Raw genomic sequence first — 72,089 nt, 5'->3', positions numbered from 1 at the left:
ATTATATATACATATACATGATTATGCTCTGTTCCTAGAGCATAATCGCATGTAAGTTCAACTTGTTCATGGCTATTCGAGCCATTTTACTTTGTGTAAGCTATATATATATATATATATATATATATATATATATATATATATATATATATATATATATATATATATATATATATATATATATATATATATATATATGGCCCATGTGTGTGTGTGTGTGTGTGTGTGTGTGTGTGTGCAATATCCGGACACAAGTATAATGACATGGGTATGACTTACGAGGAGAGGGTGAACTAGGACATAGGAGGAATATGTCATAGACCCATGTCCCCATTTTTCAAAATGCTTATAAATCATACAGCATGAGTATTTTTTTTTTTTTTTTTTTTTTTTTCAGAAAGTAAAAATGCGAAATGTTTCCTGTGATGGGTAGGTTTAGGGGCAGGGGCAGTGTAGGGGGATAGAAAATACTGTTTGTACGGTATAAAAACCATTATGCCTGTAGAATGTCCCCACATTTCATAAAACCAAATATATATATTGGACATTCTATTTATACATTACATTTACTTTACCATTCAAAAGTTTGGGGTCAGTGAGATGTCTCTTATAATCAGGATCAAAAACACAGTACTATTGTGAAATATAATTACAAATATAAACTAACATTATTCTATGAAATATATTGTTTTAAAATAACTATTGAGAAGATGAATGCCATTTCAAACTGTTCCTTGCCTCAAAATCCAAGATTATGCCAAAACAAAAGCTGCTATTTATTCAAACACTGACCAATAAATAAAAAAAAATCATTCCATGCCCTTTTCCAGTTATTAAGAAAAGCACTGACCAAATTTCAGGATCAATCAGAATGGAAGACAAAGCCTTTCAAAGCAGTCAACATGTCGTAGATTCCCAGAAGCCATGAAGACAGAAAATGTAAATAAACATAATGGTAAGCAACAATCAACTGGGAGATATCAGCTGCATAATGACTATGTAAATTGTGGACAAATTAGCGTGTGTGTATGTGTGTACACTCTTGACCCCTTTAACGAGACAAGCATTGTGTTGATCTCTGGTGCGGATCTCAGCAGCGAGCTCTCGCTGGATAAGAGGTGTACATTCTCTATTGAGCGCGATGTGAATGGCTTATTAATTCTTATTATCCTGATCACTGCACACTAAAATGAGAAATGGAGACATTTTAAGTTGACTAATTGGCCTTAGGAGGGAGAGGTGGTGGGTAGAGAATGAGAGAAAGAGAGATGATTGTCGAGACATGGGGTCTGTGCAAATATCATTAAAGTAAAAATAATATGCTACGGCAAGAATACTCAATTTTAGAGCCAAAAAGCTGGATCCCTTCAGCCTTAAGGGGCTGTACATTTTTATTGTAATTGTATTATATTAATGAGGCGATGAGACTGTGTGCAGCAAAATCTCAAATCACAGCATGAGTAATTTGATATCTGTAACAGAATATTTCATAATATATTTTCTAAAATAGTGATTTCAATCTCTTAACAATACAGCTACACTACCGTTCATACATTTTTAAATGAAGTTTAAATGTTCATTATTCATTTTGAGTTCATAGAACCTATACATTTGATGAAAGCACAGACCAACTTTGATTGTTAAGTTGACACAAAACATTTGACATAAATTGAGTAAGTTCTTAAGCTCATTTGTTTGTTTACCACACATTTCTGATTGTTTGACCTTTCTCTTAGGATTATGACTAGTGTAGTTCATCACCTTAAACTTGCTTATTAAATACATTTAAGGTTGATGTTATGTTGAATGATGGGTTTAACACATGCATATCCCATTGACTAATATCTTTGAGGCTTACAATTTTTGGCTTGAAGATAATTTATTCTATATTAATAAGCAAATTAATGGGATTTTTACTGCTAAAACCTGACTATTGGACACATTTATCCCATTGCATTGTATACATCATAACTCAAATAACATCACTAACACATGTTTGTGGTTTGTGACTTACAAAAACAAATGATTTTATGTTGAGCAAGAGAAGAGAGAGAGAAACATATGAGATCATGTGTTACGTTCTTCTGAGACAATTTTGTGTGTGTTTGTGTGTTTTCTTTTATGGATTATGAGAACAAATGTGTATAATGACACGGGTATTACAACATAAACATGATTTATGAGGACACTTTTTGTATTCTGTAAACTAAATGTCTTAAATAAAACATATTAAACCGTTTTTGTTTTTTTTGACAAAAATGCCCACATGTAGGGGACGATTCTAGAAAGCATATTCACAGACTAATAACTAACAAGACACACATGTGAACAATCAAAACAATGAACCAATGACAGAACTCACAAAAATAAATCAACCAATGACATCATGACACAAGAGTTTAGGGAATCGCATGACAATGGAGCAGATGAGGGTACAATAGCTGTGTCTCATTTCGTTACATTTCGAAGGCTGCGTCCTCCGGAGGACACATCCTGTGTAGGATGCAGTATACGTAGTGTCCTCAATCAGAATTAAACAAGACGTCCTTCGTAGGACACACAGGCAGGAAGTATCTCGTTGCAATGGCAACAGTTCAGCCTCGTTGCGCTCTCAAGCCAGTTATATGAATGAAAATTATTTATAACTTGAAAATGACTATGACATGTTTCTTGTCTTGACAGCAATGTACTGTTCTAAACGTTTAAAATGCACTAAACAGTTGTAATCCTGTTTACCACAACTATCTGTTTGAGGTAATAGAGCTTTAAAAAAAAAGAAAAAAAAAGCTTGAACTACTTACATTTAAACACCACACCAACGCTTTCATGTATATCTGACGGTGGTGCCGTTTTTTCATATAATATATAAAAAAAATATGACGGCTGTTAACAGAGGCGCAAAGAATTATCTCCAGCCGTGAAGACTACAACTCATGCACACTCCGAATTCCTGTAAAGAAGGACACATTTGAAGTGTCCTACTCACTTTTTTTAAACGAGACTACCTTATGACGTATGCACCCTTTACATTTACATTTAATCATTTAGCAGATGCTTTTATCCAAAGCGACTTACAAAAAAGGGGAGAGCAATAGAAGCAACGAAACAAACAAGACCAACAACCTGTAAGAGCTGTAAGAAGTCTCAATTAATTAGCACAGTACACATTTTTTAAAAAATTTTATAGCCATCTACAATAGCCACCTACAATAGCCACCTACAACAAAAACTCTTCAAATGCGACCTCCGGAGGACACAGCCTTCCGAAATGAGACACAGCTAATGAAATCACATTACAAACCAGGAAACATGACAGTGAACATGATATAATAGCAGGTTATGTTCAGAGAGTGAGTTGCTATGGCTATGGCTATTTACATACCATCAAAGTTACCTCTGTTTTTGGAACCAAAAGTTATCCATTTATTTACTCCTAAACATACCCATGTATGTAACATAACCTGCTTTCTGGAATTGAATGTTATACTTGAAAAAGAATGTTATACTTGCCTAATATCCTTACTTATATAGTGAAATATGACCAACAACTAGTTAGACTAGATACTTTACTGCTCCTCACTAGTTAAAAAGGCCTATAAATATCTAGTGTTTTGCATGTTTCTTTGAGGGTGGCGGTTGAGTTAGGCTATAGAAAATACTATTAACCTGAAATAAAATCAATGTAAGTCAATGCAATGTCCTCATTGATTTAATGAAACAAACATGTGTTTGGTGAAGTACATATTTTGTATATCGGGCTTGTAAATCAAACTTACTTTACAACCATCAAGAGCACGCAGCTCACGCAGCCAAAAACTCACTGTCGCATATCACAACCTTTTCTTATCCAAGCATGTCTCGAAATCCCCTTCCCTTCCCCTCCAGTCCACTAAAAGGCAGATTTGTTCTCTGCATATCTCTCAGTCAAATCTCCACACACCGCAAGCTGAAACCGGTGAGTGAAAGTGCTTCTTTCGAATGCTATCGCTCCAGGTTAGAGCTCTGCTTAGTTCTTCTAGTCTTTCAAACCACCTGGAAAACTTCCTGAAAGGGCCGACTCGATTGCAGACGGCTGATATAAACAGCCTTTATTTCCTCTTTTTTTCACCTCACAGTCGTTGCTACTATCCATTTCTCCAACGCCGATAATGGCTATTTTTTTTCCAGCTAAATGGAAAGACTAGACATTTTTATCGCATCGTTGTAAATGTATAGGCTTCTGTTCCTGGTGCCGCGATTGGCCAATGCGTGTTTAACATTCCCATACCTGCGATCTAATTGTGCGAAACAGCTTAAATTTTGCAGATAGAAACTAAGTCTCAGGCCAAAAAACACTGTATTTGATTGTGATTGGCTCAGATCAGAATGATTGGCGGCTTAGACAGCATGACTAACTCACAGCACTCTCAATATGTCACAGTTGCTAAAACACGCATTGAAATGGGTTAGATTATAGTGCTGGTGAACTGTGACTTGAAGCTTTTGGCTCCAGAATTCAGGAGCCCTGCTTGTGTGTGTGTGTGTGTGTGTGTGTGTGTGTGTGTGTAGCGTTTTATCTCTGGCTCCAATCACCATTAAGTATCATCAAGACTTCTCAGAGGGACCTCACAGCAAGATCCAGAGAGAAGAGATTCACAAACCTTCCTCCCTCTCCTCCTCTCTTGCGCCTCTGGCTGTCTACCTTTTTTAAAAAGCATAAACTTCAAAGCTTATACTTTCCACACAAATTGCACTTCCTTTTCCAACTCTTTCAGAACTTTCGTAGAACATAAACTCCCCATATTCATCCAGTCCTGTCAAAAAAGTGACTGACATTGTAAAATTATCATCATCATTGTCTGTGTTATTACCAGCATTATAATATTCCCAAAAGAGATGCATAATCTTTAGCCTTGTGTGCGTGTGGGTGTGACATCTATGATTATGGCTTTTCATGCACCTCGAGCACGAGTGTGTGTGTGTGTGTGGGGGGGGGGGGGGGGGGGGGGGTGAAAAATGAAAATGAAAAAAATGAATGGGAGAAATAGTAATGCTCAATATGGCAGCTGCAGGATTTAAAGTTCCCAATTTACATGGAAGTCAAACTCTAGAATGCGCTTGCAAATTTGTTATACAAACATAAAAAAACCATAAAGATATAGTACTAAAAAACGTTCTTAATATTAAAGAATAGCAGAGTTCACACCACAGCTATAAAGATTGTGGCACAGAGAAACGATATCGTTAGAATCCCTTTCAGGACACATTTTTACAGCTGATGAACGATAAAAAGCAGCCAATCAGAATCCATCCTGCTGTAACGAGCATTTAAAGTGACAGACACGTGCGTGCTTAGAATAAACAGAACAAAATCGTCCATTAGTGTGGAAGCTAATATAGTTATTGTCCAAAATGTGCATGTTCCATTATAAAAATGCACTGTAAGTATTCCCCTTATTTATTATGATTGCCCACAAATAATAACAATGATAATAATAATGATAATAATAATGATAATAATAATGATAATAATAACAATAATAATAATAATAATAATAATAATAATAATAATAATAATAATAATAATAATAAATATGAATCTGTTATATTAGCATTATTTTTAAACTTTTCACTTTTCATTTTTTTTTAGTTTAATTTTTAGTAATTTTGTCATTTGCTTTTGTCATTTGTTTTTTTGTTTTTTAACACTTTTTTAGGTTTAATCAGTTTTAGGTTTTTATTGTTTAAGTTTTTCATCTAGTAACCAAATGTTTCAAAAAAAAAAATTTTTTTTTGCTTTTTTTTATTTTTATAATAACAGCAACCCTGATTTTAATTTGATTTGAACAATATTATTTAAGAAAAAAAACTATTGATATGAAATAAGTGGGAAACCAGTGACTGACCGTATCCATAAAAAACATGGTATGCTACTCAATAAATACCGTAATAATTTATTAGGAAACAGACATAGACAAAGTACTTAAAGAGTTCTAGATATATAAAATGTATATATTTGTATATAGAGTTTTCTAATAATACTTTTATATACAGTAGCGCACACACCCCTCCTGAATAACTCACATTTCTGTTGCTGTTCAGATGAAGAAATCATGTCCTAGAACATTGTGTTGAAGTCGACACAAAAGGTGAGCTGGCAGATATAACAGGCCTTTCATAAAAACTGAAAACGGCACAAAACTCCCTCTTCTGTGTTTATAATGCTCTTGGAGTTCAGTCTAGACTTCGCTTACCCTTGTCTACATCACTCACCTTTAGAAACATCTCGCTGCGCTCCTGCTGTGAGCGTATACCACCTGCTTAAACCCCTCAAGAGACGCTGCTGCTTCGAGTGTGTGTGTGTGTGTGTGTGTGTGTGTGTGTGTGTGTGTGTGTGTGTGTGTGTGTGTGTGTGTGTACAGGATTATATTACGTTGTGGGGACATTTGGTTAGGATAGTAAAACCTGAAATCACCTGTGGGGACCAGTCAGCGGTCCCTACAAAAATGTTGTTTTTTGAAAATGTAAAAATGCAGATTTTTTTTTTTTTTTTTCTGTGATGGGTAGGTTTAATGTAGGGGGATACAAGATACAGTATCAAAATCATTACGCCTAAGGAGAGTCCCCACAAAGATGACAATATCCAGAATCCTTGTGGGGAAATATTTTGGTCCCCATAAGTAAAACAGCTTATGACTAATACTAAGTGATGTTTTATATGAAAAGTCTCCATAAAACATGAAAACACGTGTGTGTGTGTGTGTGTGTGTGTGTGTGTGTGTGTGTGTGTGTGTGTGTGTGTGTGTTCTCTATCTCAGTCATTTAGAGACAGAGAGTTGCACTGGGAGCTCCTTGCGGCAGCAACAGTATCATTGTTTACTAAATATTGACACTTAGCAAATTAATAATTCACTCTTAATTGACTTCCGTGTGCAATATTCATGAAAGGCACATTTAGAATGCTGAAATGGAGCGATTGACTTTTAGAAATGACAGCAGAGACAGCAGGTCGGACAACTGGAGGGAAAACTTTTCGCCTGTGTGCGTTTGTGCAGTTACATGTCATTTGAGGCTGTCTGTGGCATTTGGAAAGAACGACAGATCAGACACAAATATTTCAGACAATTTGTGCTCAAAAAAAGGCAGCGGAAAATATATTTCAACGGCAGCATTTTGCACTTGAAACTATTTGCAGTTGAAATAATTATTAAAACATTTTTAATTAACAAGTGTAACACATCCTGTTGAGTCTTTTAAGTTGGTGTTTAAAATATGCTGTATATAAGAATGAGATGATTTATTTGAATAAATTGCTTGGATGTATCTGTACATATATGTATTATGAACATAATTAAATAATCCCAAATTATATATTTTTAATCTCAATTCAAGTTTTTCCTACACCGCAGGTTTAAATGGAGATGAAAGCACAACACTTTTCTGGTGTTTCTCCTGAGAAAATCGACAATCTCACATGTGTCTCCTCTACAGTTTTAGAAGAGAAAACAAAATGTGTTCAAGATAGTGTGCAATGTTATTTTGCAATAGTTATTTTTTTTTGCAAAACGCTATATATCAACCATAGGCTATATTATTCTACTGTAATACCATTAAGAAAAGCTTGTGTGTGTGTGTGTGTGTGTGTGTGTGTGTGTGTGTGTGTGTGTGTGTGTGTGTGTGTGTGTGTGTGTGTGTGTGTGTGTGTGTGTGTGTGTGTGTGTGTGTGTGTGTGTGTTTGTGTGTGTGTGTGTGTGTGTGTGTGTGTGTGTGTGTGTGTGTGTGTGTGTGTGTGTGTGTGTGTGTGTGTGTGTGTGTGTGTGTGTGTGTGTGTGTGCGTGCGTGCGCGCATGACACAGACCAACGTTACTCGCAGTCGCACGATGACCAAAATAAATCTTTGGATGTTTTCGCTCACCTGAATGCCTTGCCCGTTTGGTCTTCTCCCTTTGATGATTTTCTTTAGATGCCTTCCTGACCGGCTCCAAACCGTCATCGAAATCCATAACGTTAACCTTGACTTTGAAGCTTTGATTCTCTGACTGACAGACAGCTGTTGATCAGTGACGTAGCCTACGTGACAGCTCGCCTACAGTATAAACAATTAAATGGTAAACCTTTTTTAGTTAGCCTATTAAATTCTCTTTTTAAAAATATGTTTTTTGTTTTGCTATTATCGTTAAATCACTGAGCAAACTCGGAGCACTTCACCGGCGGTGACTCTCTCCTCGCGTGACATACTGAGCTCGCAGTATCCTAAACGTTCTTTATCGCACTTTGTAAAGAAACTGGCCTGGCGGATATCGTGTTTTGTGAAAAAATACATTTTCTAGGAGGCTTAAAATGTACATTTTTAAACCTTATTAATGGCAGCAATTCACACATAGATTAAGGTACATCTAAACAGTGATTTCCAATAATAAAATCTAAATGTCAAAAAATGGCGTTTATCGCGTTTTGCAACCGAACTCTTCATTTCTAGACCACATTTTGGCCAGAGGAGAACTGGCACACTGACTGAGCCTGGTTTCTCCCAAAATGTTTTTTTCTCCATTTCTGTCACCTGATGGAGTTTGGGTTCCTTGCCAATGTCGCCTCTGGCTTGCTTAGATAGGGACATTTAATATTCAGCAACATTATTGATTTGACTGCAGAAGCTGGTTGAATCTGTATTATACAAAGCACTATATATAAATAAAGTTGACCTGACTTGACCAAATCTTCTGTGTTATGTTTTCTAAATTAATTTCATTGCACTATTTTGTAGTGCAACCACAGAATAATTTGCATCAAAACATTGTTTTATTTCCTGAGATCTTGTTAAAGATACTTAAAGGGATTGTCCAGCCCAAGGAAAATCCTGTCATCATCAAGCAGACTTACATCACCAAGTGTAATGCAAAGCATTAGATGCAGTTGTGTAAAGCATGCCGACACTGGACTTTAGAGAAGTGGAGACGTTTTCTCTGGAGTGACGAATCATGCTTCTCTCTGTCTGACAATCCAATGGATGAGTCTGGGTTTGCCAGTTGCAATGAAAATGGTCCTTGCCTGACAGCATTGTGCCAAGTGTAAAGTTTGGTGGAGGGGTATGGTGTGGGGTTGTTTTTCAGGGGTTGGCGAGCAAATTAATAATGGCAAGCTACTGTTCAATTTTACAGGACAATACAGTATTTTCTTTAATAATATAGTCACGTACCTGAGTCTGCTCACAACTCAGGAAAAACATAAAGCATCAAATATCATCAATAGGCATGCAACAAAAAAGGATTAACATTACATTTAAGGTTTAACATTACATTACTTGAATATTTTATTGTGAGAAAGAAGAACAAGAAGAGGATTAAATTAAGGAAAGTTGGGCTTGGCCCCTTAGTTCCAGTGAAAGTAACTTTTAATGCTTCAGCATACCGAGACTTTTTTTTATTTTATACATAGAGCAAAATTAAAACACAAGACTGACCAAAGTGCTGTGCAATAGTAACTAGTAAAAGGGAGACCAACAGCACAGCAGGAAGGAGAGTAATAAATAAATATCATAGTAAAAAATTTGACTATTTTTGAAAATGTCATGCTCCCAACTTTTTGGGAACAGTTTGGGGATGACCTCTTCCTGTTCCAACATGACTGTGCGCCAATGCACAAAGCAAGGTCCCTAAAGACATGGATGAGCGAGTTTTGGTGTGAAGGAACTTGACTGGCCTGCACAGAATCCTGACCTCAACCTGATAGAACACATTTGGGATGAACTAGAGTGGAGACTGCAAGCCAGGCCGTCTCCAACATCAGTGTCAAATGTGCTTCTAGAAGAATGGTCAAAAATTCCTATAAACACACCCCTAAAGCCTTACCAGAAGATAAAGATGTTAGAGCTGCAAAGGGTTGGCCAACTCCATATTAAAACCTAAGGATTGACAACGGGATGTCATTAAAGTTCATGTGGATGTCAACACAGATGTCTCAAAACTTTTAGCAATATAGTGTGTGTATATACACACATATATACAAATACATATACACTCAAAGGATTATTAGGAACACCTGTTCAATTTCTCATTAATGCAATTATCTAATCAACCAATCACATGGCAGTTGCTTCAATGCATTTAGAAGTGTGGTCCTGGTCAAGACAAACTCCTGAACTCAAAACTGAATGTCAGAATGGAAAAGAAAGGTGATTTAAGCAATTTTGAGAATGGTATGTTGGTGCCAGACGGGCCAGTCTGAGTATTTCACAATCTGCTCAGTTACTGGGATTTTCACACACAACCATTTCTAGGATTTACAAAAAAATGATGTGAAAAGGGAAAAACAATTTGCAATTTGCATAAGCTCACCAAAATTGGACAGTTCGAGACTGAAAATATTGCCTGGTCTAATGAGTCTTGATTTCTGTTGAGACATTCAGATGGTAAAGTCAGAATTTGGCCCCTTAGTGCCAATTGGGCATTGTTTAAATGCCGAGGCCTACCTCAGCATTGTTTCTGACCATGTCCATCCCTTTATGACCACCATGTACCCATCCTCTGATGGCTACTTCCAGCAGGATAATGCACCATGTCACAAAGCTCAAATCATTTCAAATTGGTTTCTTGAACATGACAATGAGTTCACTGTACTAAAATGGCCCCCACAATCACCAGATCTCAACCCAATAGAGCATCTTTGGGATGTGGTGGAACGAGAGCTTCGTGCCCTGGATGTGCATCCCACAAATCTCCATCAACTGCAACATTTTACCTAACATTTCTAAAGAATCCTTTCAGCACCTTGTTGAATCAATGCCAAGTAGAATTCTGAAAAGGCAATTCTGAAGGCGAAAGGGGGTCAAACACAGTATTAGTATGGTGTTCCTAATAATCATTTAGGTGAGTGTACATTTGCTATGCTCCAAAATCTATTCATTCATTACAACTTATACGTTAGCATAAGGCACGGTATGCTACTGTATGTGAACTCCACTTGGGGTTGTGCCTAACAACACCCTTAAGCCATTCCTTTTTTCACAAAAATCTCACTAGCTTTGTGTACCTATGCTAACATATAAGTAGTGATTGCTTAGTTGTATTATTAAAAATGGCAATTAAAAACAGTCATGTAAATAAAATTCATTATTTTACTCAATATTTATGTGTGCTATATATTTTATGCTTATTACTTTATCACAGAGTTAGCGCAACATGCTAAAATCTCACTCTATTAAAACGATTGTGATCAAGTGTCTGTTTGCTAGTGTGAGTTGCTGCCTATGTACACTCATTGGGGTTCTATATAGAACCATAGGGTTCTTTACTCAACTCCAAAGAACCTTTTATGATAAAAAAAGTTCTATAATGACAAGAAAGACACGAAGTCACAAAGGTTCTTTAGGCTATTATTCATTCATATGTTACATTATTCTGCAACATTTTCTAGTTGCAATTAAATTATTGTTTATTAAACAGTTGTAGTAACTTAATATCACTAATTTTTGGAGGACAAAAACTAAAACGGCACTCTTTGTGTGATATTGACTAACTACATAAAATTAGATACATTTATACATTTTCTAACCCCATATCTTGAATTATGTGATCATTCACATGCATTCATAAATGCATTTGAATACACTGAATAATGGAGTGAAATGTTTGTCAATAATATGAAATATTTAATCCGGAAAGGACGAAACAAAGTCTATTCCATATAGAACCTTTTTTTTTTTCTGGTTACAATGAACCCTAAAGTTAGTGTGTAATGTTGCTGCTTGAGCATAAACAGTATCTGCAAAGTTACAGTGCTGAAAGTTCAATGCAAAAGGAGATATTGTCTAAGTTATGGCAGTTTATTGCCTACAAAAACGGCCGGTTTGGACTACAACAAGCTTCTTCCGGGGTTGGTGACATCCTAAACCCTTGTTAGTCACTACAGATGTGACTTCTGCCCGTAATGGTAAGGGGTGTGGCGTTTCCAGACAACCTGTGCTTGGCACTTCAGCCAATAAAAATACATGAAACTACATTTGGCCATCTAACCAATCTAAGACCATTGCGTTTTTCAGAGAGATGGGCTTCATAGAATTGGGAAGCAAACGAGTTTTTCAAAGGACAGTGGAGACAGTGGTGTGAAATAAAGGTTAAATAGAAGAAAAAGTATTAAGACATATAACCCATAAACACAACCAAGCTTAGAAAAAAAAACACATGGAACCACCCCTTTATAAAGGGTTCTATATAGAACATTTTAGGGATTCCAAATACGTAGCGCCGAAACTTTTAAGGTTCTATAGAACATTTTCTTCTAAGAGTGTAGGCTCCAAATCGGTCAATTATGCAGTTTCATGATGATTAGGATGCTTCCCTTTGACGACCGACAGTCAATCTAGATTTTGTAATACAGTGTTTTTAGCTATTAGCCCTTTTGCTCATAATTTTCTTCATTATTTTCATTAATTGCTTGTTTTTCTACCTACAATCTTATGGCTTATCTTGCCTCTCTTTTTCTTCACAGCTCTATCTATCCATCTTATTTTTCTATCCCGTCTGTAGTCTACTCTCGTGATCAACCATACACACACACACACACACGCACACAGGTCTCATTCAGCAGCAGTAAGGTGAGCTGACCCGTTTTATCGAGCGTGCTAGGCCAGCGAGTCACCTTAGCTCCCTCGCTCTGTTTCTCTCTTTCTCAATCCCTCTTTCCCTTTCTCTCACTCCCTCCTGCTCAGAGCACAATAGAACCCCCACAATGCATCAGTTCGGAGGACCACTTTCACCTCCTCATGTTACCCTCCATTCAAAGAGAGAGATACAAATGGATAAGTCCTGAGAATGGAAAAGCCTGGATATAGAAACGAGTGATGAATAGATGAACCGAATACCCAGAGAGAACGAAAGAGAAGACAGTTGAACATGAGAGGGGGAGAAAGACGGAGAGGAAGATGGAGAGAAAGAAGCTTCTTCTTCGTCACTCATCAGCCCTGCTGGAGTTTGTCTCCTCGGCGGCTGGATGGAGACGGAATCTATACAGACGCGTACCGCTGGGAGCCTAGAGAAGCTTTTAGCAGCTCGCTCGCACAAACCTGACTGACATAACGGCAAAAAATGACTGGCAGATGCTCTAAACTACCACCACACATGCACACACACACACACACACACACACACACACACACACACACACACACACACACACACACACACACACACACACACACACACACACACACACACACACACACACGCACACACACACACACACACACGCACACACACACACACACACACACACACACACACACACACACACACAGTGAAAAGCCCTGCAGAGTGGATTAGGCCCCACAATGGCGCTCTTTATCCCCTCTGGTATGCATCTGAGGGGAACGACGTCCATTTTCACTTCTTCAAAACAGCATCATCAATCATCGGCGCAAACACACATACACTGGAATGTCCCATGGGGTTTCATCTGAAGTTAATAGCCGTGTTCATCGCACAGATATTACAGGTTAGCGCACAAGACATGAGATAATAGCCTCATTGTGTCCTACCGCTATTGATGAAACCAGCTCCTTCACTATAATTTGAGAAAACATGCGAAGAAGCACAAAGGATTCATAGAAGTCAGAGATGAGACCCCAAATGTGGACTGTAATCAACGTTGATCGGCAGTGTTTTATGAAGAGACCATATGTCAACTGTGCTATTTTTCTAACATTAGAGGAGCCCTAACTGGGTTTGGAGAGTTTGATTATTTGGTTAGTCGCTAGAGTTAGTTTCATATGCTCCAGAGTCCAATCTCACAAAAATGCATGTAAATAATAAGAGCACGTGACATTGTGACATTTAGTCACATATAACTAAAAATGTCAAGTTTCCATAAAAACTATGGACAACTATGTGAAACCAAGCAATAACAAATGTATAAAGTTTTGTTTGAAAGAAAATAGTTTCCAACTATAGAAAAAGAAAAAAAGTCAAATCATTTATATGATCAAAAATACGGTAATGTTGTTCAGTCTTCAGTCTCACACTATCCTTCAGAAATCATTCTTCTAAAATGCTGATTTACTACTCAAGAAACATTTATGATTATTATTATGTTGAAAACAGTTTCATATTTTTCAGAATGCTTTGAATATAAAGTTCAAAAGGACAGCATTTGAAATCTTTTGTAACATGCCTTTACTATCACATTTGATCAATGTAATTAATTCCAGACTAATGTATTTCAAGTAATATAGTTAATATATAAGGTGTAAACCATAGTAAATCCATGTACATAAAATCAACACAATCCGATCTGCTCTTATATTGTGAAATTATTTTCCAACCAGCAAATATGAACTGATCTTTTGTGACTTTAAGTCAGAAGAACCACCATCAAAGAAGATAGAAATTTGTCTCAATCTCTGAAGAAAAAGAAGGGGAAAAAAGGAAACCAGACCAAAACCCTGAAAGTTACCTTATATATCCTTAAAGAGTGCATATTAATACATTTAGAAGGTACTGTCTCAGTGACAGTAGTCCCAAAGGAACTTATTTTTTCTCCAGATATCATATGACAACAGAGGAACATAAAATTTTACCATGGAATATAGCACCTCTATACCGCAGAAGTACTGTTAACCAGCATCTGTGAAGATCATCACAATTTAACATTGGTGCAGACTATAATAAATATAAGGTGGAAAGGTCCTCTCACACACACTTGTCTTCTTGAGGGTATAGGCTGAAAGGACTGGATGTGCATAATTAACCCTTAAATGCATGCATATTTCAACAATCCTTATTACATATTCGGGTCTTTAGCTACCAAGTCTATATCTAACATGGATGGACCTCTACCTGTTGCAATGATATAAAACTCTCCTGATATTAGAGTAATTACAGAAAAATAAAATAAAGCATATTTTGTAACCTTTTGGGGCTTGGAAGAGTTCGATTTGAGCAGATGTTCTATGACATCTTCACTGTCCTCATCCAAGCTCAATTCCCAGTACGTTCAGCATCTGGCTCATATTCACAATCTCAACCACATTCTCAAATCTATCATTCTCAACATCTTCACAATCAATATTTTGATCGCCGACAGCTTCTTTACCAGATTCATCATCAAGTGACAGTGACACTAATATCTGATTGTTAACAGCACTTTCTCTGCAGTAAATCGCTGAGCCATTTCGAGTTTTGCTGATGATTTTTCCTATTGCTGAATTGATTGATTGTTCCTATTGAAGTGAAGCGTCACATTATTATCGTGTATCAAACATTGCCACCTTGAGAAATAAAGGTGAATTGCACTTATTCAGTCATCAAAGATTAAATTATTGTTGCACAGAGAAAAAAAAAAAAGAAGAAAAAAAAACATACACTATTACATACCTTGGGCCATTAGAGACCCTATGCATTTTTTATTTATTTATAACAAATGAATGGGTAAACAGGTATTTTTTTTTAAATATATATTTTTTTCTTCCTGTTATATTGTGTATAATGAAGTAACTGTGGAATATTATGAAGAATGATGTCTAACTTAAAACAATTCATGAGAAGGAGGGTATTGAATGACATACCGGGTCACTAAAGACCCAAGCATGTGTATAAGTATGCATTTAAGGGTTAATGGAGTGACCAGGAGCTGTATTTCTACCTAGATGATGCTGATCAGGAAATTGTGATCTTTTCCCTGACCGACCCACATTTCCACTGAGAGAGTTGACCAATATACAGTAGTGACCATATACAGTGACCAATAAACAATAGACATGCCACATCATACTGTATTTTCAAGATTTGAAAAAAACAATTTTAACATCAGTCAGTTGGGCTAGTTGTTATTTTTTTTTTTTTTTTTTTTTGCATAAAGTATTTCTCTCTTTCATTAAATGTAATTTAACATGCAACATTTAGCCTGTTGATTTCTGACTAGTGCACAACTCCAACACACTGTGCCAGTGAGCCACGAGGGGCTGAAGACCAGCAAACTCGTATAATTTTTGTTTCTGTCTAAATATAAACCCAGATTTTTGGGTTAAATTCGTGCAGACCCCTCAGCATGGGGTTGTCATGGCCCTGACGGGCATCTTTGAGCCATATGGATGAGAGAACACAACGGCAAATGTGGCCTGATGGAAACGTTAAGGGGATTGAAGCCACTACTGCCCTCTCCACCCTTCACCTCTAAAGAGACACAGGTCGAACCCCCAAACCATCAACTGTAGGTCCGGATGCAATCACTCATGGCAACTGTCACCATGCCGACAGCAGGGGTCCTGTTTTCTCATTGGTTGAAAGGGAAGTCTGTCTCTCACGGACTGTCCATCTGTCTATCAAAGTAGCCCGAGGCGCTGGGAGACACTGTGGCCTTTCTCACTTGCAGACACACACAGAGAGAAAGATAGGCAGCGAGAAAGAGAAAAACAGGGATCCTTAATCACACAAAGTGTTTCTGTATAAGTCATAAAGGCAGCATGTGTTAGAAGCAGCCATCCATACACATATACACTTACACCACTGACAAGTGTAATTGGAGTCTCAACAGAACTGCTATAGTCGGAGTGGATGAATCTCTGTCTCTCCCAACAGGTGGTAAGAGGAAAACTGGAGGTTTTGCATTTTTAGGCAATGCTGTGTTAAATCAAACTTAAAGTACATAAAAGCATTAGGGAACCAAATTTAGACTCAATTTATCTCTGTCTAAGGCTCCCTGCACTGTATTTAAATGATCAAAACCCGGTAACACAAGAAATAGTCATATAACACAACAACTTGCATTTATTATATAGTTTGTTAGATTAACTATAGGCTGTTTACAGATGCAAGCCAGCCATGGAAACTTGCCTCATTAATACAGAACTGAACTGATGTGCAGTAACAGGTGTGTGTGTGTGTGTGTGTGTGTGTGTGTGTGTGTGTGTGTGTGTGTGTGTGTGTGTGTGTGTGTGTGTGTGTGTGTGTGTGTGTGTGTGTGTGTGTGTGTGTGTGTGTGTGTGCGTGCGTGCGTGCGTGTGTGTGTGTGTGTGTGTGAGTGTGTGTGTGTGTGTGTGCATGCATATTTGGTGTTTAAAAATGTAAAAATGTGTTTAATTCCAGTGGATATGGAAAGTATTCAGACCCCCTTAAATTTGTCATTCTTTGTTATACTGCAGCCATTTGCTAAAATCATTTAAGTATTTTTTGTTCTCAGTAATTTACACACAGCACCCCTTGTTGACAGAAAAACAAAACTGTTGAGATTTTTGCTGATTTATTACAAAAGAAAAACTGAAATATCACATGGTCCTAAGTATTCAGACCCTTTGTTCGGTATTTAGTAGAAGCACTCTTTTGATCTAATACAGCCATGAGTCTTATTGGGAAAAATGCAACAAGTTTTTCACACCTGGATTTAGGGATCCTCTGCCATTCCTCCTTGCAGATCCTCTCCAGTTATGTCCAGTTGGATGGTAAACGTTGGTGTACAGCCATTTTCAGGTCTCTCCAGAGAAGCTCAATTGGGTTTAAGTCAGGGCTCTGGCTGGGCCATTGAAGAACAGTAAAAGAGTTGTTGTGAAGCCACTCCTTCGTTATTTTAGCTGTGTGCTTAGGGTCATTGTCTTGTTAGAAGGTGAACATTCGGCCCAGTTTGAGGTCTTGAGCACTCTGGAGAAGGTTTTCGTCCAGGATGTCCCTGTACTTGGCCGCATTCATATTTCCCTCGATTGTAACCAGTCGTCCTGTCCCTGCAGCTGAAAAACAACCCCACAGCATGATGCTGCCACCCCTATGCTTCACTGCTGGGACTGTATTGGACAGGTGATATTTTTCTCCACACATACCATTTAGAATTAAGGCCAAAAAGTTCTATATTGGTCTTATCAGACCAGAGAATCATATTTCTCACCAGCTTGGAAAATTTTCATGTGTCTTGCAATGAGGAGAGGCTTCTGTCAGGCCACTTTGGGATCTTTGGGTTCTTATTTAACTTTCTCACCAAGGCTCTTCTCCCCCGATAGCTCAGTTTGCCCGGCCGGCCAGCTCTAGGAAGGGTTCTGATCGCTCCAAACGTCTTCCATTTAAGGATTATGGAGGCCACTTTTCTCTTAGGAACCTTAAGTGCAGCAGAAATTGTTTTGTAACCTTGGCCAGATCTGTGCCTTTCCACAATTCTGTCTCTGAGCTCTTCAGGCAGTTTCTTTTACCTCATGATTCTCATTTGCTCTTACATGCACTGTGAGCTGTAAGGTCTTATATAGACACGTGTGTGGCTTTCCTAATAAAGTCCATTATCAGTAATCAAAACAGCTGGACTCAAATAAAGGTGTAGAACCATCTCAAGGATGATCAGAAGAAATGGACAGCACCTGAGTTAAATATATGAGTGTCACAGCAAAGGGTCTGAATACTTAGGACTCATGTGATATTTCAGTTTTTCTTTTTTTTAATACATATGCAAAAAATGTCAACAATTCTGTGTTTTTCTGTTAATATAGGGTGCTGTATGTACATTAATGAGATTTATATGAGATTAATGAGAGAGAGCTGCAATATAACAAAGAGTGAAACATTTCAGGGGGTCTGAATACTTTCTGTACCTACTATATACCCACCTACCTGGTCTGACAGGTAAGAAGAAGGTGAGGTAATTTGCTGGAAATTATGGTTGTAAATCAGTTTCCATGGTAACTTTTTTGCAGATGGTGTGTCAATCAAGGAGATACAGACCATCTGTTTGTGTAAACAACCATTAGAAATGGCCAAAATTCAACCACCGTGGGGTTTGACGTCAGTTATACAAATAAACACACACAAGAGTGTTAGCACTTCGATTCATGTCAAGATCAAAATTTCCATTGCTAGTGTACTTAAACGTGTAAACAAGGGGAGTAAATGGGGACAGCATGTCTCTGAACTGACATCTGTAACACAACTGCACACTTTACTTTAATGTTAAATAACAACGACAACATCAAGATATGCACTTCTTGCGTAGAGACACTGTGTGTGTGTGTGTGTGTGTGTGTGTGTGTGTGTGTGTGTGTGTGTGTGTGTGTGTGTGTGTGTGTGTGTGTGTGTGTGTGTGTGTGTGTGTGTGTGTGTGTGTGTGTGTGTGTCCACCGTTCCAAAGAGTCAGATGGGCCACAGAATGTTGTGAATAAATCATGAGATGTGTGATGCTCCAAGTAGAGCATTTTATTCTCTGACGAGCAGAAAGCAACAGCATTGGTGTCTCACTGTGTGTCTCATCTGACTCCAGCATGTTTATATCAGTGCTACTGGGTCATCTGATGTTTGAAAAGTCAGTGTATCAGAGGAATAGGAATCAGGGAACATGTGAGTTGCAAGAAAAAAAAGGCTTGTCATATTCACAAGGCAAAGCGACTTATATCACTCGATTGCTATAGGCTTTATACAGGGTCATACATTGTTTAATATACAATACTTTTTCAAATGAGATCCACTTATAAATGTTAGATAAATCATGTCATTCCTAAAAACAAATTTCTCTTGACAATATTCCATTTTTTTTGTGGGCCTTATGAGTTTATTTTTTACTTGCATGTGGAATAAGCAACAGGGAGATGGGATTCTTCAGAATGACATTTAGGGGGACCCCTCATTAAAAAAATCTGTCATTTACTTAAGAAGATAGGTTTGAAGACTGTTTTTGCCCATACAATTAAAGTAAAAATAATAATAATAATAAAATGCGGCTGGTCTATTATCAATGTTGGAATTACAAAACCATAAACCATAAACCATTAACATAAAAGTGTGTGTGTGTGTGTGTGTATATATATATATATATATATATATATATATATATATATATATATATATATATGTGTGTGTGTGTGTGTGTGTGTGTGTGTGTGTGTGTGAGCCTGTTTATGTGGTTTATGAGGACACAAATTTGTATAACTACATGGGTATTACACTGGTATTACACTATAAATGTGGTTTATGAGGACATATCAAATGTCCTCATAATTCAAATGGCCTTAAAAACATACTAAATGATGTTTTTTTGAGAAAGTAAAAATGCAGAATGTTTCCTGTGATGGGTAGGTTTAGGGGCAGGGGCAGTGTAAGGGGATAGAAAATACGGTTTGTACAGTATAAAAACCATTACGCCTATGGAGAGTCCCTGTAAACCACATAGACCAACATGTGTGTGTGTGTGTGTGTGTGTGTGTGTGTGTGTGTGTGTGTGTGTGTGTGTGTGTGTGTTATATGTAATATGTTAATTTAATTTACAAACTGATCTGGCAACTTTGCTTCTGGAACAGCTCCAGATACACCTCTCCTCATTTGTAGTACCAGGAATTATGGGCAATATTTGCATGAATAGCATGCGAAGAACTGCACTTTGAGAATCTACCAGACTAAGTACACACTTGAAATACTTGTAGAGTATTTCAGACTTGTATAGTATCTCAGATACTATACCATTTTAAAACAGATATTGGACAACACATTGGACATTAGACACATCAGATACAGACCCTAATTCTTAATATGCCTACTTCCATGCTGTTTACTATAGGCAAAACAAACAAACAAAAATAAAAAAAACACTATGTTAACCAAGTAGTATATGTCTGAAATCAGAATATTCTGAAACCAGAATTAACCCAGGTAATCAGATGAGCTTTTGCCATTTTGCACATTCACTGGACACATATCCATGAGGCTATGGGAGATCATTTGTGAATGGCAGTGAAGCAACACAACTGACATCACCTGTAGGTCACATGACAGTGACAACATGGCAAATTTAGTGCATCTGAATTTAAAGGTGCCCTAGAATGATTTGAAACAATATATTAAATTGTTCTCTGATATCTATATAGAGGGTATGTGGCTTATTTAAGAGAAAAAAATGTCCAGATACAGTTTTACAGGTCCATTTACAACCCTATAAATTGTCCCTTGGATGTAATGCTCTGTTTTTGCCTTATGTGGAAGAGTCATGAATATTAATGTTGAGCTCTGCTCTGATTGGCTTATTTCAGCAGCTCACAGCAGTTCAGTGAAGCGGCTCGTGATTCCTGACCGTCCTGACACAACACAGACCGACTAAATGAAACCAAGCAAAACATCTCAAAGAGAGCTCACGGTCGTGCGGTTGCCAGATTTCAGTAACGTAGACTAACCATGTTCCATACACAACGATGTTCCGTACAAATTAACTTTTACGGCCGATTGCTGAGTAAATACTTACTGGTCATACATAAACTATATATCTGGGTCTTCATCATTTCTCCCTCTTTCACACCCGATCAAGCCAGAGACCTCACTGCCGTTTGTTCCAGTGAGATTTCAGTAAATTTGCTAGGTGCGCCCACTGCGCTTGAAACTGGACGGTGGGGAAGCTGCACGTCAGACTGCAGCTCGTGTGAGGAGATAACTAGAGCAGCGAAAATTTACATTTTGATTTAATTTATGCTTCTCCCAGTATTACAGTCTTTATAAAATGAATATTATGTTATCACACATTGTTAAATATATGACCTCTTGTTGAATAAATGCTTTGAAATAGGAATTTTTAAACGTCATTTGCGGGCGAGGACCGCTTGGCGCCACTCAGGCTGAGACAGGCAGAGTTTTGAAGTTTACACATTGGTTTATCGTTACATTTTTTTAAATCAATGCAAATTGTTTGCATTTCTTTGTCTTTAGAAATGTATGGTAATCTTATTCTGCGATGTTTCACATGATCCATGCTTAACTCACATGCCATAATTAATATCACGAAACAATGCATGGTCCGCTTATTGAACCTGCAAAATTAACTTACATTTTAACCTAACAAGGTATTCACCTTTATTATTCATTTAAATTATGTTTTCTACAGTTAAAATAAACAAACAGCTCACAATTGATCAGATAAATGTCCATTTTCGCTGTTGAACTGAAGTGATGTGCTCTGTACGGAACACTTATCCCCACATTTCTCAAATACTATTGGTCCAAAAGACATCAATCAACGTGTGGACTGAGCAATGGGTATTCACCCAGGGAATAATCACACAAACATGCTTGTCTGGCTCTCAACAAAGGAGGATTGGCCGCGGGCGCACGGTGTATGGCTAAAAGTGTACGGAACATGGTTAGTCTACGTTAATCAAATCCCCCAAACAGAGCTTTTCTGTGAAAAGAAACCTGTATACACTCCGTTTTTTCCCTAAACATGTCCAATCTGGCAACCATATGCACGTGAGCTCTCTCTCACGCACGGACGATCTGAAAACACCAATAAACAAGTAAGCTGCATTTTATCAATCTCCATTGATTAACCGTTTTAACTTATATGGTGGAAAAGGTGACGTTTGCTAGAAGGATCGCGTGAACGATCTGTAAGCAAAGTATCTACGGTTGTATTTTGTAATACAAAATAATATTAACCTTTGTCATTAGACACACTATTTAGTTTTGTATGGTACTTGGAGTATCCTATTGTTACTCTACTAGCATTTTAAATCATCTAGACAATGCGGCCTTTCTAAGAAACTTTCAATTTAATCAGAAATAGTTTAAACAGCTCAATAAGTGGATACATTTTTACACAAACTGACCAGCAAACGCAACTTTCGGACACCATCTTTTTTCCCCAGCTCAACTGTCAATGAATGGAAAGCACAGGATTGTGGAGATATCAAAGGCAATGAAGGATACATGTATGCTGCCTTTAAAACTCGATCAGATGAAGGTCTCTCAGGAGACAGGAAGTGAAGCAAACATTAGATTTAGACGTTGCCTGATGCCTTCCTGCCCTTTTCAGACAGGTTTCGGACGCAGCCATGGTGTTCAGGGCAGCTTGATAATTTCAGACAGGTGTGTTGGAGAAGGGAACTAAAATCTGTGGGATGGTAGCCCTCCAGGAGCAGGGTTGCACCCCTGCTATAGAACATACTTTTTCGGTCGCAAAGTACATTTCAAACCAAGTGTAGTGTCTACTATATAGTATGCTATTTAAAACGCAGTAAGAGTCTTGCTAGCTGTAATGCTTTAGGAGGTAATCTTTAAGCAGTCTAATGTGATTGGTTGAGATTTAGCCACACAAAACTGTAGTCTGTTTGATTTAATAAAATCTGCTGTATGTCTAACAAACCACATTCATCCAGCATCCTCCTGTAATGGCTTTATTGTGATTATGCCCATAAATATGTTAAAGTGCTCCCCAAAATATCACTGCTGCTACAAAGAGCAGCTAATTTATTAAACCAATGCAGCATGTTAGCAGAATAATTGTACATAAGTGCACGTGTGCTTCGAGCTTTTACGGCATCAGATTAACAGTGCATGGCTTCACCAATAACACATTAACATTGCTTTTGCTTGTGTCGTTAATATCCACTGAATGAGTCTGTATGTGTGTGTGTGGTCCTGGTATTCTTTATGTTATGGGAACCAAATGTCCCCAATCATAGAAATACCAGTCAGTTTTGACCTTGTGTTATTATGTGTACTCACTTTGCTAGAGAAGTTGTAAGCCAAATCCTGCACATATTTGGCATAAATACTCAACTTGTGAGACATCATGATATATTAAATACAGCTTATTGCGCAGAATCGTACATATCTGGCATATCTAGCTTACTTGAACATATATGTCACTATGCAACCAATAACGGTGCACTTGTTCATTTTCAATAAAGCAATAGCGGATTAAAAAAGAAATTATAAATAAATATTTTAATTTTCAGAAAACATCACACAATGTGATTTATAAGAAACTTTCCAAACTTACCAAAACATGTCCCCACAAGGACACGGATTATTTCCATTTTTGTGGAGACATTTTGTCCCCATAATGTAGGGTTTACCAGGCCGCACGCGCGCGCACACAACCATTTGAAGCACTTTGCCTGTTCTGAGTAATCAATGTAGATAGTTTACATCTTTTCATGTGCAGATACAACATTTATATATATATATATATATATATATATATATATATATATATATATATATATATATATATATATATATATATATATATATATATATATATATATGAAACACACATTCCTCGCTATCATACCTCTATTGTGGGGTTGACGAAGGTCGCTGTAATTTGCAGAAGCTGTGTAATTAGCTGGCAGGAGAGCTCCATTTCGATCACATCCTCTGGGAACACGCTAATGTAGCACGCCACCAACTGCCACGTACAGATAGTAGAGCGTGATTAAACTCTCAAGCCACGCCATGTTATATTCACTGGAGATATTTCTGATCCACAGCCTCTAGTTATGTCTTCAACATGCAGTTAAAACAGAGGAAGAGGAATGGATAGAGAGAGAGAGAGAGAGAGAGAGAGAGAGAGAGAGAGAGAGAGAGAGAGAGAGAGAGAGAGAGAGAGAGAGAGAGAGAGAGAGAGAGAGAGAGAGAGAGAGAGAGAGAGAGAGAGAGAGAAACACAAGAAAATAGAAAATCAGGATGATTGACAGCTGATTAAAACAAAGTAATTTATGAAACTATGTGAGTGGAAAAATGATGGAAATATCTGAACACACAAAGAAAGTAATGAAAGAGAAATAAAGAAATAAAGGGTTTAAGAGGTCATGGTTAGCATAGCCATATTAGCTTCTCCTGGTAGATGTCGTAACTACAAAAAACATTTTTTCTATGCTAGTAACAAGAGTTTCTGGGATCTACTCATAACCCATATGAAAGCAGTGGCCGTTAAGTGAAGTGAACAGTCAGTAACTTATAATGAACAAGAGACTAAATGTGATTCAAGGCTACGATACACTCATGGCAACACTTTTTTTTTTTTTTTTTTTTTTTTTTTTTAATCACGTAGAAGTACAAATAAGTTGGAAATAACTTTACTGTGATATACTATGAAAATCCAGATGCCGCACACCTTTCAATAACATCATAAACACACAAAAATGACAACGGTGAGAAAGCAGCAGTTAAGAAAACATCTGATCATATCGATGTGGATACGTTTCATGTTTGAACGTTCACTGTAAAAAAAAAAATGTCTCCAATTGAACATTTTCTAGTTACTGATCACATCTAAATTTTTCAGTTAGCCAAACTGAATTTCTGTTAATTAAATTGCATCCATTTTACAGAAATACAATTTGGCCAACTGAAAATTGTTGATGTGATCAGTCACTAGAAAACCTGAATTTTATTTTACAGTGTTGTAAGCACTAATTTTATATGTCATTAAAATTGAGGTGGGCCGTACCCACCTCAATGGTGGGTACGGCCCTGCATACGTTACATCCTTTTGATTTCCCCGGCAAAAACGTGCACATAAATATCTGTCTACAGGCTTTCATAGACAACCTAGGAAGTCGGGTTTCATTACTAGCTGTTTACACACTGGCAATACAAATGTGATTAAAACAATAATAAAAAAATCATACATATAGCTACTGCATTTGGCAGGTGTTTTATCCAAAGAGACTTACATTGCCCTTGGTTTACATTAAATGAGTTCCCTTAGAACTGAGCATCCATGAGTAAAACTGTGATTCTGGCCGTCTTCCACCAGCTGACCAAGTAGAAATGCTACCGGATAGCCTTCTCCAGGTATTATAAACCTGCTTGGGGGGTCCGTCACTGATTGGTCCATTATGATGTGAAACATTTTAGAGAATAGGACTCACTCTCTCACCAGCAGAGGTCAGAGGTCAAATCAGTTGGCTCTAGAGATACCCAGAGGTCATGAAGCATGCCTCTGGTCATTTAACCAAACACAACCACATGACTAAACAAGCAAAAGAGCACTATAACATCATTGAGTTAATCTGAATGTATACATTTCACATATAACCACAGTGATTTCTGATCCAGGCTACACTAGCAAAAAGCCATTGCTACCATGGCTTTTTGAACACTGTATTAGATATGACCAAGGAAGTACCATTGTGTTGTTGAACGAAATGGATCTTCTTGTGACTTGGCAAATTATTTTCTTTTTGTTTTTCTAATCAGTGTTTTTATTTTAAATTAAAAAGAAAAAAAGTAGTTTTTATTAACTAAAATAAAGCTGTAATAAAATAAAATATAATTATATATATATATATATATATATATATATATATATATATATATATATATATATATATATATATATATATATGAATATATATTAAAATGCAAATCATACATAACCTAAACCTTGAATATATCTATGATTAGTATGTATATATACACGGTGCACCTTTCTAAAACTGCAGTACTTTTTGTAAGGGCGTCAGGGCCAAGATCATGTTATAGGCAACCACTATGTATGAGAACTGACCACACATTTTGTTTGCCAAATCCCGGGTGGGCAACAGCTGCCAATCATCCCCTATCCCCGTCACAAAACTGCCATATGAAGAGAAAACGTGAGAGAGCGTGAAGGAGACGACGATCTTAATCCCTTGATCTCGTCGTGATGTGGCGGGACCTTGTCCTACAAATAGATTTGATGATAGGGGCTTTCCATAATAACCTCAAATACAGGGCCCCTCATATCAGCTGGTGATGAAAAGCCAAAGTCTGGGAGACCATCTGAGCTTAAGCTAACGCTCCTAGCGCCTGTGCTAATATAATTACAGCTAGTCCAGACGGGGCACACGGGTCAGCTCGCTAACCCAAGGAATGGCTCTGATCCTGGGCTAAGTGGAGTCTTCTCCCCCTTTGGGTTCTTATGTAGGTTGTCACTTCTCAATTTAAGCCTGGGCCTAAATGACCTTCGCACCGAAAAGTGTAATGAGAGATATTATGTGCTTTAGGAACGCGAAATATGAACTTGCCAGGGGACTCTCTGCCCGACTGACCTCTGAACTGCTGGGATTATTCCCGTGAGGGTTCGGGGAAGCACGGGGAGATGGAAACCGTGTATTAACATTTGTGTGGCATGGGGTGATGGGTACAGAGCAGGAAAAGAAGGATTTAAACAAATACTAGGAAACATTTGTAAACTTGAAAAAGCAATAAGCACATTAGCGATGTTTGTCTACAGCAATCAGTTCAAACCAGCAGTCAGACAAAAACAAAACACACTTCCTTTGCTACGTGCCACAGAAGCAGTGAAATTGAAACTAAGAACACACATTAGCACTCAAACCCAAACTATAAACAACTTACTGAGATGTTCTCAAAGGTACTCCGCTTTAACAAATCATAACTAATTTGAAAACGGGTCCATTCCATCATTGTATTTAGGTCGAGTTCTGTTGCGTCAAGCAGTTGAGAATTGTAACCAATCAAAGAAATCTCTGATGCACAGATGGAAAGGCCAATCAGAAGGCTTTCAAATTATGACAACCAATCCTAATAAATTTTCGTGTTGTTATCTGATTTATAAAAATAAATGTTGTTCTGTTAGCAGTAATACATAAAATGAGTCCTGAAGAAACATCACTTCAACACTCAAAAAGCTTTAGTAAAACAGCAACAATATTATGCAATCTATACATTGACTATTCTAAATAAATATCTATGTATTTTGTTTTATTTTATATTATATCTTTTCAACAGTACTTTTCAACAGTACACTCTTAAATTATCAGTGTTTAAGCCTAAAATGTGGCACAGACACATGAGGCCACACCCTGAGGGTAAAGAGCGCACAATCACTGTAGGGACAACCCTGTTCTGAAAACACATGGGGTCCTTCAAGCGGTCCAGGCACCTTCCCCTAATGTCACAAAGGGCTGACATGAAAGGCCTGCACTGATTATGGCCTGCAGGAAAATCGATCCTGGCTAAAATGAGTCATGGAAGAAGAAAAGAGAGAGAAAAAGAGAATGAGAAAAAGAAAGAGTAGAAAGGGAAACCACATATTCTCACTGACTTTGATGTATTTGAGAGATATTGTGTGATGTTCACAAACATAATTATTGATCGGAAATCTGTTGAGAGAACCATGCCAGCCTTGGACACTGAGAAATGTTGAGGTAAACATTTTCTTTGAAGGATAAAGACTGCTCTCTCTCTCTCTCTCTCTCTCTCTCTCTCTCTCTCTCTCTCTCTCTCTCTCTCTCTCTCTCTCTCTCTCTCTCTCTCTCTCTCTCTCTCTCTCTCTCTCTCTCTCTCTCTCTCTCTCTCTCTCTCTCTCTCTCTCTCTATATACTATCTCCTAAGCATAAGCATTGGAGAAAACATTCTGCATTATATATATATATATATATATATATATATATATATATATATATATATATATATATATATATAGTATATGACAATTCCATGATGTTCGTCTGGGTGGCAAAAGCCGAAGCTTTCCTATGGCAACACTAGTAAATTGCTTGAGCTTCAGACAGTTAACATGATTATTGAGGGACTGATTAACTAATTTAGGAATACATGAAATGCCTAACCTTGCTCCAGTAGATGTAGCGCTAGTCTACTACCATAATTTTTAAATGAGCCTCAGCCTACCATTGAGTAGTTTTTTTAGTGAATGTTGCTGTTTGACTTATGTTAGGCTATCGTAGATGGTCTATTTCCCTGTTATCTAACTAAAAAAAGGCTATGATCATTTTCTGTTGGTCTGAGTCGGATCAGATGGCACAGACGTGAGCTTCTGATGGTCAAAAGGATAGCCTGCTGTAGACTAGCGCTACTCGGCTAACGTTAGGCATTCACTCAAGCTAAACTCGCGGTGATGAAGAAGCCAGAGTGGTACACGCATCAATCATCCATCAGCCTTCTACTATGTTTTGCGTTTCCTATTTCTTCCATTGACATTCGATCAGTAGCCTACATGACACTTTTACTCCAGGCAGTGACTGGCAACGAGTTCGATCTTTAAAAGAGATCAAAAGTTTACTAATATTAGTCTCAAATTTCCCCAGCTGAAGATAATTATGCTCTGCTATGATTTTGTAGATGGACCGTTTTGAGAATACTCCTCTGTAGCGCCACTTTTGACGACATCCACTTGCTTTAGCCTCCTCACCCACGGGTTTTGCTGGATATATTTACTTCTTTCTGAATGAAATCGATAAAATCCTACACCTTTTGCTGAATATCTGACGGCGCAACCCCAAACACAGCACGTTTCGTCATAGTTTCAACTTTAATCAACAACAATGTTCTTAACTGTGTAACTGTTTACAGTAGCCGGCTGATCTCTTCAGTTGGTCAGTAGAAGCCGCCCGCGTTCTGCCACATGGAAGTATCTTGGTGCCGAATGTTTATAAACATTCTGAAATGCCCTATACACACTAAAATATTCCCAGCAAAGACAAGGCTTTTTAGCCTAGAAATCTAGAAACACCCTAGCGGCAGCAAATCTAATCTGCCTCGAGTATCATCTAGCAACTCTCAATCCACGTCTGAGCTGTAAAAACCAAACTCTGGTCAGGCCAATCACATCGTGTATAGAGTCGGTGGGCGGGGCTTAACATAATGACAGCAGAGTTGTGCTTGCATGTTACTAGTAAACACAGAAGCTGGCGAACGGCGGTCTTTCGAATCAGCTTTGACCGCGACTCTGGAAGATTTGGAGTTAAGCTTTTCTCTGAGAAAAGAACAAAGAACGGCACTGAAGTCATTCTTAAAAAGGAAAGATGTGTTATGAGTTTTGCCAACCGGATACGGCGAAAGTTTAATCTGTCAACTAGCTCCACTTCACCTTCGTTGCTCTGGTTGGTTGTAGCGCTATCCAATTGCGTGCACGCCATGCAGAGAAAGTTTAAAAGACAACCATTTATCCCGCCCCTCGGATTGCATTTTTACTTTCTCAAAAGAACTCATCCTGTATGATTTATAAGCATTTTGAAAAGTGGGGACACCTGGTCCCCACAATGTAGGTGATCTCAGGTTTTACTATCCTTGGGGACAATTGGTCCCCACAATGTAATTTAAACAAGGCCACACACACACACACACACACACACACACACACACGCACACACACACACACACACACACACACACACACACACACACACACACACACACACACACACACACACACACACACACACACACACACACACAGCATTATATTATATTAGGGGTTTATATTAACTGAAAATGTATTAATCATGATGCAACAAACTGATAGGCTACAATGAAAATAACAGCCTAAAAATAAATACAAACAGCCTTATTAAGTAAGGGACAATGTACACCCAGCCGGTTGTTATCGTAGAATAAACCCAGACAGAGTGATCAGGACCCTGACTCTAAGCGGAGTACATTATCCCGCTTATTACACAGCTAACATTTATTTGTCTCAAGTAAATTAGACACAAAATATTGTCTTGAGTTTAAATATTTTGTTAGCTCTTACGCAAATCTTCCGCGAAGAAAAGTCCCCACAGTTCCAAACTGCTTTAAGCCTTTATCTATTGCTGAAAAGAATAGTTTTTTTTTTTTTTTTTTTTTTTTTTTACTATATATGTTGAAATTAATACTGAAAGGCATAGTTCACCCATAAATTAAAATTAGTCCATGATTCACTCACCCTCAAGTCATCCTAGGTGTATATGACATTCTTCTTTTAGCTTTAGCAGTAGTTCTAACTCTGTTTTTGAAGTCCATAAAAACTGCATATGTCTGTCAAATATTGTACTCCACATGGCTCTGGGGGCTTCTGAAGCGAATCGCTGAGTTTATGTAAGAAAAATGTCCATATTTAAAGCTTAACGCTCAGGCGAATGGACTTCCGTAGACAAAGAGTTGAAAGTGCCTTCTCGCAATTCAAGATATGGATGGCCTTTTGAACTGCAGAGGCACTTTCAACACTTTTCCCATAAGTTGAATACGGAATGCGATCGGACGAAATCCCTTAATTAAATCCTCGGAGCCGTGTGGAGCATGTTATTTGACGGACAGATGCATCTACTGTCATTAAAAATCTTGGATTAGCCAGGACTTTTTAAATATAACTCTGATTGTATTCGTCTGAAAGAAGAATGCCATATACACATAGGATGACTCGAGGGTGAGTAAATCATGAGTAAAACACCTTGAAGTCTTCTTCCATTGTAACCCACGGTGTGTTAAGTTTTTCAGTCATACGATGGCACCAGACAGTTGATGACAGCGGAGTGACACATTACCGGTCAAGATAACTCGTAGTACCTGGATGAGCTGGATGAGCTGGATGTACCTGGATGAGTACCTGGATGAGCAATTTTGCCGTTGTTGTTATCTGGGAATAACATACCACTGAAATGCTTGATATGCAAACAATCAGAATCAAGTATTTCACAGAGCCATGTAATAATAAAAGATCACTGGGCAAAAAGAATAAAGATACTGAAATATGCCTACGTATGACTTAATTTGAAGATTTTAGATAATGTAAAGATCTTTTTGAAATAACCGATTCACAAAAACAAATCTTCCCATCACTTACACAAGCAAGCACAAAGTCATCATCAAGAAACCTTGCATCAAACTTGTGCTCCTATAAATGCATAAACACGCAAACACAAAAGCAGGGAGTCGTGCTAGGAATGGGATGTGACCCTTCAATAACCTCCGCATTTACCTCCAAATTTCCTCTCTCACTCGCATACATTTCACTCTCGTACATAAACTCTTCCCACCCACCAATTACGACCAATCTTTCTCCCTTCCCTATAGCGAGGTGTGAGCCCGCATTCAGGTTTGTTTGTATGCAAGCCACTCTGATCGATTGCCTGTTTACCAGCCACTGGGAAGCAAATCCTCCACAAGCAATGAACACAGGAGTCTCGCTGAGGCTCAGGATGAAGGGTCAGATGGCAGTTAGTCTAGCGCAGCCAGACTTTTGACTATTGGCATGGTCCAATTTGTAGCTTATTCTGGCCCAAGAAACACCCTGCTTAGATAAAAAAATGGCTGTGTGAACAACACATAAAGCAACAATAATCTAATGACTGACAAAGCAATCAAAGTCAGTTTTGTTTGCCAATTTAGTTTTCACCATTAAAAGCACAATATGTAAGATTGTTGGATTAAAATATCCAAAAACCACTAGAACAATGTTATATATGTTGTTGACATGTGTACATTATCCCAAATGTTTCCAAGAATGTTTAAATCCAGAGACAAGGATTTGTCTCGTTACCCTCAGCGTTACCCTCAGTTTCCGTTTTTATTTTGAGCCATGCAAACACCAAAGATGCTTTAATATATCATGTGAGCAATCAGCGACAGATGAGCAACTGTTTGGATACATTATTCGACGGAATACTAATCATTGTTATATGCACACCGATCAGGCATAACATTATGACAGGAGAAATGAATAACACTGATTATCTCTTTATCATGGTACCTGTTAATGGGTGGGATATTTTAGGACATACTTTTTCCTCAAAGTTGATGTGTTAGAAGTAAGACAAATGGGCTAGCATAAGGATTTTTGCCAGTTTGACAAGGGCCAAATTGTGATGACTAGGTGACTGGGTCAAAGCATCTCCAAAACTGCAGCTCTTGTGGGGTGTTCCCGGTCTGCAGTGGTAAGTATCTATCAAAAGTGGTCCAAGGAAGGAACAGTGGTGAACCAGTGACAGGGCCATGGCTCATTGATGCACGTGGGAAGTGAATTCTGGCCCATGTGGTCCAATCAAACAGACAAGCTACTAGGTCAAATAATTGCTCAAAAAGTTAATGCTGGTTCTGATAGGTTGTAGCATATGGAGCTGCAGAGCAGTCAGGGTGCATATGCTAAGCCCTGTCTACCATAAAAAGAACCAAGAGTGGCCATGTGAGCGTAAAAATTGGACCATGAAGCAATGGAATAAGGTGTTCTGGTCTGATGAATCAGACTTTCTTTTCTTTTATGTGGACGGCCGAGTGCGAGTGTGCTGCTTACCTGGGGAACACATGGCATCAGGATACACTGTTACTTTCACTCATACCACCTACCTAAGCATTGTTTTAGACCATGTACAAACTTTCATGAAAACCAGGTATTTCCTGGAAGCTGTGGCCTTTTTCAGCAGGATAATGTGCCCTGTCACAGAGCAAAAATGGTTCAGGAATGGTTTGAGGAGCACAACGGGTTTGAGCAGTTGACTTTGTCTCGAAATTCCCCATATTCCAGTCAAATTGAGCATCTCTGGGATGTACTGAAAAAAACAAGTCTGATCCATGGTGGACTCACTGGACTTACATAACTTAAATGATCTGCTGCTAACATCTTGGTGCCAGATAGCACAGCACACCTTAAGGGGTCTGGTGGAGTCCATGACTCGAAAATATGATTTTTGCCTGTTGGATTATTTTTCCCATGGCCAGAGAGATGAAGAAAACAAAAACAACCCCCATGATTCTGTGAAATAAAGGTGTCATCAAGCTACGACTTTGTTTTGAATTAGTGACCTCTATCGGCAAAAAAGACACACTGTGCCTTTAAGGTGCAGGATTATTCGAAATACAATATGTTCAAAAGTACGATATTTTAATATGTTGATTTTTAAATATGTTTGGAAGGAGACCAAGACTTAATTTATTTGATCAAAACATGTTAAAAACAGTATAATTATATATATTTTACAATGTAATTTACTCCTGTGTTGGCAAAGCTGAATTTTCAGCATCATTACTTCAGTCTTCAGTGTCACGTGATCCTTCAGAAACCATTCTAATATGCTGATTTGGTGCTCAAGAAACATCTGTCATTATTATCATTGTTGAAAACAGTTGTGCTGCTTAATATTTTGGTGGAAACCAAAAATAACACAATTGAGACTGATTGATTATTTTAACATTGTGACATAACCCATATCTTAAAATACCTCAGTGCAATTGTTTTGTATCAAGATGCACACCATTTAAAGACATATTTATGAAAGCTATTAAGAAAATTAAGGCCTAATACTGGCTTAATCTAAGGCCTAAATCTCACAAAGTGAATTTACTTGTAACATACTTAAAAAATAATTAAATAATAATAATAATAATAATAATAATAATAATAATAATAATAATAATAAAAACAAAATCTTCAAACAATCACCTATTATTTTCTTTCTTTCAAAGGCATAAGCAACAATCCATATTGGCTGGCTATCCCATGAAATATTTATTTCACTTTGTGATTAAGCCTTCCTTTGAAAGAAAAAAAAAGGACCTATAGCACCCCTCTTCAAAATGAGCTGTGTGTATATCTTAGGGTGCTAACATAGAATAAAGACCTATACCCTTATCTTTTCTTTCCCCTCACTTAAGTATTCTATCAAGCTAAGCAAATATATCTTGGAACTGTGTCAATTTGACACGTCCTTTTCAATATAAAGTCTACAGAACAAATTATTTCTACAAAGCCAAGCTTTACACAAACTTTCAATGTCTTGGACACACACACACAGGTTAGGTAGGTGGTGTCTGTCATTTTGCAGAAACTTCCTTCCTCCTGCTGGAATCGAATGGTAATAAAGGTCTAGCGGCAGCCACATGTGTCCGTCCTTCTATTCCCCAATCAGTGGGGCACAGGAAATGGACAACCTCTCACTGTCTAGCAGCGTAATTACAAGCAACACGGCTCAGTGTAGGAGGGTTAAATACTGGTGTCTATATTTGAGGGGAAATAACATTCCTGGCCCTACTGACTGTGTGGGTAAGCAGAGTTATGATCATAATCGTAATTTTCATTCTGATGTTTCTGAAGATATGTAGAGGGGTTATTTTCACAGAGCAATTTAGGCCTAATCTCGGTTTAAAAGATGGATGGGACCAAATACAAAAAGATCATAAAGGTCTTCTTAGTTTAACAACCCATCATTCTATTCATCATTTATCCATCCATCATCAATGATATTGCAAAGTATGCAAACCGTAATGCATAAGTACATTAGCCATCATCGAATCTGAGTGGGTTGCTTTGATGAATTCAGGACTCATGGAAACGAATAGAAATAAATGCACATAGGGCATCAATGCGTAACTCCGGCCCATGGCTTGTTTGGCAATCCTATTTCATTTCATTTCTTCATCATTTCATTTCTATCAAGCCTCAATCCCAACTGCATGCAGGAGGTTGAAAGGAAGGAGGAAAAAGTCACTATCAGAGAAAATGACAGGAGATAAAAAGGGCAGGGTTGGTGAAGATTACCCATGATTACCCGGGTGAATGCTACCGTGGGAGAGAGGGAAGCGGGGGCATGGAGAGTCAGGGAGAAAAGGAAAGAGCAAGAGAAGGAGAACGGAAATGCAGGCAAGCTACTAAAAGCCTCTCCATGTGATAAAAGAAAAAAAAATGCTTCTGTTTGTTCTTGATCTTTCTAAATAACCGAACAACGCCGCACTTCATATCAGGCCATCGTCACACAGCACCAGACAAATGAAAGAGAGCTCATATCCGATTCTCACAATTAAATTAGCTGTTTATGACATTTTTCCCTCCTTTTTTTTGTAATGACAGCGGCATGTTTTTCTAGAGGAAATTACCCATCATCTTCCTTTGTGCACATTATGCCAGCTTCCTTCAGCCACTCTCTATTTATTCTCATCATGTTCGTTTGACGGTTCTTGTAAAACGGTTTGCCTCCTCGCACAGTTTTTCCACATCTCGCATTGTGAAATGTCACATGTAGTGAAGATGGAGATGGTGATTTCAGACTGACCAGAGATCAGTCTCAGTTACGCCCCCTTCAACTCAATCCGCCAAAGAAAATAAATACAGCTGGTTCTGCATCAGCAGCCTGCAATAACACAATAAGAGGAAAGGAACGTGGGATTTGAAGACTCCACACACACACACACACACACACACACACACACACACACACACACACACACACACACACACAGACACGCACAATGACATTTATGGTATGGATGGTCTACTGTGGATCAGACTATACACTCTGCCTGTTGTCCTCTCCAAAAATGGTATGAAATATAAGAAAAGGAAAGTGCTATTGGGTAGTCACCGGGAGGACTGCCAGCACCGCTCCACAACACTACAGATAACAAAAAGCCCTCTCAAGACTCAATCTCAGCCCTTTATTTGTGCTTGTTTACTGTCGGCTAGAAACTCACTCTGATAGTTTTTAGAGTGGCCTGCTTTCAGGGGATGAGGCAGAAAAGCTGATGCTCTTCCTTTGTGCCATGGGTTTTGGTTGAAATGAAACTCTGACTCTTGGGTCAAATAACCCATTTTAAAAGAAGCTCTGCCGAATATGAGACTGGCCAAGCTGTTAAATTCACCTTTTAACATTTCATAAATCCATGAAATGATTTGACCTGACCTATGTTGACATATCTCCAACTGAAACAGGAAGTTGGAGCAGGAAATGTTGAAGAACTTTGGCTTTATAAAAAAGTTAGTTAATTTATATTGCATGGTAATGTTACTAGGTGGCAGAGGACAGGAAGAGGGACAGATCATGCTAAACCGCATTCCATTGTCCAAAAAATGCCACAAAGCAGGAGATGATGGCCTTAATATATAGTCTTAGAACATAAAATCTCATGTAAACCTGGAAATAAACAAAACATTTAGTTTTTGGGAAGGGAAATAAACCAAAGATATGTTATAACAAATTCTGGAATTTCATTTTTCATCGAAACATTTTAACTTGTTTGTCTGATAAAACAACTGTATAACAATTTATATAATATAAAATGCATTAAATAAGAAAAGAAGAAAATAAAAATCCCTAGTGGTCTCTTATCTTCTAGACTGCGCTGTATTTGGTTATTTGCCTTGGTAAGAAAATTATTTCTAAGTACAGAGATCATTTTTCTTTCCTACTCACATTTCTTGTGTAGCCAACCTTATTGTGTTCGTGTTTGTTGAGAGACTTCAGTCAGTTCCTCAAGCTGTAGGTGACTTCAGTGAAATGTGTTTACAGATTTAAAAGACAGAGGTAGTTTCAGCTGGCTCTGACCACACTGACCCAACAGTGATCGACACCACAACATGGCCTCAGGCAACGTAGTCGTGTTATGGGATGTCCGAGTGGTGATAAGGGGGAGCAGCTTTTTTCTTCACTGCAAAAAAAGAGTGAAAAAACATTTGCTCTGTTCTGAAACCCAGTCAGCTGCCTAGTAGGCAGTATTTTAAAGCATCATAAGGTATCATCTCATTATTGTGACGAGGTAAGTGGAAAAAGATTATTCAAGATGTTAATAAAAAAAGAGCATCTGCCAGATGCATGTACAGTGGGGCAAAAAAATATTTAGTCAGCCACTAATTGTGCAAGTTCTTCCACTTAAAAAGATGAGAGAGGCCTGTAATTTTCATCATATGTACACTTCATCTATGAGAGAGAATGAGAAAAAAAAACTGAAAATCACATTGTCTGATTTTTTAAAGAATTTATTTGCAAATTATGGTGGAAAATAAGTATTTGCTTACCTACAAAAAAGCAATATTTCTGTCTCTCACAGACCTGTAACTTCTTTAAGAGGCTCCTCTTTCCTCCACTCGTTACCTTTATTAATGTCACCTGTTTGAACTCGTTATCATATAGTATAAAAGACCTAGTGAATGACCTGCAAAGAGTGGGACCAAAGTAACGAAGGCTATCATCTGTAATACACTACGCTGCCAGGGACTCAAATCCTGCAGTGCCAGATGTGTGCCCCTGCTTAAGCCAGTACATGTACATGTCTTAAGTTTGTTAAAGAGCATTTGGATGACCCAGAAGAGGATTGGAAGAATGTCATGTGGTCAGATGAAACCAAAATAGAACTTTTTGGTAAAAAAATCAACTTGTTGTGTTTGGTGGAGAAAGAATGCTGAGTTGCACCATACCTAATGTGAAGCATGGGGGTGGAAACATCATGCTTTGGGGTGTTTTTTCTGCAAAGGGACCAGGGTGACTAATCTGTGTAAAGGAAAGAATGAATGGGGCCATGTTTAATGAGATTTTGAGTAAAAACCTCCTTCCAAGGGCACTGAAGATGAAACATGGCTGGGTCTTTCAGCATGACAATGATCCCAAACACACTGCCTGGGCAACGGAGTGGCTTTTTAAAAAAACATTTCAAGGTCCCGGAGGCTCCAGATCTTAACCGCATAGAAAATCTTTGGAGGGAGTAGAAAATCTATGTTGCTTAGCGAGAGCCCCAAAATATCACTACTCTAGAGGAGATCTGCATGGAGGAATGGGCCAAACAACCAGCAACAGTGTGTAGCAACAGCAACTTGTGACGACTTACAGAAAATGTTTGACCACCGTCATTGCCATCAAAGTGTATATAAAAAAAGTTTAACTTTTGATTAACTTTTGTTTTTGACCAAATACTTTAGCCATTAGCCTGACAAGCCAGACCCACATCAAAATGTTTGGTCTGGAAACTCACCATTGACAGGGCTCAATCTAAAGTGCCGGGATAAACGGTTGTCTTGCAAACCCCCTCTGCACGCAATAGGATAGCACTACAACCAACCAGAGCAATGAAGGTGAAGTGGAGCTAGTTGAAGCTAGTAAATATGTGAAGATTAAATATTCGCTGTATCCGGTCGGCAAAACTCCAAACACATCTTCCCTTTTTAAGAATGACTTCAGTGCCGTCCTTTGTTCTTTTCTTAGAGAAAAGCTTAACTCCAAGTCTTCCAGAGTCGCGGTCAAAGCTGATTCGAAAGACTGCCGTTCGCCAGTTTCTGTGTTTACTAGAACCACGCAAGCGCAACTCGGCCGTCGTCATTATGGCCCCGCCCACCGACTCCATACACAATGTGATTGGCCCGGCAAGAGTTTGGCGTTTACAGCTCAGAAGGGTATTGAGAGTTGCTAGACGGCACTCACGGGCAGATTAGATTTGCTGCCGTGCGTCTAGATTTCTAGGCTATGGGAGGTGGGATCGCACTCACAAGGCTCAGCTTGGGCAGCTGCGGGCATTCATGTAAACAGAGCGGTGCAGAGCAAATTTTGTTTCAACTTTTAAAATGAATATGAAAGTTAAGCTTCCAAAGAGTGGACACGCGCCGTTAATGTATGCCGCACCCACACTTAATTAACGTTTCCTCAGCTCAGCTCTTTGCTCTCGTGATGAATGAAATCTGACTCCTGCTGCATTCGTGCCGGGACACTTTGCTCGGCTAACTCACGTCATATTGAAAGGACGCGTTCAGTTTAGTGTCTGTTCTCTAACTGAACTAATTTATTTTATTATTATGAAAATTAACAGAACGGTATGGGCAAGTGACCCAGTGATCCAGTAGCGGTGGCTTTGGGAGTGACTTTTGGGAAGTGCATTCTGGGAGTTGTTGTCTTTCATCCACTTGAGCCAAAAATACATTTTCTGGCTTTTCTCAGTCTAGAAAGCAGTTCTACTACACTGTAAAAAGTGAACAGTTGGATCAACTTAAAAAAATTATTTCAATTGGTAACACCTAAACATGTTAAGTTCTCTCAACTTAAATAATTACGTTTTATCAACTTACATTCAATGGGTCAATCACACTTATATTAATTGAGTTCATTGAGTTAATTGAGAAAATTGAGTTCATTCAACTTAATTTCATTTCATTCCTACTTAAATGTATTGGGTTTTCCCACAGTTGGATCAACTTAAAAAAATTACTTCAATTGGTAACACCTAAACACGGTAAGTTCTCTCAACTTAAATTATCCCATTTTATCAATCACACTTATATTAATTGAGTTCATTCAACCCTATCATTTACATTGGTCCAACTGAATTTCATTCCATTCCAACTTAAATGTTTTAGTTTTTCCTACAGTTGGATAAACTTTAAAAAAATACTTCAATTGGTAACACCTAAACACGTTAAGTTCTCTCAACTTAAATTATAACATTTTATCAATCACACTTATATTAATTGAGTTCATTCAACCCTATCATTTACATTGGTCCAACTGAATTTCATTCCATTCCAACTTAAATGTTTTAGTTTTTCCTACAGTTGGATAAACTTTAAAAAAAATACTTCAATTGGTAACACCTAAACACGTTAAGTTCTCTCAACTTAAATTATAACATTTTATCAATCACACTTATATTAATTGAGTTCATTCAACCCTATCATTTACATTGGTCCAACTGAATTTCATTCCATTCCAACTTAAATGTTTTAGTTTTTCCTACAGTTGGATAAACTTTAAAAAATTACTTCAATTGGTAACACCTAAACATGTTAAGTTCTCTCAACTTAAATTATCCCATTTTATCAATCACACTTATATTAATTGAGTTCATTCAACCCTATCATTTACATTGGTCCAACTGAATTTCATTCCATTCCAACTTAAATGTTTTAGTTTTTCCTACAGTTGGATAAACTTTAAAAAATTACTTCAATTGGTAACACCTAAACATGTTAAGTTCTCTCAACTTAAATTATTACATTTTATCAATCACACTTATATTAATTGAGTTCATTCAACCCTATTATTTACATTAGTCTAACTGAATTTCATTCCATTCCAACTTAAATGTTTTAGTTTTTCCTACAGTTGGATCAACTTAAAAAAAATACTTCAATTGGTAACCCTTAAAAAAAGTAAGTTTTCTCAACTTAAATAACTACATTCTATCAACTTAATTTCAATCACACAAGACTCAAATAGCTTTAGAAATATTTATTAACAATTCATTTTATTAAATTTAATTTCCCTTTTTACAAACTTTGAGAAATCATTACAAACTGTTCATATTTGTTGTGCAAATGAAACTTCCTGACACACTTAACATCCATTTCATTCCAGTCTTTTTGAAAAGTTGTCATTGCCTTTCAGGATTAAGCTAAAAACTGAGCCACTAATCTATCTATAAAAATAAATATAAACAGTGGTTATGCGAATAAATTAGCCACATAAATAAAAAGGGATACTTCACAAAAGGGATAGTTCACCAAAAAATGGTTCAAGTTGTTTCAAACCTGTATTTGTTTCTTCCTTCTGCTGAACACAGGATGATGTGTTGAAGAATGTTGGTAACCAGACAGTTGACGGTACCCATTGACCTCCATAGCAGGGAAAAAAAAATACTCTGGAAGTCAATGGATACCGTCAACTGTCTGGTTACCAACATTCTTAAACACATATTTTGTGTTCAGCAGAAGAAAGAAACTCATACATGTTTGGAAAAACATGAACCATTTTTGGATGAACTATATCCCTTTAATATATTCTATGGAACCATTTCTACCAAGTGTATTGTGATAAGTGCTTTAGAATAGCTTACAGGCAATGCTCTAAACCATGTTAAAAAATCTAATTAAAAAATAAACAGATCATGGAAAATGTTTAACAGCAATGGGTGATTACCCTTTCACCAATCAACTACAGATTCAAACATACAACTAGATACTAGACAAACATATGAAACAAATGGATAATCTTACAAACATAAGAAAACAAATTAAACTAAACTAGAGATATTCTTTCAAACACAGACTAGACATAAGCACATTCAAACATTACTTCAAGTTCACTGTAGTCTACTGAAAAGACTACTTGACATCTTGTGCTAATGAAGCTGTAAGAGCACTTTCTGGAATGCCGTGAATATAAGCTCACCCTCGCAATCATCTCGTAGGTTATCCTAAAGTAGTGCACATAAAAATAAATTAAAAAACATTAAAAAAAAACATTTTGCTACCACAAATGTAACATTTTCTGAAAAATAAATCAAAATAGAATGTGGCCTTTCAACTCACAATGTATTCCTTGATAAGGTCTTGATTTCCCCCCAGGAAAAGGATGAGCCGGCGTTCTGACATGGAATCCAGAACCTCTGTGCTGAGTTTACTACATGAACAGCATAGGAGACTGCAAAAAAGAAAAGAAACTGTTGAATAAAGTCATTATTTTATTAAAATAAAATATTAAAAAAATATTTAGTTCACTTCAGAAATCAATTTCCTGATAATTTAGTCACCCCAAGATGTTCATGTCTTTTTTTTTTTTGTCGAAAAGAAATTAAGGTTTTTGAGGAAAACATTCCAGGATTTTTCTCAATATAGTGGACTTCAATGGTTACCAATGGGTTAAAGGTCAAAATTGCAGTTTCAGCTAAGGTCTAATTGAGCCAAACCATCGTTATACGTTTTAACCACAAATGCTTGTTTTGCACTAGCTCTGTGTCTTCTCACATTATGTTATAGCGCTGTAAAGGTCATGCGTGACATAGGTGGAAGTACCGATCCAGTGTTTGCGAAACGGTAGTGCAAAGACTAAGTCAAATCCCCTGTCACCTAAAAAAAGAGGGTCAAACATCGCAAATTTTTTTCAAAGACAGATTGTTTCGTTAGATAAGACCCTTATTCCTTGTCTGGGAGCCATTTGAAGCTGCACTGACACTGCAGTTTGGATCGTCAACCTGTTGATCCCAGTGAAGTCCACTATATTGAGAAAAATTTGTCATGCTTTTAAAAAAAAAACCTTAATTTCCTTTCGGCTGAAGTTACAAAGACATAAAGATCTTGGATGACATGGGAGTGAGTAAATTATCAAGAAATTAATTCTAAAGTGTACTCTTTAAAAATGCATCTGAATCAGTCATTGCTGGCATTTATAATTTAGTTCGATAATAAAACATGCGTCAACAAATCATTTATTAGCTTTATACCCTAATACATTTAATCATTCTTGATTAAAGGGATAGTTTTGTTAAATTTACAGGCCATCCAAGATGCATAAAAGGTGACCTTTTTTCTTCAGTATATCAGTAAAGATTGTTTTAGCTGAAACCGCATTCCTCTGTGATTCATATAAATGCAAGTCAATGGCTACCGTCACTTTGAGAGTAAAAACAAAACAAAAAAACATGTGGAAAAAAAACAAAACAAAAAAACATGCAGACAAAAAAAAAAAAATACCCGGGGCTACTGACATCACATCGAGTCTTATAAAGTGAAACGATCAGTCTATGTAAGAAAGTGAGCATTATTAACATGCAACATTGCCATGAACGTACTTAGGACTGTTTGCTGAGGCTGTTGATTACAGGTAATAATAGATTCAGTTTCCTGCATAGGCCGATCATTTTGCTTTATAAAACCTCAAAGAATCGCCAGGACCCACAGGTATTATTTTTGGTTTGCCTGTATGCATTTTTTTTTTTACAATTCTTTTTGACTTGCATTATATCAACATGGACCACAGTTTCAGCTAAAAAACAACAACAACAACATATTTACTGTTCTACTGAAAGAAAGAAAAAAGTCACCTACATATTTTGGATAGGCTGAGGGTGGGTAAATTAACAGCATTTTTTATTTTATGACTGAACTATCCCTTTTAAATTGTCCATTTTGTTTGTGTGGTGATGACATTTCAAATTTCTATGCTATAAACAAGTATTTAGCAATTAAATGTTACTGAGAATAAAATAAGATTGTGCAGTTGATATTAATGTAACACACAGACGTACCTGATACAAGATTTTAAAAATTGCAGCAGTCTTCTCACGGGTTGCTCCTCCCTTTGAATGGATTACTCTGATTAGTTGATTCATGTACACGTCCAACTGGGCCAGGAACGTGTCTTCCAGTGGAACAGCCATAAGCCTATAGAACTCTGAATTGATCTAAAATCAGAAAGAAAGAAAAAAAAAAAAACAGTCAACAACAGTCAAACTGATTATATCAATTCATAAAAGATATTTAGCCAGTAAAACCAGAACTTTAAATTATTTTTTCAATACCTTGAAATGTCTGAAAAGCACAGGCCACCTCGCCTTGAAATCCCTGACACTGGCCTCCTGCATCACTACCTCCTGCTATCTGTAAGCAAACGAAAGAGACATTTTGTTCTTGACAACCTTTTAATTTTTCCTTTTTTTTCAGCCTCTGTTAAAAGTTTAAAGTCTGTGGCTGCTTAAGCTTTCAGCAAGTTAACAGACACCTCTACACACACCTGTCAATAGTCAATAATGTTAGATAACACAAGATGGAATTTACTCATACATTTTCAACATTAGTAATTCATATCATCAACTATATAAGAAATGATAAATTACTTACCATATAATATTATAGCAAAGTGTCATCAGTTGTCAAACATTAAGACTTTCGGTCCTAAGAGGAGAAAAAGTAATTGTCAACAATTGTAGTTTGTAAGTGAAAAAATGGTTTGCTACAGGTCAAGGAAGTTAATTAATTAGATGTGGAAATACTAATATTTCTACTAAAAAACCCTGAAAATTTGTCTGGGTGTAACACCATGAGGTAGGCAAATGAACGGCGCTAGTGTTAGGCACAATGACGTTCATCACAGGCTGAATCAGAAATCGCCTCCTATACCCTCAAATAGGGCATTATTTGAAATGACAGTCCTTTGTAGTGGTGTCCGAAAGCATAGTGGAAGTTACTGACTGAGTGCACTCATTTAATTCCACCGCAATAACGAGTGTAAGTTAACTTACAGCCGGTGTCACAAACGGATGTCCGACTTCACATCATAATTTTGCCCGAAAAAGTGACGTTTCAAAGACAGATAAAAGAACAGACAAACATTACTTTAAAAGCAAACTCAATATTATACTGCAGGAATTCAAATTCGAGCATTTTGTCCCGCTCCGCGAGCACTTCCTGCCCACAGCATTTCCACTAACTTAACGTTAACTTTTTCTCGCGCGGCACAGACGGTTAAGGAGGCATCAATTAAAAAATATATATTTCATACACATACTCCCAAGATCCAAACGGAACACATTTATATAAGACAAACGAGTAACTTAAGTTACAACATATTGTTACATAGAACATACTCAGAAACGCTATATCGCAAACGTACGTTCAAAAGTTCGGTTAATTTAGATTTCATTAGAATTTATGTTCACAGACAACATCAATTAACTCATAAACAACTAAAACACACGTCCACAAGGTACATTTTCGAGTATAGTAATTAAAACAAACTTCCAACCTACCTTTTTCATCCGAGTCCCGAGAGGGAAAAAAATGGCGGCCGAACAGAACATTTTCCAATTTTCAGACAGGCTCGTGCGTCATGACGTCAGAAAAAAACGTCTGACGCGGGTGTCCTTAAAGGGAAATCTTACTTTGGGTGAAAGTGACATTTTGAATCTATCTGAATTTCTATGCGTTCAAGTTGAAAGAGTGTACAATTATACTTTGAGTGAAAGTGAGATTTTGAATCTATCTGAATTTCTATGTGTTTAAGTTGAAAAAGTGTACAATAATCCATTACAATTAGGAAAGCAGAAATACCAAGTAAATAGACTCAAATAGTTGTAGTAATTCAACTTTCACCCAGGTTCACTTTTTACAGTGTACATAAATGACCCAGTTTAAATACACATTCATCTTTCCGGCGCTGAAGTACCCCTGTAAGAAATATTTGAATGTAAATTGTCACGACTGGTAGTAGAACACACGATGAAGAAGAAGAGTAGTTTTATTATGTCTTTAATAATCTACACAAGAAAATTAAATACAGGCAGACAGGCGAACACACAACGCAAGCATTAAAGGTAAGTTCACCCAAAAATGAAAATTAGCCCATGATTTACTCAAGCAATCCTAGGTATATATGACATTCTTCGAGTTATATTTTAAAAGTCTTGGCTAATCCAAGCTTTATAATGGCAGTGATTGTTGCTCTGTTTTTTTAAAGTCCATAAAAATACATCTGTCTTTCAAATAACATGCTCCACACAGCTCCGGGAGGTTAAAAAATGCATTCTGAAATTAATCAATGTGTTTGTGTAAGAAAAATATCCATATTTAAAACTTTATAAAGTTTCGGCCGATCACCTTCTGTATTCAGATTATGGAAAAAGAGTTGAAAGTGCCTCTGCAGTTCAAAAGGCTTACGTGACCAGTTATGGTTGCGTACACATCTTGAACTCTGAGAAGGCACTTTCAACACTTTTCCATGGAAGGCGATCGGCCGGAACTTTACTTTAAAAAGTTTTAAATATAGATATTTTTCCTACACAAACACATTGATTTGCTTCAGAAGGCATTTGTTAACCCCTAGAGCCATGTAAAGCATGTTATTTGATGGACAGATGAAAAGTACAGTGCAGACACCACTACTATCTTAACAATTATCTAAGTAGTAAATTATTATTTAACAACAACAAAAATCCCTAATGTTGCATTGTTCCTAAATACATAATAATGTAGAATCTTCCAAATCAGCCACTTATGATCTTCCATTCTTATGTTTCAGTCTGGCTTGTGGAGGTCATAAAAAGATCACGTGTGTCGATGGGGGAGACTGGTGTTTCTGGTCAGTAAGCGTGTGGTATGAGAGGTGTGGCTGTAAACTTGATGTGTGTAAAAGTTATCCACACCACACAGACTAGTGTGTCTCTCCATCTCTGATGTTTTTTGCCTTTAAAGCACCACTCTAAGAAGGTAAGCACTGTGTTTCCCTTGTGTAAGAGCTTCCTTTTGTTTATTTAGTCAAGACCAAGAGCTTCCTTTCTAAGAATGGGACAAACAAACTCCAATGAGCTGACAGATAGGTCTGAGCATGGACACGGACACACACACACACACACACACACACACACACACACACACACACACACACACACACACACACACACACACACACACACACACACACACACACACACACACACACACACACACACACACACACACACACACTTTAACAGGATATCTCATTTCTCACTCTATGGCGTGAGATGTGGTCAGTTCTGCGCTCGCGTTGCTAATCCCTATCAGAGGTCAAAGGTCAATGTGGGTCGTTGCTCGCATTTGCCACGTTGAGAAACAAGGTAATGGAAAAAAACCTTTGACAAACAACAGTCCTCATTACTCAACTCCTGCTTTATCCATCAGTCCTTCCCTCCCTCTCTCGCGCTCTCCCACACATTTTCAATTTCGCCATACCGCAAAATCTCATCCACTCATCCACCACTCCCCTGTTTCTCATTCATTCATTTCTCTCTCTCTCTCTCTCTCTCTCTCTCTCTCTCTCTCTCTCTCTCTCTCTCTCTCTCTCTCTCTCTCTGTTGACAGGCTTTAAGGAATGGCATTAACTGACACTCAATCCACAGGTTGGTCCAATAGAATTCCTCTTTTCCACTCACTGTTAAATCCTGGGCTTTAGACATATCACTTGCCAGCTGCCACTATCCATTCTTCTTTTTTCTTCATACCTCATACCTCATCCCTCGCTCTCTGCTCATGTGTCCATTTATTTTGTGCTCCCCTACTGATTTTTCATTAAAGACGAGGCTACAAATGGAAAGTCAGTGAAACAGAGGGATTACGGGTAAAAAGTGATGAAACGTTTGCCGCAAAAGTCAGAAGTTAAAGTATGGAAGAAAGTAAATGTGAGACTTTCTTTGGAATGCAAAGAGTAATTTTGAAGAATCTTTACACAGACCATTTCCATTTGACAACAGTTCATAGTCACCAGTCTCACACATAACACAAAAAAAACACACAAGTATCATTATTAGTCTCTGCTATATTATTAGTCTCTGCTATAATATTATGGGGTTATACAAGGCTATGACATGATTAAAGCCACAATATGTAATTTTTTCGGCACTAGTGATCGTTTATTTGAAACAATGGAGAAGCTTGATGGCGCCTTTATTTCGGGGAGTTTTTATTATGCCACAGTCGCTACTTCTGCTTCTTCCGGTCATCTGTATGTGGAGTAACGCATCACTGTTCTATCATTTTAAATACACTTGAGTGTGTTGAAAGTTATGTTATAGTGCTACTCTGTGTGGCTACTATAAGACTACAATAAATTAGATCAAATATTAGGTATGTTAACCTGGTACTCGTGCTAAATCAAGAAAACGAGATTAAACAATAAGACTGTGTTGAGCTATATAACAATGGTTAGTTTTCTGTCTGTGAGTATATCCAAACAGTCGTTCACCTGTCTAATAAAACAAATAATATATTAAAGCGTCTTTGGTGTGTCCATGGAAAATAAAACCAGAAAAAAGGGGATAATGCGTGTCATTGTGATGGCCAGGTGTCCTGGTTAAAATTGCTTATTTCTCAGGATTTAAACCTTCTTGGAAATATTTGGGATAATGTAAGTACACAAGTCAACAAATAATTTTGTCAAATAATAATTGTTCTAGTGGTTTTTGGATATTTAATCCAAAGATATTACATATTGTGCCTTTAAAGGAACATTCCAATTAAATTGAATTATTCCCATAATCGTTTATTTCATTTCATTTCATTTGTTGTGATTGGCAACCCTCTTCACATGTGAAATTAGTCAAAATATTCTCATCTGAGTTGCTAAAAAGGGATTAAAATGCAAATGTTGTAGTATATCATACACTTTTTTTAAACAAGAATACAAATTCAGGTTTTCCATGATATGCTCCCTTTGTGTTAATGAAAGACTAAAGCATGTATGCTGTCCAGGGCTTTGCCAAGAAATCATTCTTAATGTTTTTTTTTTTTTCTCAACACAAAAACATCACCAGCTGACAGCGCCAATGTTATTGTTCAACAGAAACAAAAGTGGTATAAATTAACGTTAACGGTCCTGTTTCAGTACTGAGGGAACTATAGAGCACTGAAGATGGGAGGACGGACACTTTATTAGCTGCTCTTCTGTACAGATGGTGTAGAGCAGACGAGTCAGGCCCTCTGGGATCAAAACCTGGGGCTTGATTAAGCACCAGCCCCAGCGAGGGTGCGCATGAGAACGGGGCCACCTGGAGGAGCTTCCCCTGGAGAACTGCACTCCCAACCCTGCCCTCCCTCCGCCTCTGTCAGGATACGCCAAGGACAAGAATGCGAGAATGCTGAACAAAGCAAACCTAGGTTGCGTCATATAAACAAATCATTTTAAAAACAGTTCAAGTGGGGCAGAGGGGTGAAACGAAATAAATAGCTTTCCTTGCTATCGCTTAATAAAATGTTAATCTGTTTGACCCTGAAACTTCCACTTACTGCCTGCCGCCCGGGTCAAACAGGAGGGAGTCGCTCATGATTAAACCTGGAGAATATGTCTGAGCAAACAGAGAAGAACTTGAAAACATTCCAGAGGAGATGAGACGTGAGGTACAGGGCCCTTCAGAAGCAAAACACATTAACATGCGAGCACATTATTAAAACGGGTATAAATTCGACGGACAGTGATCAAATAACTAAAAATACATTCAGAGGAGATTTGGGGTGGATTCTGAGCACATTTAAAAGAGTTTTAAAATACAAATTTGGTTTTGTCATTCGCACTCAGCTATGATAAGTATTTAATGTGGTTACACTGAAAAAAAACATATAAATCAAGTTTGACAGACAGAGTCTTTAAAGCTTAGTGCTTGTTGGCTTTTTTATTTTATTCTGCACTTGCTCTATAAAAAAAGACATTTCACTCTTGAGTTTTGCTCACCTGATTAATCAACATTAACTGCTTATATATCAAATCACTTCACTATATTCAATTTACAGTCTCCACTAAAGGTTTTCTAAAGAAAATAAATAACAGAAATCCTTTTCAATGTCTTCAAAATCTGGTAAATGACGGAAATGTTTCAGTGAACACAACCTCCCATGTAATAAAATGGACATTTGTTTTTCGAACAGGTACACTACCGCTCAAAAGTTTGAGGTCAATTCGATTTTTAATGCTTTTGAAATAATCTCTTAAGCTTATCAAGGCTGCATTTATTTAATAAAAAAAGAGAGAAAATAATAATTTAAAATTCAGTTTCATATGTATTTTAAAATGTAACATTTATGTGATGGCAAAGCTGAATTTTCAACATTATCCAGTCAATGTTAAAAACAGCTGGGAAGGTTCTTAATATGTTTGTGGAAATCATGGAACAGTGTGAAATAATTTTTCAGTATCCTGTGAGAAATAAAAAGTTCTAAACAGCATTTATTTGAAATAGAAATCTTTTGTAACATTCTAAATGTCTTTGCTGCCATTTTTTGTGGCCATGCTGAATAAATGCTGAATAAAAATATAAATTTCTCCGACACTAAAAACCTAACACTACATTTCTGAAAATATAAAGATACGTATGAAATTAGGCTGAACATGCTGCATATTAATTCTACTGTAGGTGTATGTGGGCCTACAAATGGAGTGTGAAAACTAATATTAGGTACGGTCAAAACTGTTGATCAAAGATTATCAGAACACACACAACAAAGTAATATCACTGCATTAGATCATATCAAATCAAGTGGCATTTATTTGACAGAACAATGGCACAAATACACTCATCTAAAAGATTATTAGGAACACCATACTAATACTGTGTTTGACCCCCTTTCGCCTTCAGAACTGCTTTAAATCTATGTGGCAGTGATTCAGCAAGGTGCTGAAAGCCTTCTTTAGAAATGTTGGCCCATATTGATAGGATAGCATCTTGCAGTTGATGGAGATTTGTGGGATGCACATCCAGGGCACGAAGCTCCCGTTCCACCACATCCCAATGATGCTCTATTGGGTTTAGATCTGATAACTGTTTGGGCCATTTTAATACAGTGAACTCATTGTCATGTTCAAGAAACCAATTTGAAATGATTTGAGCTTTGTGACATGGTGCATTATCCTGCTGGAAGTAGCCATCAGAGGATGGCTACATGGTGGTCATAAAGGGAAGGACATGGTCAGAAACAATGCTCTGGTAGACCGTGGCATTTAAACAATGTCCAATTGGCACTAAGGGGCCTAAAGTGTGCCAAGAAAACATCCCCCACACCATTACACCACCACCACCAGCCTGCACAGTGGTAACAAAGCATGATGGATCGATGTTCTCATTCTGTTTACACCAAATTCTGACTCTACCATCTGAATGTCTCGAAATTGAGACTCATCAGACCAGGCAACATTTTTCCAGTCTTCATTTGTCCAATTTTGGTGAGCTTGTGCAAATTGCAGCCTCTTTTTCCTATTAGTAGTGGAGATGAGTGGTAACCTGTGGGGTCTTCTGCTGTTGTAGTCCATCCGCCTCAAGGTTGTGCGTGTTGTGGCTTCACAATTGCTTTGCTGCATACCTCGGTTGTAACGAGTGGTTATTTCAGTCAAAGTTGCTCTTCTATCAGCTTGAATCAGTCAGCCCTTTCTCCTCTGACCTCTAGCATCAACAAGGCATTTTCGCCCCAAAGGACTGCCGCATGATGTTGTGCTGGATGTTTTTCCCTTTTCATTCCATTCTTTGTAAACCCTAGAAATGGTTGCACGTGAAAATCCCAGTAATTGGTGTCTGGCACACAACCATGCCACGCTCAAAATTGCTTAAATCACCTTTCTTTCCCATTCTGACATTCAGTTTGGAGTTCAGGAGATTGTCTTGACCAGGACCACACCCCTAAATTCATTGAAGCAACAGCCATGTGATCAGTTGATTAGATAATAATCCTCCTAATGATCCTTTAGGTGAGTGTACACTAACAAAGTCTCAAAAATATGTTTTTAAATAATCAAAAAATACTGTTATTTAGACATAAAATGTTCAAAGAAGTGTGTGTGTGTGTGTGTGTGTGTATTTGTATACCTAGTTATTTATTACAGGTTGTTAAATGTTAGTGGATCATGTTCATGGCCATTTGTTTACACGGCTAGGACACCAGCTGAAAATGAAAATTCACTGGGAAAAAAAACTGGTTTAGATAAAATCTTTTTTGAAAAAAAAGTAATTGTCATTTATCATTTGTTTGCAGATGCTTGGTCCGATTCATTGAACTGTATGCCACTGTATATAATCGGGTTGTGTGTGATGTTCAGGTTGTATGTGTGAGTCGTGATGCAATCTCTTACAGCCCTGTTCCTAGCATTTCACCGCAGGAATGCACAGATAAGCATCGTAAATAAACATCTGTCCTCCCCCTCTCTCTCTTCCCACTCTCTCCCTTTCAATCTGTCCATCTATCAGCCCATTCCTCCCACCGCTCCTTCAATAACTCTCTCTCGTTCGCTCCTAAAGGGTCGTCGGTGCAGTAGATTACAGATAAATCACCCATCTACCTCAGCAAAATCTCCAAATGAATACAGGTGCTGCCTACACCTGAAAGGAGGTTTCTCCTCAAATCTCTCATTCTCTCCGTCGTCTCGCCATCATTTTGAGGAGGAAAGAGAGCAATCTTGCTTATTGCATTATTTACAAACCAATTTAACGGTGTTCTGCTCCATGAATAACCGTTCGCATCCACCCCCGTAGGACAGATATTGCTAAGAAAGAAGAGGAGGAACTAGGAAAAGAAAGGAGGAAGCAAGCAGACATGGAAAAGTCGTGTTTTAAAATGAATCACTCAGTTACAACTTGAACGCCATGAGCATATGGCGCCCCGTCATCACCCGAGATGATGCTAATAAAAGGAAGGCGAACGCAACCGACACGCTTGCATAGATGCAGAGCCAAATTGTCTCCGATAAGCACCTGTCCTGCCGTTAAGTCAGAGTAAAGAGGTTTGTTAATGATGTATAACGAATTCACTGAATGTACCGTGGAGACTCAACACTCACGGCTCAGCCTCTGAAGTAGGTGAGAACATTTTTTGAAAATAGTTCTGTGCTTGACAGCTATTTCTGTGGAGTAATTGTTTCCCATATGAGTGCTTTCTCTCAGACAAATTGTTTATTAATTAGAAAGAATTAAAGTGTGTGTGTGTGTGTGTGTGTGTGTGTGTGTGTGTGTGTGTGTGTGTGTGTGTGTGTGTGTGTGTGTGTGTGTGTGTGTGTGTGTGTGTGTGTACACATGAATGCCAGCAAGGGAATTAGAAAGAGCCAGAGATGTGTGTTTTCCTGTCAGTGGGGGTTTTGAGAAGATTAAAAGACAAAAGAGCAAATAATGCTGAGACCAGCAGAACGTCAGGCTGTGCGTCACAAAGCAGATTGCAAGAAAGTTGAAAGTTAAAGTATTCCTTAATGTTAGAATTTTTAGACAACGAGTGAGTACATTATACATGTTTCTTGAGTCCTTCATGACTTGCATATTATTGAGAGAAAGATGTTTACTATATTCACTAAAATGTCTTTGAGACAGTGGTCAAGACTCACTGGCTTCACTGGGCTATTAACTATTACACCTGAACAACGGAGTAGGCAGCATGTCATGACTTATACAAGTTATAAGTTAATTTAAAATGTAATTTACAAAGAAAAGTGATTTTATGGAATTAAATGCAGTATACAGGAATGCAATAATTATTAAAGGTCCCATGGCATGAAATTTTAATTTTATGAGGTTTTTCAAAATTAATATGAGTTCCCCTAACCTGAATATTGTCCCCAAGTGGCTAGAAATTTTGATCAATGTAAACCAAGTTTTAGCTGTCTTTCTCTACCTTTGATAAAACGTCAGCCCGGATGAGCTGATCTTGAATTCTCCTGTTGTGACGTCACACCAGGAAAGGTTTCCTCCCCTTGCTCTGCTTTGCCCACCCAGAGAATTAGAAGAGAATTAATTCAGTTTATCAGTCGTGATGTCAGCAAAGGCTTTACCATATGGATTCGACAGCACCGCCACAAACAGTGAGTAACAGTGTTCATTAATACCTGATCTGGGATCAGTGAGTTCTGATGTGTAGCTAATCATTCAAGTTCACACAGACTTTCTTTCTCAATCATTTAATACCGTCAGTCCCGCCGCTGGCCGTCTTCAAATGCAAAGACGTCAGCCAATCACAAGAGTGAATGTTTTTACTGATGTCTTACAGCAGACACGCCCCTTGGCTGGAGCCAAGCATTCGAGCATTCCAGCCAGAGGGCTAATATCAGTAAAAAAAAAAAAAAAAAAAAAGCCTTTTATTTCAAAATTATGACATTTTTTGATGAAAAAAGCATACTAACAATATAAGTTCACCTCAGGAAACATTATAAAATAATTTTTAAAAATCCATGCCATAGGACCTTTAAACTACTGTTCAAATGTCAGAAATCTTTGATGGTTTCAGAATTTATTTGAAATTGATCTACATATAGTTTAACTATATAGTGATCAACTTAAGTATTATTAAGTATTAAAGGCACAATATGTGAGAGTTTTAGATTAAAATATCTAAAAACCACTAGAGCAATGTTATATATTTTGTTGACCTGTGTACTTACACTATTCCAACTATATCAGCCATTTTAAGCAGTGTTATGGATCATGTCTTGCTGTCGCCTGTCAATGCATCATATCCGTGCTACCCTTGATTTCATTAGTAACCATGGATACACCAAAGACGCTTTAATACAATGTGTATTTGATTAGACAGGCAAGCAAATGTTTGGATATACATTTATACATTTACTATTTTTCGACTATAACATAGCATAATCAGAGAGAGCTTTCCCCATTATACCATGTCATTTAGCAATTTTCATTTAATCATCCTGTTTTTTATTAATATGATATTCTAATATTGATCTAGATTACTGCAAAGTGCAACAAATCTCTCATACCAGCCACCGAGCAAACACAGATTAATATTATAACATAACTTTCAACACACTCAAATGCATTATAATTGTTTGAACCATGTAAAACAGCACTACAATGAAAAAAGTGGAAATGGCCTTGCAGCATAAGCATAATAATAGCTCAGACACTAGTGTTTCGCCCAGGTCTCTCTCATTAGCATTCGCTCCCAAGTGCTCTCAGCACATCCTGTTTCATACCACCAAGTTAATAAAACTTAAATACATTCCCAAGTCTGTCGGAATCCTTTCTATTGGCTGTGGAGGTGAAGAGTCATGACTGGAATCAAGATAACTCCCAAGATCCCACGGCTTTCAAGATTCAAGATTTCACAAGATTCACGGCTTCATCAAGCTACGTTTTGCATAAGCGACCTCTAGCGGCAAAACTTGCATACTGTGCCTTTAATTTTGGACTTACCACATTTTTGCACAGCAGCATTCCGGATTCTTTGATTGGGTAATCTGGATGAACTAATACGACTTTGGCCCTTTTGTGGCCTCGCACCTGGATATGACACAATTTAATATTTTCTTGGAACTGGATAAATATGTTCAAACAAGTCTATGATTCATATATGCAGAGCTTGGATTGTGGATTATTGACATCATTACCAGGAATTTGCAACATGAACTTGCCACATGTTGCCACATAAAGTTGCCACATGATCTATATATGATAATTAAGCGGTCCAGTGAGATTTTAGAAGCCTATGACCTTCATTGTACAGACAAAAACTTTACTAAATTATTGACTTGCCACATCTTCACTGAAACCATTATGACATTTGCAGTTTTAAGAAATCAAACAGATGGTCCCTAATATGAGCACAACAGGTGGCATAGCAATTAATGTTAGCTAAAACTTTATCTATTAAAATATGGAAATGTTATCAATTTGTTAAAGATATTTCAAGAAGATAAAGATCCCGACAGGTTACACTATAAAGTTTGATCTCAGTGATTCCAGAGATCCGACTCCTTCCCTGCCATCATTTTACCCATGGGTCAAAGTTTCCCAGACACATATTAAGCCTAGTTCAGATCTAATAGCTATATTTTAAACCATGAATCATTACTTAAAGCTCAAGATTAGCCAGTCCAGGAAATGACGGCATTTCGCTCAAAAGTCTTTGTGTGCGGAACAAGAATAATACTGGAGAATGAATTAAAGTCGAATCAGATGAAAGATCAGTGGTTAGAACAGAATATATTGAAGACTGGACAGGCTCTGGTAACTTATTACATTTAAAAATATATGATTCACTACTTCAAAATGACAAATGATGAAATTACTAACGATTTTCCTTATAACAGGGTTCTTTATGAAAATGACAGACCCAGCACTAGTAACACCATAAACTCTGAATGACTTGGGGCTGTACTCTAATAACATTTTACCCAGAAAAAGTACAATATATAGTGCATTACTTACACTAGTCCAATATAGTATTTAATGAGGAAACTTAATATCAAAAGATCACTAACGGTAAAACATCCAATGTGTGTATGTCGGATTTCTGTGATACATAAGCCTCATTTTGATTGATCTCTCTTTCCATCTCTTCTAAACAAAGCCACACACACATACACATGACCCCAGAGCAGAATGGATGGCTTTGGTAAGACCCTGTATTACATGAGATACCTCTAAATCAGCGGGACTGATCTGCGGTGCAGCAGCATGCAGGCATCTCTCTCCAAGCCAGAGGAAACTACCAGCCTCTGAGCCAAGATGGCTGCCAGTGCTGGTTCCTAGCCACTAGGAAGTGCCTAGAGGTCCGACTTCCTCTGGCGCCAACCAATCTGAATCCACCCTTATTTGTTTTGCAGCGGTCTCACAGCCCCCGTTTTTGTATCAGTTTCCCATTTGGACCCTCCCTAAACAGGCATGACCTGCGTTATAACTGTCCCCTTCAGAGAAAAAGGGAATTAACAAAAGTAATTCAAACCAGCATTTGGGAAGAATTTAGTGTCTTAATGGAAGAGAGAGAGAGAGAGAGAGAGAGAGAGAGAGAGAGAGAGAGAGAGAGAGAGAGAGAGAGAGAGAGAGAGAGAGAGAGAGAGAGAGAGAGAGAGAGAGAGAGAGAGATAATAAAGAGGTCTGGATTGAGTTAGAATCTGAGGTTGATTTGATGCGATAGCGGTCAAAGCACAAAGTGAAAGATTCACTTTTAGTTGGTTCTCTACAGGAGAGCACATAACTCTGAGCCCTACAGACTAAACACACAGTGTGCATCCACCCAACACTCACAACTACAGCAAAGCCATTCTCACATACAGTCACAATACTGGCATGAAAGCTATTCAGGGCTACTAAAACACATACTGCCATGCCATTACCACACAATCAACTACTAAAAAAAAAAAAAACAAAAAAAACATTTTTGCAAATATTAGAATGGGACTAAAATCCCTTTTAAAAGACTGCAGTTTCTCTTTAAACACGAAATTGCAACACACACAACCAAAGCAAACCTATCTCTCAGTGCGAAATTGTCATTTAATCTCATGAACATATACAATGGGACAAAAATGTATATACATATATATATTGAACATTGTATATGTTCATGAGATTAAATTACATAAAATGTCCCTATATATATATATATTTTTTTTTTTTTTTTTTTTTTTAAAGGGATAGTTCCCCAAAAAATAACTTACTCATCCATCAAGTCATCCTTGGTATAGATGACATTCTTCTTTCAGAAAAATAAAATCTGAGTAATATTAAAAAAAGTCCTGGCTAATCCAAGCTTTATAATGGCAGTAATTGTTGCTCTGTTTTTGAAGTCATAAAATTATAATACTTCATCATTCATTCATAAAAGTGCATCTGTCCATCAAATAACATGCTCCACACGGCTCTGGGGGGTTAACAAATGCCTTCTGAAGTGAATCGGTGCATTTGTGTAAAAAAATATCCATATTTAAAACTTTATAAAGTAAGTTTGGGCCGATCGCCTTTTTGGAAAAGTGTTGAAAGTGCCTCTTGCTGCAAAAAGCTTATGCAACGTCTGATGAGCATAACATAAGCCTTTTAAACTAGAGAGGCACTTTTTCATATATATATATATATATATATATATATATATATATATATATATATATATATATATATATATATATATATATATATATATATATATATATATATATATATATATATATATATATATATATATATATATACACACATTATATATTCTTTTCTGCATAATTTCCAACAAAGGACGCTGTGAAAGCAAGTAACATTGCAGTTGTGACTCTGAGCAATAACATGCTGCTGCGGAGCTAAAAAACCTGAAATCCCAAAAGGCCGTCAGGGGTGTTAATAGATTCCTGTATGTAGAGCATCTTTTCATGAACAGGTTGAATCCTGCATAGGATTTTCAATTAAAAGAGACTGCAATGAACTCCAAATTGAGACGTGTTTAATCAACACCTTTTGATGTGTTTGTGTGCGTGCGTTTAAACTGAATTAGAAAGCGTGAGATGGGGAGATGATAGTGGTCGTGTTCAGCATGTTGAAGGTGAGAGGAATCAGATGGTGTGAAGGAGACAGATAGCGAGATCAAAGGGAGGTGCAGAAAATAAATAAGGGAGGTCTCATCTTCAGACACGGCCCTCTCCTCGCCGACAGAGACTTAGTTTAACACATAACCATTTCTCTCATCCGCTCAGACACTTTTTGTTGCTTTGAAAGGGCCTATGATCTACAGTAGGCCTGCAGAAAGTAAAAGTAGAGAAAAATAAATGAAGTATGCAAATGAACAAATCTATAAATCAAAGATAAAAGCATCACTTTATATTATTTCATTAACTAGACAGATTTCAGACTAAACACTGCATAGGGCCCTATCATACACCTGGCGCAATACAATTTTTTTGCTAGTTTCAACCTAACGGTTTCACGTCCAGTTGTTTAAAGGTGTCATGATCTATATTTTTTTATTTTTGTATTCTGTTGTCTGAGGTCAACTTATGATGTTCACATGGTTTTTACATTCCAAAACATCATAACTAATAAGTAATAGGATATTTTCTACACAGGCGTTTGAGGCTCTCTCCAAAACGCTGGGTTTTGATGGCCTTGCCACACTGGAGAGTTGGTAATAAATGCCCACGGCATTTATTAGATTTGCATATTTAATGTTTGTTTTGAAAGTGGCCGGTAACCCTTTAAGATTCACCAGCCTGTCGACAAGCTTACATTTTTGTATAGCCCGTCTGGAAAACACATAGCCCTGGGACGTTGGGCTTTGCGAGCCCTGGGAGTCTGAAACCCAATCACAATGAACCAACAAATATTTCAGCCTGTGAGAGCGTGCTGGTATGTTCTTTTAGACACGCCATGGTCACATGATCAATACGATCTGTAACAATGCAATACTATCGCATATAAAAAGCATGTTTTACTCACATAAGTGTGCTGCACCATTCCTGTCAGCTCCAATATAAAAGGCACAGCACTGTGCTTTAATCTCAATATGTCTGCAATCTCAATTCATCACCCCTTTAAATAGCGAATGCACTCATGCCCATCTGTTCACCCATGGCCGTACTGGTCTATTTTGAGGCAACCTAAAATGACCACTGACCAACAAAAACCTGGTCTAAAGTCAATAGCGCGTTTTTTAAAAAAGTTATTTAAAGGTGCATTAGTAATATGTGCCTATGAATGGTTTCACAACGTGCTTACACTGCTTATTACACGCACAGGGACTCGCATCAGCACACAAACATTTTTAAATATTAAAAATAAAAAGATTCCTCTCTGCAGAAGCGTTCAGTCTTTCTGCTCACAAATTCCACCATGTAAATACTGAATCTGTGCTGCATGCGCAACTAGCTTTTAAAGGGAATGGGAGATGAGACCTTTTGGATCATGCGCCTGACGCTGACTGTTTTTTTTTTCAACAAAAAAATAAAAAGGGGCAGTGTAAGGGGATAGAAAATACAGTTTGTACAGTATAAAAATCATTACCACTATGGAAAGTCCCTGTAAACCACATAGACCAACATGTATGTGTGTGTGTGTGTGTGTGTGTGTGTGTGTGTGTGTGTGTGTGTGTGCGTGCGTGCGTGCGTGCGTGCGTGCGTGTGTGTGTGTGTGTGTGTTTGCGCTTATATCGACTGATCATGCTGGCCATGTAATACAAAAATTATATTCCAATCAATTGCGGGTGGATGAGAATTAAATCATTGTGTTTGCTTGATAAAGACGTTTACGAGCCCTGTGGTCAAGAGAATCATTGCAGTTGCTTTCAAAATAATCTCTCCCCCATGTGAACTGACAGAGTCAAAGATATCACAGCGGAGCTGAAGCTCATTAAATACGCAAATCTTATCCAATCCTAGCCGAGGGCGTTTACTTCCAAGTCTCCAGTGTGTGGCACGCCCATCAAAACCCAGCGTTCAGAAGACAGCCTCAAAACCAGTGTAGAAAATAGCCTGTTACTCATTAGTTACAATTAGTTGAATGTAAAAAACACACAACCGTCATTAGTTGACCTCAGACAACAGTATACATTTTTTTAAAAAGCCAGTTCATGACACCTTTAAACTAGCAATAGATTCAGACTAAGTGCACCTGCGCCATGCACTCAGATTGTTAAAACTGTGCCCTCAGTGTTGTTGTATTTGCTGACGTTTAGTTGATTCTTCAATATGAAACATTTCCTGAAAGGTGTCTGTGTCCATTCATAAAATTATGGTCACACATTAAACTTCAAGCTAAATTAGTACTAAATAAAATAAGAAAACACTAACTCAAATTTAATTTAAAACAGTAAATATTAGCATTTAACTAATCATTTACTTTTTTTATCTACTCTGTGAACGTAGAATGTATCTTCACATTGTGAACAATATGAATATGTGAATTTCTATTTTGTTGACTTTTTTTCCCTCTGAAAACTCAGTGAAATTAACCGTTTAAATAAGGCCAATTTGCTAAAATCAGTTAAAGGAATAGTAAAGCTACTTTATTCTTTTATAGGTTTAGAGGTTTTGGGTAGTCTGTGGTAATCATAATTAGCCTTACATAAAAACATCAGAAGTCTATTCTCATTTAGTGAGATAAATGTGTCTGCACCATCTGTAAACAGATCGTTTCCCCCTTACATTCCTCTTCCGTTCACCCTTGGGCAAATGAGACCATATTTTCCTATAAAGGCTTGTACACAGCCTTGGAAGACAATGTCGCCAAGATATAAACGATCAAATAATGTGTGGAGAAGCATCAGAAATGGACACACAGTCCTCAGGGTGTGCTGACAGAGAGGTTTAACAGCCATGATGGGACATTTCTTTGATGTCCCTCCAACTAGTGCAGTTTTTACAATTGAGATCATAAGAAGCAAGTAAGTTACGGGTGGGCAGCAGCTGGATCAGAATGTGTGTGTGTGTGTGCATGTGCACGCGTGTGTGTGTGTGTGTGTGTGTGTGTGTGTGTGTGTGTGTGTGTGTGTGTGTGTGTGTGTGTGTGTGTGTGTGTGTTTGTTTTTATTACATAGTGGGGTCCTCAACACGTTTGCACACTCACATAGTGGGGACCAAAAACATAGTGGGGACCAAATCGCCGGTCCCCACAATGTTTTGCTTGTAATCGGCTCAGGAGGCGGTGCTGATATGCCTACTGCAGTTTTTTTTAATGATCCCCTCCATGAACAAAAACCGGACTTTTGTGTATGAGTGTGTGTGGCTGCACGGCTCTACAGCGCCTCTGTAGCCTGGTCGCGGAACTGCACCTATACACACCGATATGACGTAATACATGAAGGTACACATTTTTTCAACTTCTCATGCGCGAATCGCTTAATTAAACGACAAAAAACTCTTTAAACAGTGTCTGCCAACGGGGAAAGTACATTCTTACAGGTAATTAACCTACTTGTAAATATTATATTACATAACTAAATAAATAAACATCACAAATTCGAATTATTTTTAAGAATGTTGATGTGATGGAGTTTTCTAATGAGATTAATTAACGTTAACGTTTTTTTTTTTATCAGAATCATAATATTGAATGTGTCGAATGAACTATTGATAAATTAAAACTTCACATCGTTATACAATTTGAAGTGATCACATGTGCATGTTACTGCGTATTGTAAGTGTTATAAACTGCGGCGTGTTGGGAGATTGTGAGACCGCGTGACATCGCTGAATCACTGGAACCAGAGGAACGACGAGAGACGGCCTGCTGAAATGAGACCGAGAAGAGTAAAACCATTAAAAGAAGCGGAAGATCGTGTTCTCCGTTGCATCGACAAGACCGACGCACTGGAGGCCAAACACATGAACGATTATAAAGGTAACTGTTAGGTTTGTAAAGAACTTTGTTGTTGTGACTGGATTGTGATTAGAAGTACGGCGCTCCCAACATGGCCCGGGAAATATATATATATATCATGGTCATGAATAGGACATCTTCCACCAATTAATTATGAATCTGCTATTTCTTATTTTTGTTACCATGATGATATAGCAGAGCCTAGTATTGCTAGCAGGACTCGTTTCTTATTGGTAACATGAGTGTTAAATATGAAGTTAATAACATATGTTTTAACTATGATTTAAGTGGTTTAAAAATACTAAATAAGTAACCATGATTATTTTATGGAATTTGGGTCCATTGAAATATAAAGAATATTGTTTGTTTCAGCAGTTTAAATTGCTCTTTGTGATAGTAACGTTATCTGTAAATTAATGAAAGAAATAAGCATGCGTTGTGAAAGAATGTTGAATACATTGGTTAAACTATTACAAAGCATAAAAGTTGTTTACATTTTACTTATCATAAATGTATTAGTTACATGTCTGCAAGGAATTGGATTAACAGTTGTCTCTCTCCCACTCCTCCCTTTTTTCAGGTTTTGGAGTGTTTGCCTTAATTCCTTTTATTAAAGGAGATTTTGTTGTCGAATATAGGGGAGAAACGATCACCTTAATTGAAGCTGAACAAAGAAGAGAGGCCAATCGTGTCACTTTTGTTATGTTTGACTTCATCTGGCAGAACAAGAAGTGGAGGTAGGGTTTTTTGTTTGTTTAATGAATACACTTTTAAATTTACAGTAAAAAAGTTAATTTCATTTTGTTCACATTCAAATTTGTCTTGCTGTGGTTTATTAGACAAAATGATTATTTTTTGTTTCCTGAAGCATTGATGCTACTCATGAGGATGGCTCCCTTGGCCGCCTTATAAATGATGATCACATAAACCCAAATTGTACAATGAAAAGGATTATCATTGAGGGAAAACCCTGTTTGTGCCTATTCGCTGCAAGAGATATCATTCCTGGAGAGGAACTCGCATATGACTATGGAGGAAGTCACTGGCCTTGGAGAAAGGTTTGGCAAAATTTAACAACTTTTATAATTTGTACAATAGAGGAAATGGATAAAGTATAAATAAACAACTAGAACAATGCTCTATATTTTTGTTGACCTCCATACATTATGCCAAATGTTTCCAACTATGTTTGAAACCAAAGAAATTCTAATTCAAATAAGAAATTTTAGCCATTGTAGTGGTGTCATTGCATCACCTGTTAACAATGCCATACCCGCATAGAAACGTCATAAATTTTATATATATATATATATATATATATATATATATATATATATATATATATATATATATATATATATATATATATATATATATATATATATATATATATATATATATATATTTTTTTTTTTTTTTTTGTTGTTGTTTTTTTTTTTTTTTGTTGTGGTGATAAATGTATGTAAGGGAATAAAAGCCTATAAAATTGCTTAAAATACATATATAATAGCAATGAAGCAATAATAATTTTGGTTCAAATCAAGTATCAAAGCATTGTTTTATGGTTTTCAAGTTTGAAATTATTGTTCAAGTTGTATGGTTGTATTAAACAAAAATGTCAAAATATGTAATATTTAAAAAATACTGACTAAACAACAATTAATTCAAATGTTCACTTGATCATTAACATTTGGCCATTTCTGTACAACAGAATTGCTATGGCTACTGTCACTTCTTGAACAAGAATATGAGGCCATCAAAACATGCAAACTTCAATGAACAGAATATTTAGTAAGATAATATATTGTCCTGTGTTAGTGTATGTTTAATTTAATTTATCTTTTATTTAATGGAATAGCAGACTTAGTGAATTCACAATAGCACTTTGCTAAAGTAAGAGTTTAAAATGGTTTAAATGCATAGTGCAGCCGTAGAAAAGCGGTTTAATGCGTTTCATGGATTCTCATCCATAGAATGCACCACTTTGGGTATTTTGCCAGTTAATCAACAGTTAAACAAGTAATCATACATTTTTTTAAATCGAGTACTCCTTAATGTAATCATGGAATCATGACGCCCCTTATGTAAGCCATTCAAACCCTTTGGTACACACACTTCACAGGTTTGGCATGGTGGGGACCTTGTCTAATAAGTAAAGACTTGTAACTATTTTTTATATAACTTTATTACAGCCTCCATGCAAGGATGATGACAACATGACAGCCATAGAGAACTGCTCTGAGGATTCTGTAACTACTGCAAGCACTTCACGATTCACAGCTGAGGTATGTGTATTTATTATCTGTCTGTGCCTCTTTATCTGTCTGTCTGTGTCTGTGCCTCTTTATCTGTCTGTGCCTCTTTATCTGTCTGTCTCTGTCTGTGCCTCTTTATCTGTCTGTGCCTCTTTATATGTCTGTCTCTGTCTGTGCCTCTTTATCTGTCTGTCTGTGCCTCTGTATCTGTCTGTGCCTCTTTATCTGTCTGTGCCTCTTTATCTGTCTGTGCCTCTTTATCTGTCAGTGCCTCTTTATCTGTCTGTGCCTCTGTATCTGTCTGTGCCTCTTTATCTGTCTGTGCCTCTTTATCTGTCTGTGCCTCTATATCTGTCTGTGCCTCTTTATCTGTCTGTGCCTCTGTATCTGTCTGTGCCTCTTTATCTGTCTGTGCCTCTATATCTGTCTGTGCTTCTGTATCTGTCTGTGCCTCTTTATCTGTCTGTCTCTGTCTGTGCCTCTTTATCTGTCTGTCTATTCATTTCTTATATTTGGTTTTTACATAAGAGAGTCTTACACACTGTTTCCAGTGTAATGTGCATTGTGGGGACCTGTAGTTTTAGGAAAGCCATTCAAACCCTTTGGTACACACACTTCACAGGTTTAACATGGTGGGGACCTTGTCTAATAAGTAAAGACTTGTAACTATTTTTTATATAACTTTATTACAGCCTCCATGCAAGGATGATGACAACATGACAGCCATAGAGAACTGCTCTGAGGATTCTGTAACTACTGCAAGCACTTCACGAATCACAGTTGAGGTATGTGTATTTATTATCTGTCTGTGCCTCTATATCTGTCTGTGCCTCTTTATATGTCTGTCTCTGTCTGTGCCTCTATATCTGTCTGTGCCTCTATATCTGTCTGTGCCTCTTTATCTGTCTGTGCCTCTGTATCTGTCCGTGCCTCTATATCTGTCTGCGCCTCTTTATCTGTCTGTGCCTCTATATCTGTCTGTGCCTCTGTATCTGTCTGTGCCTCTGTATCTGTCTGTGCCTCTTTATCTGTCTGTGCTTCTGTATCTGTCCGTGCCTCTGTATCTATCTGTGCCTCTGTATCTGTCTGTGCTTCTATATCTGTCTGTGCCTCTATATCTGTCTGTGCCTCTATATCTGTCTGTGCGTCTGTATCTGTCTGTGCCTCTGTATCTGTCTGTGCCTCTGTATCTGTCTGTGCCTCTTTATCTGTCTGTGCCTCTTTATCTGTCTGTGCCTCTATATCTGTCTGTGCTTCTTTATCTGTCTGTGTCTCTATATCTGTCTGTGCATCTATATCTGTCTGTGCCTCTTTATCTGTCTGCGCCTCTATATCTGTCTGTGCCTCTTTATCTTTCTGTGCCTCTATATCTGTCTGTGCCTCTGTATCTGTCTGTGCCTCTGTATCTGTCTGTGCCTCTATATCTGTCTGTGCCTCTTTATCTGTCTGTCTCTGTCTGTGCCTCTGTATCTGTCTGTGCCTCTGTATCTGTCTGTCTCTGTCTGTGCCTCTTTATCTGTCTGTCTCTGTCTGTGCCTCTATATCTGTCTGGGCCTCTTTATCTGTCTGTGCCTCTTTATCTGTCTGTCTCTGTCTGTGCCTCTGTATCTGTCTGTGCCTCTGTATCTGTCTGTCTCTGTCTGTGCCTCTTTATCTGTCTGTCTCTGTCTGTGCCTCTATATCTGTCTGGGCCTCTTTATCTGTCTGTGCCTCTATATCTGTCTGGGCCTCTATATCTGTCTGTGCCTCTTTATCTGTCTGTCTCTGTCTGTGCCTCTGTATCTGTCTGTGCCTCTGTATCTGTCTGTCTCTGTCTGTGCCTCTTTATCTGTCTGTCTCTGTCTGTGCCTCTATATCTGTCTGGGCCTCTTTATCTGTCTGTGCCTCTGTATCTGTCTGTCTCTGTCTGTGCCTCTGTATCTGTCTGTGCCTCTTTATCTGTCTGTCTATTCATTTCTTATATTTGTTTTTTACATAAGAGAGTCTTACACACTGTTTCCAGTGTAATGTGCATTGTGGGGACCTGTAGTTTTAGGAAAGCCATTCAAACCCTTTGGTACACACACTTCACAGGTTTAACATGGTGGGGACCTTGTCTAATAAGTAAAGACTTGTAACTATTTTTTATATAACTTTATTACAGCCTCCATGCAAGGATGATGACAACATGACAGCCATAGAGAACTGCTCTGAGGATTCTGTAACTACTGCAAGCACTTCACGAATCACAGTTGAGGTATGTGTATTTATTATCTGTCTGTGCCTCTTTATCTGTCTGTCTCTGTCTGTGCCTCTTTATCTGTCTGTGCCTCTTTATATGTCTGTCTCTGTCTGTGCCTCTTTATCTGTCTGTCTGTGCCTCTGTATCTGTCTGTGCCTCTTTATCTGTCTGTGCCTCTTTATCTGTCTGTGCCTCTTTATCTGTCAGTGCCTCTGTATCTGTCTGTGCCTCTGTATCTGTCTGTGCCTCTTTATCTGTCTGTGCCTCTTTATCTGTCTGTGCCTCTATATCTGTCTGTGCCTCTTTATCTGTCTGTGCCTCTGTATCTGTCTGTGCCTCTTTATCTGTCTGTGCCTCTATATCTGTCTGTGCTTCTGTATCTGTCTGTGCCTCTTTATCTGTCTGTCTCTGTCTGTGCCTCTTTATCTGTCTGTCTATTCATTTCTTATATTTGTTTTTTACATAAGAGAGTCTTACACACTGTTTCCAGTGTAATGTGCATTGTGGGGACCTGTAGTTTTAGGAAAGCCATTCAAACCCTTTGGTACACACACTTCACAGGTTTAACATGGTGGGGACCTTGTCTAATAAGTAAAGACTTGTAACTATTTTTTATATAACTTTATTACAGCCTCCATGCAAGGATGATGACAACATGACAGCCATAGAGAACTGCTCTGAGGATTCTGTAACTACTGCAAGCACTTCACGAATCACAGTTGAGGTATGTGTATTTATTATCTGTCTGTGCCTCTATATCTGTCTGTGCCTCTTTATATGTCTGTCTCTGTCTGTGCCTCTATATCTGTCTGTGCCTCTTTATCTGTCTGTCTCTGTCTGTGCCTCTTTATCTGTCTGTCTCTGTCTGTGCCTCTTTATCTGTCTGTCTCTGTATTTGTCTGTGCCTCTGTATCTGTCTGTGCCTCTATCTGTCTGTGCCTCTGTATCTGTCTGTGCCTCTGTATCTGTCTGTGCCTCTGTATCTGTCTGTGCCTCTGTATCTGTCTGTGCCTCTGTATCTGTCTGTGCCTCTGTATCTGTCTGTGCCTCTTTATCTGTCTGTGCCTCTATATCTGTCTGTGCCTCTGTATCTGTCTGTGCCTCTGTATCTGTCTGTGCCTCTTTATCTGTCTGTGCCTCTGTATCTGTCTGTGCTTCTGTATCTGTCTGTGCCTCTTTATCTGTCTGTCTATTCATTTCTTATATTTGGTTTTTACATAAGAGAGTCTTACACACTGTTTCCAGTGTAATGTGCATTGTGGGGACCTGTAGTTTTAGGAAAGCCATTCAAACCCTTTGGTACACACACTTCACAGGTTTGGCATGGTGGGGACCTTGTCTAATAAGTAAAGACTTGTAACTATTTTTTATATAACTTTATTACAGCCTCCATGCAAGGATAATGACAACATGACAGCCATAGAGAACTGCTCTGAGGATTCTGTAACTACTGCAAGCACTTCACGAATCACAGTTGAGGTATGTGTATTTATTATCTTTCTTTGCCTCTTTATCCGTCTGTGCCTCTTTATCTGTCTGTCTCGGTCTGTGCCTCTTTATCTGTCTGTCTCTGTCTGTGCCTCTTTATCTGTCTGTGCCTCTTTATCTGTCTGTCTCTGTCTGTGCCTCTATATCTGTCTGTGCCTCTTTATATGTCTGTGCCTCTTTATCTGTCCGTGCCTCTGTATCTGTCCGTGCCTCTGTATCTGTCCGTGCCTCTGTATCTGTCCGTGCCTCTTTATCTGTCTGTGCCTCTTTATCTGTCTGTGCCTCTTTATCTGTCTGTGCCTCTGTATCTGTCCGTGCCTCTGTATCTGTCTGTGCCTCTTTATCTGTCTGTGCCTCTATATCTGTCTGTGCCTCTCTATCTGTCTGTGCCTCTATAGCTGTCTTTATCTGTCTGTCTCTGTATCTGTCTGTGCCTCTGTATCTGTCTGCCTCTGTATCTGTCTGTGCCTCTGTATCTGTCTGTGCCTCTTTATCTGTCTGTGCCTCTGTATCTGTCTGTGCCTCTTTATCTGTCAGTGCCTCTGTATCTGTCTGTGCCTCTTTATCTGTCTGTGCCTCTTTATCTGTCTGTGCCTCTTTATCTGTCTGCCTCTGTATCTGTCTGTGCCTCTTTATCTGTCTGTCTCTGTCTGTGCCTCTTAATCTGTCTGTCTATTAATTTCTTATATTTGGTTTTGACATAAGAGAGTCTAACACACTGTTTCCAGTGTAATGTGCATTGTGGGGACCAGTAGTTTTAGGAAAGCCATTCAAACCCTTTGGTACACACACTTCACAGGTTTGGCATGGTGGGGACCTTGTCTAATAAGTAAAGACTTGTAACTATTTTTTATATAACTATTACAGCCTCCATGCAAGGATGATGACAACATGACAGCCATAGAGAACTGCTCTGAGGATTCTGTAACTACTGCAAGCACTTCACGAATCACAGTTGAGGTATGTGTATTTATTATCTGTCTTTGCCTCTTTATCTGTCTGTGCCTCTTTGTCTGTCTGTGCCTCTTTATCTGTCTGTGCCTCTATATCTGTCTGTGCCTCTTTATCTGTCTGTCTCTGTCTGTGCCTCTTTATCTGTCTGTCTCTGTATGTGCCTCTTTATCTGTCTGTCTCTGTCTGTGCCTCTTTATCTGTCTGTCTCTGTCTGTGCCTCTTTATCTGTCTGTCTCTGTCTGTGCCTCTTTCTTTCTGTCTGTCTCTGTCTGTGTCTCTGTCTGTGCCTCTTTATCTGTCTGTGCCTCTTTATCTGTCTGTGCCTCTTTCTGTCTGTCTCTGTCTGTGCCTCTTTATCTGTCTGTGCCTCTTTATCTGTCTGTGCCTCTTTATCTGTCTGTGCCTCTTTATCTGTCTGTGCCTCTATATCTGTCTGTGCCTCTTTATCTGTCTGTGCCTCTATATCTGTCTGTGCCTCTATATCTGTCTGTGCCTCCATATCTGTCTGTGCCTCTATATCTGTCTGTGCCTCTTTATCTGTCTGCGCCTCTATATCTGTCTGCGCCTCTATATCTTTCTGTGCCTCTATATCTGTCTGTGTCTCTGTATCTGTCTGTGCCTCTGTATCTGTCTGTGCCTCTGTATCTGTCTGTGCCTCTATATCTGTCTGTGCCTCTATATCTGTCTGTGCCTCTTTATCTGTCTGTCTCTGTCTGTGCCTCTTTATCTGTCTGTCTCTGTCTGTGCCTCTTTATCTGTCTGTCTCTGTCTGTGCCTCTTTCTTTCTGTCTGTCTCTGTCTGTGTCTCTGTCTGTGCCTCTTTATCTGTCTGTGCCTCTTTATCTGTCTGTGCCTCTTTCTGTCTGTCTCTGTCTGTGCCTCTTTATCTGTCTGTGCCTCTTTATCTGTCTGTGCCTCTTTATCTGTCTGTGCCTCTATATCTGTCTGTGCCTCTTTATCTGTCTGTGCCTCTATATCTGTCTGTGCTTCTTTATCTGTCTGTGTCTCTATATCTGTCTGTGCATCTATATCTGTCTGTGCCTCTTTATCTGTCTGTGCCTCTTTATCTGTCTGCGCCTCTATATCTGTCTGTGCCTCTTTATCTTTCTGTGCCTCTATATCTGTCTGTGCCTCTGTATCTGTCTGTGCCTCTGTATCTGTCTGTGCCTCTATATCTGTCTGTGCCTCTATATCTGTCTGTGCCTCTTTATCTGTCTGTCTCTGTCTGTGCCTCTGTATCTGTCTGTGCCTCTGTATCTGTCTGTCTCTGTCTGTGCCTCTTTATCTGTCTGTCTCTGTCTGTGCCTCTATATCTGTCTGGGCCTCTTTATCTGTCTGTGCCTCTGTATCTGTCTGTCTCTGTCTGTGCCTCTGTATCTGTCTGTGCCTCTTTATCTGTCTGTCTATTCATTTCTTATATTTGTTTTTTACATAAGAGAGTCTTACACACTGTTTCCAGTGTAATGTGCATTGTGGGGACCTGTAGTTTTAGGAAAGCCATTCAAACCCTTTGGTACACACACTTCACAGGTTTAACATGGTGGGGACCTTGTCTAATAAGTAAAGACTTGTAACTATTTTTTATATAACTTTATTACAGCCTCCATGCAAGGATGATGACAACATGACAGCCATAGAGAACTGCTCTGAGGATTCTGTAACTACTGCAAGCACTTCACGAATCACAGTTGAGGTATGTGTATTTATTATCTGTCTGTGCCTCTATATCTGTCTGTGCCTCTTTATATGTCTGTCTCTGTCTGTGCCTCTATATCTGTCTGTGCCTCTATATCTGTCTGTGCCTCTTTATCTGTCTGTGCCTCTGTATCTGTCCGTGCCTCTATATCTGTCTGTGCCTCTTTATCTGTCTGTGCCTCTATATCTGTCTGTGCCTCTGTATCTGTCTGTGCCTCTGTATCTGTCTGTGCCTCTTTATCTGTCTGTGCTTCTGTATCTGTCCGTGCCTCTGTATCTGTCTGTGCCTCTATATCTGTCTGTGCGTCTGTATCTGTCTGTGCCTCTGTATCTGTCTGTGCCTCTGTATCTGTCTGTGCCTCTTTATCTGTCTGTGCCTCTATATCTGTCTGTCTGTGTCTGTGCCTCTTTATCTGTCTGTCTCTGTCTGTGCCTCTTTATCTGTCTGTCTCTGTCTGCGCTCCTTTATCTGTCTGTGCCTCTTTATCTGCCTGTGCCTCTTTATCTGTCTGTGCCTCTATATCTGTCTGTGCCTCTATATCTGTCTGTGCCTCTATATCTGTCTATGCCTCTATATCTGTCTGTGCCTCTTTATCTGCCTGTGCCTCTTTATCTGTCTGTGCCTCTATATCTGTCTATGCCTCTATATCTGTCTGTGCCTCTTTATCTGCCTGTGCCTCTTTATCTGTCTGTGCCTCTATATCTGTCTATGCCTCTATATCTGTCTGTGCCTCTTTTTCTGTCTGTGCCTCTTTTTCTGTCTGTCTCTGTCTGTGCCTCTCTTTCTGTCTGTGCCTCTATATCTGTCTGTGCCTCTTTCTCTGTCTGTGCCTCTTTTTCTGTCTGTGCCTCTTTTTCTGTCTGTCTCTGTCTGTGCCTCTATATCTGTCTATGCCTCTATATCTGTCTGTGCCTCTTTTTCTGTCTGTGCCTCTTTTTCTGTCTGTCTCTGTCTGTGCCTCTATATCTGTCTGTGCCTCTTTATCTGTCTGTGCCTCTTTTTCTGTCTGTGCCTCAGTGTCTCTGTCTGACAGAGATTTTCTTTTCCCCTTCATTTTCATATTTTTATTTCTTTTTTGTTCTTAACAGCCTTTGGTTGATTACTCAGACAGCGACGATGGCGTGTGTTCTAAAAATATGACTTCTTATAAAAAGGTATTTTTATTTTATTTTATTTACTTCCATTTGTTTTTATCTTCTCATACCGAAATTGCATTATTTTTAGCTGAATAATGTGAAGTACGAAGGACAAATAAAAGTATTTTGGACCACCTTAAAATATGTTTTTTAAATGCAAGTTACTATTGTGAATAATTCAACAATTTCGTACATATGCGGTTTATTTTGATTGGTCTTAATTAAAATTCATCTAGTGACATGGGAATTCTCCAGTCGTTTATTGTGCATAAAATACAACACAGCTAAAAATCCAATTAATAACTAACTGTATAATTCTGATGTACAATCTACAATTGTCTAATACAATTTCATTGCAATATTAAGTTATAGTCAGAGGTGTATAATTTCTAATTTCACTAGAATAGTCTTAAGGTGCTTGGTAATTATATTGTTTGTTTTTAATATTGTTTGGTAATGGTTCATGACCTGTTTTGTTAAAGGGATAGTTCACCCAAAAATTTAAATTTTAATTAATTGATTACCCTCATGTCGTTTCACACCCATAAGACATTCTTGGCCACAAGATATTTTTGGTGATATCCAAGTGCTTTCTTTCTCTCCATCTGGAGTTAGAATGACAGGCAAAAGTTCAGATTTCATCAACATTATTTCAATCTGTTTTCTGAAGATGAATATGGGTTTGGAACAACATGAGGATGAGTATTGTTAATGATAGAATTTTCATTTTTGAGGGAATTATCCCTTTAAATTGATAGACATGGATAGAGCGTTTAACAAATGTTGACTTAATAGATACAGATTTTACACATTCATTTTAAAGTGTAAAAAAGGCAACAGTTCTTTTTCATTATATGAGAA

General features: G+C 37.9%; 1 protein-coding gene and 1 long non-coding RNA gene across 2 annotated transcripts; one reads left to right on the top strand and one right to left on the bottom strand.

Moving 5' to 3' along the window:
- Positions 1-40,861: 40,861 nt before the first annotated feature.
- LOC137076078 (uncharacterized) lies at positions 40,862-44,790 on the bottom strand. The gene is made up of 6 exons (XR_010905186.1): positions 44,697-44,790; positions 43,789-43,842; positions 43,470-43,548; positions 43,197-43,352; positions 41,482-41,593; positions 40,862-41,366 (listed from the first exon to the last, which is right to left on the bottom strand). It is a non-coding gene; the product is annotated as an uncharacterized lncRNA (long non-coding RNA).
- Positions 44,791-60,624: 15,834 nt separating this feature from the next.
- LOC137075868 (uncharacterized) lies at positions 60,625-67,232 on the top strand. The gene is made up of 9 exons (XM_067444818.1): positions 60,625-61,060; positions 61,301-61,499; positions 62,059-62,215; positions 62,347-62,536; positions 63,671-63,763; positions 64,426-64,518; positions 65,877-65,969; positions 66,586-66,678; positions 67,227-67,232. Exons 2-9 carry the CDS (start codon positions 61,394-61,396, stop codon positions 67,230-67,232), a joined length of 831 nt encoding a protein of 276 aa, XP_067300919.1. The 5' UTR covers positions 60,625-61,060; positions 61,301-61,393.
- The last annotated feature ends 4,857 nt before the right edge of the window (positions 67,233-72,089 follow it).

The sequence above is a fragment of the Pseudorasbora parva genome, chromosome 5, assembly GCF_024679245.1.
Source record: "Pseudorasbora parva isolate DD20220531a chromosome 5, ASM2467924v1, whole genome shotgun sequence".
Lineage (NCBI taxonomy): Eukaryota > Metazoa > Chordata > Actinopteri > Cypriniformes > Gobionidae > Pseudorasbora > Pseudorasbora parva.
This window is presented reverse-complemented; position numbering and strand designations above follow the sequence as displayed.

Bases quoted from the DNA above. Each gene is read 5' to 3' on its own strand.
- LOC137075868 (XM_067444818.1), top strand. From the start codon at position 61,394: ATGAGACCGAGAAGAGTAAAACCATTAAAAGAAGCGGAAGATCGTGTT. The intron at 61,500-62,058 runs GTAACTGTTAGG...CCCTTTTTTCAG, and splicing joins ACACATGAACGATTATAAAG to GTTTTGGAGTGTTTGCCTTA. The intron at 62,537-63,670 runs GTTTGGCAAAAT...ACTTTATTACAG, and splicing joins GTCACTGGCCTTGGAGAAAG to CCTCCATGCAAGGATGATGA.